This window comes from Dendrobates tinctorius, unplaced genomic scaffold (genome assembly GCF_039654945.1).
Source record: "Dendrobates tinctorius isolate UK_male_01 unplaced genomic scaffold, ASM3965494v1 ptg000150l, whole genome shotgun sequence".
Lineage (NCBI taxonomy): Eukaryota > Metazoa > Chordata > Amphibia > Anura > Dendrobatidae > Dendrobates > Dendrobates tinctorius.
The window spans coordinates 4,875,691-4,947,779 of record NW_027361817.1 but is presented as its reverse complement, the minus strand read 5'-3'; positions in this window follow the sequence as shown (position 1 = coordinate 4,947,779).

The following is a 72,089-nucleotide window of genomic DNA, read 5'->3' as shown; positions in this document are numbered from 1 at the left end:
TGCAGCACTTACAAGTTCTGTGCTAGAGAGCACGTAATCACTGCTCTTAAACTTGCTGGATTTAGCCAACTGCAGTCCTTCTATGCTTCTCCAATGTTGGAAAGCAAAACTGCCTATGCCTGCAACATTTGGCAGCGCTCAGTTCACATCAATGGAACGATGCTGCTGGTCCGAGCTATCAATCAAACAAGAGTGCACATGAGACAAAGCCTGAATGCTTATGTAATGTTATTCCATTATTACATGCCCATGGCATTGCAGTGCCCGTGACATCAGGCTGTACACATCAGATAGAAAAATGACTGTACTTGTCTGGTCCAGTCTGTATAAAATAAAAAAGCTTTAACAAAAAGAGAGCTCTTCCTGTCTATTTATTACATATGCAGTCAACTGATTTCGACTCCATATGTTGGGCATATTATTGTTACGATACTTTATAATAGGTATATTTATGAGTTTTATGTATATATGTTTATATATGACAAGGTTTATGTGATGAATATCCATCTAGAGACTTAAAAGAATCTAGTATATGACAAACAGACAAGCCAGTATGCTTCTGTTTTGTGTGTCCTAGAGAAAATATCACCAGTATAACAGATGGTAACAATTTCGGCAGTCTACACATATTATTTTCTATAATGCGGACTGTCAGAATTATTCTCACATAGCTATATAATGTGGTGTTTATCACTGTCAGGTATTCAGCTTACCTCATTGATATTCCTGAATTTGTCTCCCTGTTGAAGCACACTGTGTTTCCTTTGAATTTGCATAAACGAGGACATGAAAATGATGCATGGTTATGGGAAGCAATTCATTTTAGAGTGTCGACAAAAGTGATGTTTTAGAAAGTGCACATGCAAAATGAATAGAATATGTAAATACTCTTGTGATTGCATTTTTTTTATTAAATCAATAACATAAAGGAAATGACATAGTAGGTGAATTCTGAGCTCACATAATCATCCATAAGGAATTTTAAATAGATGCGATGTCAGGATGAGAATGGAGGAGCATAAGATATAGTCATCAAAATAATAACACTAACTATTATTATAGTGGTTTGAAAAAACCACTATATTGTAATCCGAACGCTGCTAACTTATTCTTCTTCTTCTTATTATTATTATTATTAAGTTGATTTCCGCAATTAATGCGGCCCGAACCGCTACACGCACAGACTCCGTTGAGGTGTCGTTTCAAAGCCAGCGTCCATGAGAGGTGTGCTAAGTATTTTTCGTGTCGATCGGATTTGTAGTTTTTGCGCAATTTGCGTTTGAAAATTTTTTTTCCCGTCATTGGAATGCACTGTCTCCAATGCTTTTCAATAGGAAATGGCAAAACGTGCCCTGAGGCGATTGAAATGACAGTTGAGCTCATTGATATGCGCAGGCAGACCCAGTTACTATGCCAACGCCTACGAACTTCACTTGAACCCCAGCACAGAGCCTCTGCCACATAATATCAGCTCTTAAAGCGAAACCCACAGCACAAATGCAAATCTAGCTTCATCACATGACACATGCCCCTGAGAGAGAATGTGTGCGCCAAAGTGGATTTAAAAGAAGCCCAGTCAGCCAAACTAGCTCTTAACCCCTTCACTACCAAGGGTGGTTTGCACGTTAACTACCGGGCCAATTTTTACAATTCTGACCACTGTACCTTTATGAGGTCATAACTCTGGAACGCTTCTATGGATCCCGGTGATTCTGACATTGTTTTCTCGTGACATATTGTACTTCATGTTAGTGGTAAAATTGCATTCAAATAACTTGCGTTTATTTGTGAAAAAAACGGAAATTTGGCAAAAATTTTGAAAATTTCGCAATTTTCCAACTTTGAATTTTTATGCCCTTAAATCACAGCGATACGGCACACAAAAAACTTAATACATACCATTTCCCACATGTTTACTTTACATCAGCACAGTTTTGGAACCAAAATTTTTTTTTGTTAGGAAGTTATAAGGGTTAAAAATTGACCAGCGATTTCTCATTTTTGCAACACCATTTTATTTTTAGGGACCACTTCACATTTGAAGCCACTTTGAGGGGTCTATATGATAGAAAATACCCAAAAGTGACACCATTCTAAAAACTGCACCCCTTAAGGTGCTTAAAACCACATTCAAGAAGTTTATTAACCCTTTAGGTGCGTCACAGGAATTTTTTGAATATTAAAAAAAAAATGAACATTTAACTTTTTTTCACAAAAAAAATACTTCAGGTTCAATTTTCTTTATTTTACCAAGGGTAACAGGAGAAATTGGACTGCAAGACTTATTGTGCAATTTGTCCTGAGTACGCTGATACCTGATATGTGGGGGGGAACCACTGTTTCGGCGCATGGCAGAGCTCAGAATGGAAGGAGCGCCGTTTGACTTTTTCAATGCAAAATTGGCTGGAATTCAGATCGGACACCATGTCACGTTTGGCGAGCCCCTGATGTACCTAAACAGTGGAAACCCCCCCCAAGTGACCCCATTTTGGAAACTAGACCCCCCAAGGAACTTATCTAGATATGTGGTGAGAACTTTGAACCCACAAGGGCTTCACAGAAGTTTATAACGTACAGCGGTACAATTAAAAAATCATATTTTTTCCACAAAAATGATCTTTTCACCCCCAATTTTTATTTTTCCAAGGGTAACAGGACCCTAAAAGTTATTGTGCAATTTGTCCTGAGTAAGCTGATACCCCATATGTGGGTGTAAATGACTATTTGGGCGCATAGCAGGGCTCGGAAGGGAAGCAGCGCCATTTGGCGTTTTTGGCTAGAATTGAGATCGGACACCATGTCGCGATTGGAAAACCCCTGATGTACCAAAACAGTGGAAACCCCCCACAAATGACACCATTTTGGAATCTAGACCCCCCAAGGAACTTATCTAGATGTGTGGTGAGAACTTTGAACCCCCAAGGGCTTCACAGAAGTTTATAACGTACAGCAGTACAATTAAAAAATCATATTTTTTCCACAAAAATGATCTTTTCACCCTCAATTCTTATTTTTCCAAAAGTAACAGGACCCTAAAAGATATTGTGCAATTTATCCTGAGTACGCTGATACCCCACATGTGGGGGTAAACCACTATTTGGGCGTATGGCAGAGCTCGGAAGGGAAGCAGCGCCATTTGACGTTTTTGGCTGGAATTGAGATCGGACACCATGTCGCGTTAGGAAAGCCCCTGATGTACCAAAACAGTAGAAACCCCCCACATATGACACCATTTTGGAAACTAGACCCCCCAAGGAACTTATCTAGATGTGTGGTGAGCACTCTGAACCCCCCAGTGCTTCACTGAAGTTTATAACGTCCGGGCGTGAAAATAAAAAAATCGTATTTTTTCCACAAACATGATCTTTTAGTCCCCATTTTTTTATTTTCCCAAGGGTAACAGGAGAAATTGGACCCCAAAAGTTGTTGTCCAATTTGTCCTGAGTACGCTGTTACCTCATATGTGGGAGAAAACTACTGTATGGGCACACGTCGGGGCTCGGAAGGGAAGTAGTGACGTTTTGGAATGCAGACTTTGATGGAATGGTCTGCGGGTGTCATGTTGCGTTTGGAGAGCCCCTGATGTACCTAAATAGTGGAAACCCCCCACAAGTGACCCCATTTTGGAAACTAGACCCCCTAATGAACTTATCTAGATGTGTGGTGAGCACTTTGAACCCCCCAGTGCTTCACAGAAGTTTATAACGACCGGGCGTGAAAATAAAAATATCGTATTTTTTCAACAAACATCATCTTTTAGTCCCCATTTTTTTTATTTTCCCAAGGGTAACAGGAGAAATTGGACCCCAAAAGTTGTTGTCCAATTTGTCCTGAGTACGCTGATACCTCATATGTGGGAGAAAACTACTGTATGGGCACACGTCGGGGCTCGGAAGGGAAGTAGTGACGTTTTGGAATGCAGACTTTGATGGATTGGTATGCGGGTGTCATATGCGTTTGGAGAGCCCCTAATGTACCTAAACTATTGAAACTCCCCACAAGTGACCCCATTTTGGAAACTAGACCCCCCACCGAGCTTATCTAGATGTGTGGAGAGCACTTTGAACCCCCAAGTGCTTCACAGAAGTTTATAACGCCTGGGCGTGAAAATAAAAAAAACATTTTTTTCCGCAAAATTATATTTTTGCCCCCAATTTTTTATTTTCCTAAGGGTAACAGGAGAAATTGGACCCCAAAAGTTGTTTTGTAATTTGTCCTGAGTAGGCTGATACCCTACATGTGGGGGTAAAACACTGTTTGGGCACATGGCAGAGCTTGGAAGGGAAGGAGCACCATTTGACTTTTTCAACGCAGAATTGGCTGGAATTGAGATCAGACGCCATGTTGCCTTTGGAGAGCACCTGATGTGCCCAAACAGTGGAAACCCCCAATTATAACTCCAACCCGAACCTCAACACACCCCTAACCCTAATCTGAGCCCTAGCCCTAACCCTAGCCCTAACCCTAGCCCTAACCCTAGCCCTAACCCTAACCCTAACCCTAGCCCTAACCCTAGCCCTAACCCTAGCCCTAGCCCTACCCTAACCCTAGTGGGAAAATGGAAATAAATACATTTTCTTTTAGTTTTATTATTTTTCCCTAACTAAGGGGGTGATAACGGGGGGTTTGATTTACGATTTATGGCGGTTTTTATGTTTGGCGGCTGTCGCACGCTAAAAGACGCTTTTTATTGTAAAAATAGTTTTTGCATCACCACATATTGTGAGCTATAATTTTTCCGTATTTTGACCCACCGAGTCATGTGAGGTCTTATTTTTTGCGGGACGAGTTGACGTTTTTATTGGTACCATTTTCGGGCACGTGACATTTTTTGATCGCTTTTTATTCCGATTTTTGGGACGCAGAATGAACAAAAACCAGCGTTTCATGAATTTCTTTTGGGGGGGTGCGTTTACACCGTTCCGCGTGCGGTAAAATTGATAAAGCAGTTTTATTCTTCGCGTCAGTACGATTACAGCGATGCCTCATTTATGTCGTTTTTTTATGTTTTGTCGGTTTTTTGCAATGAAAACTATTTTATATAAAAAATAATTATTTTTGTATCGCTTTATTCTGCGAGCTATAACTTTTTTATTTTTTTGCGGATGATGCTGTATGGTGGATCGTTTTTTGCGGGACAAGATGACGTTTTCAGCGGTACCATGCATATTTATATGCGTCTTTTTGCTCGCACGTTATTGCACTTTTTGTTCGGTGGTATGATAATAAATCATTATTTTTTGCTTCGTTTTTTATTTTTATTTTTTAAGGGGTTCACTAAAGGGGTTAACTAATGGGACAGTTTTATAGGGCAGGTCATTACGGACGCGGCGATACCAAATATGTGTACTTTTATTGTTTTTGTTTTTTTTTATTTTGAAAAAATGGATTTATTGGGGAATATTTTTTTTTTTTTTACTGATTTATTTAGCGATTTTTTTTAAATTATTTTTAACACTTTTTTTTTTACTTTATTACCTTGTCCCAGGTGGGACATCGCTGTCCTGTGACAGATCGCTGATCTGTCACATCACAGATCACTGTGACAGATCAGCGATCTGTCACAGGCACTGCTGCAGACTTCCTCATGCCTGCGCTTTGCAGGCACTGAGGAAGCCAGCTTCCTCAGGCCCCCTCAGGCCCCCGTCGCCATCTTGGATCCGGGGGCCTGTAGGGAAAGAGCCCCCCGCAGCAGCGCTGCACATTGCGCTGCCGTGGGGGGCTCAGGGAAGCACGGAGGGAGCCCCCTCCCTGCCGATGCTTCCCTTTAACCCCCGGTACACCGCGATCGCGTTTGATCGCGGTGTGCAAGGGGTTAACGTGTCGGGGGCGGTCCGTGACCGCCCCTGACACATTGTGCCGGGTGTCAGCTATGATAATTAGCTGACACTCGGCCGCGATCAGCGGCGCTCACCACGTGGGCGCCGCTGATCGCGATGACGTAATATTCCGTCCATGGTAATTAGGTCCATGGTCACATGGACGGAATATTACGTCAATTGTAGGTAAGGGGTTAAAGGGCCAACGCGCCAAAGTGATTGTTAAAGGGCCAGCGCACCCAAATGAGTCTTAAAGGGCCGACACACCAAATCGGAGACTGAGCCACCCCGGCCTCCAAATCGGAGGCTGAGCCACCCCGGCCTCCAAATCGGAGCCTGATCCACCCCGGCCTCCAAATCGGAGGCTGATCGACCCCGGCCTCCAAATAGGAGGCTGAGCCACCCCGGCCTCCAAATAGGAGGCTGAGCCACCCCGGCCTCCAAATAGGAGGCTGAGCCACCCCGGCCTCCAAATAGGAGGCTGAGCCACCCCGGCCTCCAAATCGGAGGCTGAGCCACCCCGGCCTCCAAATCGGAGGCTGAGCCACCCCGGCCTCCAAATCGGAGGCTGAGCCACCCCGGCCTCCAAATCGGAGGCTGAGCCACCCCGGCCTCCAAATCGGAGGCTGAGCCACCCCGGCCTCCAAATCGGAGGCTGAGCCACCCCGGCCTCCAAATCGGAGGCTGATTCACCCCGGCCTCCAAATCGGAGGCTGATTCACCCCGGCCTCCAAATCGGAGGCTGATCCACCCCGGCCTCCAAATCGGAGGCTGATCCACCCCGGCCTCCAAATCGGAGGCTGAGCCACCCCGGCCTCCAAATCGGAGGCTGAGCCACCCCGGCCTCCAAATCGGAGGCTGAGCCACCCCGGCCTCCAAATCGGAGTCTCATCGACCCCGGCCTCCAAATCAGAGGCTTTTTGACCTCGGCCTCCAAATCGGAAGTTCAACGACCCCGGCCTCCAAATCTTACCCAGAGTGGCCCCGCCCACCAAATCGGACCCTGTGGGGCCCCGCCCACCAAATCGGACCCTGAGAGGCCCCGCCCACCAAATCGGACCCAGAGTGGTCCCGCCCACCAAATTGGACCCAGAGGGGCTCCGCCCACAAAATCAGACCCAGAGGGGCCCCTGCCACAAAATCAAACCCTGAGGGGCCGCGGCCACAAAATCGGACCCTGATGGGCCCCAGTCACAAAATTGGACCCTGATAGGCCCCGGCCACAAAATCGGACCCTGAGGGGCCCCAACCACAAAATCGGACCCTGAGGGGACCCAACCACAAAATCGGACCCTGAGGGGACCCAACCACAAAATCGGACCCTGAGAGGCCCCGCCCACCAAATTGGACCCAGAGTGGTCCCGCCCACAAAATCGGACCCTGAGGGGCCCCTGCCACAAAATCGGACCCTGAGGGGCCGCGGCCACAAAATCGGACCCTGAGGGGCCCCGGCCACAAAATCGGACCCTGAGGGGCCCCGGCCACAAAATCGGACCCTGAGGGGACCTGCCCACCAAATTGGACCCTGAGGGGCCCCACCCACCAAATCGGATCCTGAGAGGTCCCACCCACAAAATCGGACCCTGACGGGCCCCGGCCACAAAATCGGACCCTGAGGGGCCCCACCTGCAAAATTGGACCCTGAGGGGTTCCGGCTACAAAAATCGGATCCTGATTGGCCCCAGCCACAAAATCGGACCCTGAGGGGCCCCAGCCACAAAATCGGACCTTGAGGGGCCCCACCCACCAAATCGGACCCTGAGGGGCCCCGGCCACCAAATCGGACCCTGAGGGGCCCCGGCCACCAAATCGGACCCTGAGTGGCCCCGGCCACAAAATCAGACCCTGAGAGGCCCCACCCAAAAAAATCGGACCCTGAGGGGCACCACCCACAAAATCATGCCCTGAGGGGCCCCACCCACAAAATCAGACCATGAGGCCAAAGTGGCCCCTGAGAGGCACCCACAGTTAAATCGTATCCTGAGTTGAAAGTCTTGCAGGGGCAGCAGGCAAGTCTCTCTTAAAGGGGCAGCCCGGGCACCATTTCAAACCACTATCTGTACTTCCTTCAGGAAATACACATCTAGTTTATTGGTGAGATTGTAGTAGTTGTAGTATTAGTGGTGGTCGCAGTACTAATAAGAAAAGAAGGACATAACTGTAATATTTAAAGGGAATCTCTGGGGGTAGGCCAATAGTATTTAACTGATGTGGTGGCTGTCCTTGAATTCGACAGCCATGTTCTCTTTGTGTTGGTGATAAGCAGGTGAGCCTTGGGTCAGATACCAAAGGATCTAATCTTAAAGGGGTGGTCTGGCACCTAAAATGTATTATATACCTGTGGTACTTGCAGGTACTCAGGATGCAGTGACAAGTCGCGAGATGGTTTGGTGCTTTTTATAATAACGTTTATAGGCCTAGAGGTAACTATCCTCAGTCACAGCCTGACCAACAAAAAGGGGTAACAAGGGTTGCCCTCGCAGGGGCTCTATACAAGCAAACACAAATGGGGTAGATCACTGTTCTGTTACCTAGAGGCCACCTCAACATATAACATATTGCTACAAACACGACTACGTCCGGCAATAGCCGGTCACTATAGGGCCGCGGTATGGCCGACTACGGGTCCTTAATTATATAGTCAACTTAGCCGTCGTTATGGAAATATATATGTATATGTATTTCATCTAGATCTCACTTGCCTGCTATAGGCTACATGCTATATGCTATGTACTTATATACTCATATATACTCTATATATTCATATGCACACATAGATACCTTCACAGCTCTCTTAAACTTTATAATCAGTGGCTAAAGATGACCTAACCCCACGAAGCCTGTCTGGAAAACCAACGTGATAGCATTGTCTTGTGACATTTCTCCCAGACAAACAGAAGAGGAAGTTAGGCCAGATGGTCCAAGCCGATACTGGAGTCTTGCTGGTGCTCTGATGACAATGGAGCACCACAGGCCTCGGCGGAGTCATTGGTCGGATGGGCCGCAGCCCCCCAGACTGGGGCAAGCGGCAGCGATGTGGGGTGGCGAGGGGCAGGCCACCTGCACAGCTAACAGCTGCGTCAGGGAATCTGCGGCAAGCAGAGGCTCTGCCCCTGCCGCGGACCGGAGCGGGACAGTGGTGGCCGCCGACGGTGCTGGACTTGCCGCAACCACGGGTGAGGGCAGAGCGGCTGTGGGCGGCGGGAAACAGGCCGCAGCCGAGGGCTGGAGCGAGGCGGCAGCGGCCGCTGGGGTCCACAGGCACGCCGCAGCCGTGGGCAGGAGCGAGACGGCAACGGCCGCTGGTGACTGCGGGCAGGCCGCAGCCATGGGCAGGAGGAAGGTGGCGGCGGCCGCTGGTTGTCGCGGGGCAGCGGTTCTTGGATGGTCATCTCGGCGCCGACCCACTGATGTCCAGGGGAAGTATCTCTCCTGTCTCTGGCCTCCTTCCTGGCTCGGGTGAGTCGCTCTTGCTCTCATTCACTCCCATGATCTCCTGCTCCTTCTGTCTCATTCTGCTGACTCACTGTGACTCACGTACCCCGCCCCTTTTATATTGGCTCCTCCCCCAGTACACCTGTCAGTCTCCACGGTCCATCCCTGAACTGTCCCCCGGAAACAGTTTCCCCCGGAACCCAGGTGACAGTCCCCTTGGTTCCGATCCGGACACTCGATGGGGACCCTCTCTCCCACATACCTATCTATCCTTACACCCTAACCAATTTTGTAATTATCTTTTGTGACTGAGTCACTGGCATAGTATGTGAAGGGAGATACATGGCACTGCATCTACTGCAGTCGGTGATGTTAAACCAGAGTGTTTTTTCCTCATGTACACTAAGTGCTGAGAGGGTTAATAGGAATGTATGTTATGGGCTGATTTTAGTGGACCTTCATAGAGCGGGTAGGTGGAGGGCCACCGTATCTCCACATGCAGAGTCCTGTCAGGACGTGTGTGAGGTCAAGGTCATGTGACCATCAAATGGGTGTTAAATACCTGGCCATGAGATTCAGTGTGGGTGTGTATTGGGAGAGCAGGAACTCCCACATAGCTCCCGAAGGAGCTAAAGGACTGTGCTGGATAACTGCAGGTGAACCCTGCAGGGAATGGACTCATATGGACTGTGTTTTTGTTTATGCCAGCAAGGCTCTGTTTATTTTGCTGAACCCTCCCAAGGTTTATGCTATCTAATATATAAAGCTCAATGTGGATGTGTGTATGTATGTCCGGGATTGGCATCCGCACCGTCGCAGCTTCAGCCACAAAATTTTGCACTGTCACACGTCTGGACCCCGAGAGCGTCATAGGCTATGTTGTGAGGCGAAATTTTAACCCCGTGCATTCCAATTCACCAAACAATTTTGCCCCTATCTACATAATGGGGAAAAAGTGTATGTATGTATTGGCATCTGCACCGTCGTAGCTACAGCCACAAAATTTTGCACAGTCACATGTCTGGACCCCGAGAGCGTCATAGGCTATGTTGTGAGACAAAATTTTAACCCCACACATTCCAATTCACCAAACAATTTTGCCCCTATCTACATAATGGGGAAAAAGTGAAAGGAAAAGTGTTGGAGGTAAATCGACAGCTGCCAGATGTGAACAAGGGGGACTTAAAGAATGAGAGCGATGGCGCCAAAGAGTATATACCGTACAGTTGCTAAGGTGAGGCCCTGACATGGGATACTCACCATACACGGAGATATGAACACACACACAAAATGCGCCACACACTACCACGTGCTTCAACACATATACCACCCTCAGCACACATTTCACCACGCATACACCAACCTCGCCACATAAAAGTCAAAACACAAAAGTCGCCAATCAAAACTCGCCACGCTGTCCCAGAGCTGTTTAAAAGATGAAAAATGAGCTGTGATTGGTTGATATCAGCAACAGTTTTCTTTGTAGACAGTTGTGGTAACTGAGGCCTATTATTCTTATCATTTCTATGGTGTTATCATCCTTCTGTAAAGCTGGAAATAACACAATTTATTACCGTGCCAACACAGACCACCCTCTGACACAGACTGGATAGGATTAGATACACGGCTCAGCAGTCAGTATCACACAGGATAGGATTAGATACACAGCTCAGCAGTCAGTATCACACAGGAGGGGATTAGATACACGGCTCAGCAGTTAGTATCACACAGGATAGGATTAGACACATGGCTCAGCAGGCAGTATCACACAGGATAGGATTAGATACACAGCTCAGCAGTCAGTATCACACTGGATAGGAATAGATACACGGCTCAGCAGACAGTATCACATAGGATAGGATTAGATACACAGCTCAGCAGACAGTATCACACAGAATAGGATTAGATACACGGCTCAGCAGTCAGTATCACACAGGAGAGGATTAGATGCACTGTTTTTATGTGCAATATAATCATTATAATTTGTTATAACTAACCACAGTTGGTTACTATGCCCAGGCAATGCCGGGCTCTTCAGCTAGTCCACAATCAACCAGCATGTGATTCTCTACCAGAATGGTTCCTGTGTCAACCTGAGGAAGCAGCCAAGTGGGTCAACTCCTTGCACTTTATTAACCAACATTCTACACTTCTCCCTATCTATCTAATCCCTAATTGTGTTTTTACTGTGACATTTCATTTGTGAGGAGTCTCAAACATGACAGTACAGGAGGCTGGCGATGCATTCACTCCTGGCAGCATTCATCTCCCCTCTTGGAACAGGACATCACAGGGGGCGCTATGCCGGCGGCTCTGAGCTTCAAAATGGGCCACTGGCCCTTTAACTCTTCTGCAAAGGCCCTGGTGCCAGCGTACTCTCTGTGCACGCGCTGACCAGGGTCGCGGCAGCCCACGTCAGCAAGTGAGTGCAGCCCTCGTCAGTGCAGAGCACTACCAGGGCCTGTGCAGAAGTTTGAAAAGCCCGCTGTCGCCCTCTCCTAAAGCTTTCCCTGGAGCTTTGCTCCTTTCTGTCCAACAGTGGCTCCCAAGTACTGCAGCTGCTGTGGTCATGGTAGCGGTGCTGGCGGTAGTTCCTCCACCCAGCCGGCCCCCCTGGACTCGGAGAACGGGGGTTAAAGGGGGACTGTACATGAAGTGGGGGTTAAAAGGAACTGCAAAAAATGACATGGGGTAAAGTGGACTGCACATGATGATGTGGGGAGGGGGTTTAAAGGGGGACTGCACATGATGATGTGAAGAGGGGGGTTAAAGGGGGACAGCACATGATGATGTGGGGGGTTAAAGGGGGACTGCACATGAAGTGGGGGTAAAAAGGAACTGCAAAGGATGACATGGAGTAAAGGGGACTGCACATGATGAAGTGGGGGTAAAAGGAAATGCACATGATGTGGGAAAGGGGTTAAAAGGAACTGGAAATGATGACATGGGGTAAAGTGGGCTGCATATGATGAAGTGGGGGAGGGAAGAGGGACAGCAATTGAACTGAAGGTGGGAGGTGGGGAGAGAAAATTATGACCTGGGGAAAGAGTGCAAATAATGAATTTTGAGGGTGGGGGAGTAAATGATGTACTGAATATGGGGGGAGAGCTGTTGATAATGAATAGAGAGTGGGAGTGAGAAGACATGACCATGAATTGGGGCGGAAGGGGCATGTACAGTTAGGTCCATATATATTTGGACAGAGACAACATTTTTCTAATTTTGGTTCTAGACATTACCACAATGAATTGTAAACAAAACAATTCAGATGCAGTTGAAGTTCAGACTTTCAGCTTTCATTTGAGGGTATCCACATTAAAATTGGATGAAGGGTTTAGAAGTTTCAGCTCCTTAACATATGCCACCCTGTTTTTAAAGGGACCAAAAGTAATTGGACAATTGACTCCAAGGCTATTTCATGGACAGGTGTGGGCAATCCCTTCGTTATGTCATTCTCAATTAAGCAGATAAAAGGCCTGGAGTTGATTTGAGGTGTGGTGCTTGCATTTGGAAGGTTTTGCTTTGAAGGAAACATGCGGTCAAAGAAGCTCTTCATGCAGGTGAAATAAGCCATCCTTAAGCTGCAAAAGCAGAAAAAACCCATCCGAGAAATTGCTACAACATTAGGAGTGACAAAATCTACAGTTTGGTACATCCTGAGAAAGAAAGAAAGCACTGGTGAACTCATCAATGCAAAAAGACCTGGGCGCCCACGGAAGACAACAGTGGTGGATGATCGCAGAATAATCTCCATGGTGAAGAGAAACCCCTTAACAACAGCCAACCAAGTGAACAACACTCTCCAGGAGGTAGGCATATCAATATCCAAATCTACCATAAAGAGAAGACTGCATGAAAGTAAATACAGAGGGTTCACTGCACGGTGCAAGCCACTCATAAGCATCAAGAATCAAAAGGCTAGACTGGACTTTGCTAAAAAAAAACATCTAAAAAAGCCAGCACAGTTCTGGAAGAACATTCTTTGGACAGATGAAACCAAGATCAACCTCTACCAGAATGATGGAAAGAGAAAAGTATGGCGAAGGCGTGGTACAGCTCATGATCCAAAGCATACCACATCATCTATAAAACACGGCAGAGGCAGTGTGATGGCTTGGGCATGCATGGCTGCCAGTGGCACTGGGTCACTAGTGTTTATTGATGATGTGACACAGGACAGAAGCAGCCGAATGAATTCTGAGGTATTCAGAGCCATACTGTGTGCTCAGATCCAGCCAAATGCAGCCAAACTGATTGGCTTTATGTTTTGGGTCATTGTCCATCTGTAGTATGAAATGACGACCAAAGCAACCCAGGAGTTTATTAAAGCAAAGAAGTGGGATATTCTTGAATGGCCAAGTCAGTCACCTCATCTCAACCCAATTGAGCATGCATTTCACTTGTTAAAGACTAAACTTCAGACAGAAAGGCCCACAAACAAACAACAACTGAAAACCACCGCAGTGAAGGCCTGTCAGAGCATCAAAAAGGAGGAAACACAGCATCTGGTGATGTCCATGAGTTCAAGACTTCAGGCAGTCATTGCCAACAAAGCGTTTTCAACCAAGTACTAGAAATGAACATTTTATTCACAATTAATTAATCTGTCCAATTACTTTTGGTCTCTTTAAAAACAGGGTGGCACATGTTAAGGAGCTGAAACTCCTAAACCCTTCATCCAATTTTAATGTGGATACCCTCAAATGAAACCTGAAAGTCTGAACTTCAACTGCATCTGAATTGTTTTGTTTAAAATTCATTGTGGTAATTTCTAGAACCAAAATTAGAAAAATGTTGTCTCTGTCCAAATATATATGAACCTAACTGTAAATATAATGAGTCAGGGAGCGGGAGGTACATAGTGGGGGCGTTAATTATGCAGTGACTGGTAATGCTTTGAGAGAAAGAGTGCAGGTGCTAATTAATTTATATATTTATTAGTTGGGGAAAGTGGCTATGTATAGCTAGAAGGGGCTCAGTGGTGTATTATAATTTATATTTGGAATGGTGGGTTGCATAATAATCAATTATGTATTAATGGTGGGTGCATATCTGTATTCAGATGTGTAGTGTAGAAGAAAGGGAAAAAAAGAAGGGAATGTGATCTGGAAGTGGTGCTCTAAGTAACTTATTTTATGCAGAGATGAGTCTTGGTTGGAAGAAGTGATGGCTGTCTGCGCTGCATGAAAAAGAAAAGCAAAGATGAAGGACTTCAGCTAGAGACATCACTGGTGAGTCAGTGTGTTACCTGTACATTGACACTATAAACTGTATACTCTGTACAGAGCTCCTGTGTATAATGTCACCAGTGATCACTATATTATCTGTACACTGACACTGTATACAGAGCTCCTGTGTATAATGTTACTGTTATCACTGTATTACCTGTACACTATATACAGAGCTCCTGTGTATAATGTCACCAGTGATCATTGTATTACCTGTACATTGATAGTGTATGCTATGTACAGAGCTTCTGTACAGAAAGTCAATGGTGATCACTGTATTACCTATACACTGACAGTAAATACAGAGTTCCTGTGTATAATGTCACTTAGTAGTGTGTTTTTTTAATGATCAGTATGATAGTATTCAGTCACTATGTGGTGTTAATATGTGGTCTGGTCATGGTGTGGTGGTATATGTTACTTGTATGTGGTATTATTTGGTCACTATGTGGTGGTAATATGTGGTCTGGTCATGGTGTCATGGCATTTGTCTCTTGTATGTGGTATTATAGGTCACTATGTGGTGGTAATATGTGGTCTGGTCATGGTGTGACAGTATTTGTCCCTTGTATGTTGTATTAATGGTCCCTGCCATGCCCTGCTTATAAGCATAAAACAGCTGCTGACATCGGAACAAGATGCTGCGAGGGAGCGCTGAGAAGGTAAGTGTAGTGGTTTGTTTTTTTATTCTTTTCTGATATGGAAAGGGTGGGACCATGCATATCACGACTGGGATGGGGGTCAATCATAAGAGGTAAAGGATGGAGCCCTGCATACCAGGATCGGGATGGGGCCCTGCATACCAGGATAGGGATGAGGCCATGCACACTTGGAAGAGATGGGGACACTGCATACCAATATAGGGATGAGGGCAATCATTCCTGCCAGGATAAGGATGAGGTGGACCATTCCTACCAGGTTAGGGATGAGAAGCCCTGCATACCAGGATAGGGATGGGACCGTGTATACAAGTTGGGGGCCCTGCAAACCAGTATAGGGATGAGGGCGATCATTCCTGCCAGGATAGGGATGAGGAGGCCATGCATACAAGCCAGGGATGAGGAGGCATGCATACCATGATGGGGATGAGGAGGCATACATACCCTGATGGGGATGAGGGTCATGCATACCAGTATAGGGATGAGGAGGCCATGTGTATCAGAATGGGGATGAGGGGACCATATATACCAGGATAGGGGATATTAAGTACAGAATTGAACACATTTTTTGCTTCAGTTTTTTCCCCCTGATTTTCTCCTCTAAAACTTAGGTCCGTCTTATAGTCTGAAAAATGCGGTATATATATTGGAAAAACCATTTAAATGGATTATGCAAAGCAATCCCCTATCCAGAGACCTATGTAGTAGCTGGGGTCCGACCGCTGGAACCCCCATGATCCTGAGAACTGGTGCTCTAAAGAAGAGGTCGATCATACTCACTGCACCGGTGGGGTTTGTGTGGCAGGGCTGCTTTTTTGTCTCAGTCCGGCCCTGGCAGCGCTGCAGTTATTTTTTGCATTGCTGCCCCTTTGAAGATGTCCTGAGTCATGGTGATGACGCTGTGTTTGATTTGAGCGCAGTGCTGGCGCTCTGCTTCTATCTCCGCTGCTTCAGTGAATGAAGACATTATCAAGGGGCCGATGGTGAATTCAAAATCTGAGCACATCAGAACAGATAATGTGGATGATGATGATTTGCATAGTAACAGCATGATGATGGTGTTGGAGGGTTGTGCAACCAATCTCCAATCATGAAAAAGCAGTGTGAACTTAAAAATAGTAGTCTCCTTACTAATGATCATGGGGCAAGTAGTTGTTACAAACATTTTTTCCCTGACTTAATGTATCCTTAAAATGGTATACATACCCTTAGTTACAATAAAGTCTTTTGCTGACAATATTTTGTCTACTTCATTTATGAATGTTTCAAATATTTTATATATTGATATACTGGAATTTAAGAGGATACATGTAGTAAGATGTGATTTATTACACAAGCACTGGCACTGTATGGAACTTCTGGTTTTCCATTTATCCTCCCACCCACTAAAATCCATTTGTGAACAGTATGTTTTTTATACCTCTTTTCAACTATTGACTTTGTCTGTACTTTGCATTTTGATATATATGCCTCTTTGCATATATGTAATGCATTTTGTTATGCTTATTTGTGGATTATTTTGCTCCATGTCTTTTGTGGGTGAATTTCAGATTGGGAGTGTCTTTGCTAATAAATGTTTTTGGTCCTTATAATGTTTGGCATGGGTCTTTACTTATTGCTTTATTATGAATTCTGTTCTATTGACTAGGTTGCTAATTGTGTATAAACAGTAGGGAATTGGTGTATAGGTTTACACTCACAGTTGAAGACTGACTTATACCTGCAGACAGGCAGATCTCTGCGGAACACTTGTTTCATCAAATAAGTGTATTCCTTCCATAGAACTGAGTTATACTTCTGCTCTGAGGCAGCTTTTCCTCTGTAAGGTACAATAGGAATCTTGCTGTCACCTCCCCTTCTTTTATAGGTCTGTTCTAGACTCAGCAGTCAGCGGAATAAAACTCCTCCTGCAATCGGCCTTCCTCTCTCATTCGTCTCACAAACCGTCTTATCCCCTTCAACCAACTCAATTCCTACTGCCTGTCAGGAGTTGGCTCCTTCCACTATCATGTGACTCTTACAGCTGCAGTCAGTGACTGGCTGACTGCCAGGAATTTGTTCTAGATGCTTCTGCATGTCAAGAATAGCTGGGTCACATGATCAAGCCGCTGTGTTGAAGATTAAGTCTTTTTATGCTGCCTATCAGCAGGTCTCACAATGTGGTTATAATATACAGAAAATGGATTGCCCTCCCAGGGCAGCAGGGTACTCGGTACCGGGCCCGTGGAGTTCAATGGGAGATGTCACGGTAGCTGTGATCCGGTCCGTGGCCCTGGGCGTCCATTGTAAAAGGGGGTTAAGTGATGTTGGAATAAAGTTTATGAGTGAATGATTTGTGACGCCACCTGTGGTGTTCGGCAATGAAGATGTTAAGCCGACACTGCAGACAGATACTCTTGGACAGATGGTGTGGTGCAGCAATGATGGTGTAGCCCTCCACAGGTAGGGCTGTAGTCCCAGGGCAGAGTAGATGAAGAAGATAGGTGATGAGGGAGAGGGTGTAGTGTCTGGCACGGAGATGTAGCTGTGCTGAGTCGGTTGGTGCAGTAATAAGCGGATGACACCAGGGCATGTAGTTCCAAAGCTTTACTCACAGTCTGTTGAGCATACAGGTGCCCGCCTCGGTGCCGTGTCCTCCAGGTCAGGGGCTCAGCCAACTTCCAGGCAAGATGAAGTGCTCCCTTCCAACACTCCACCAACATATGTGCCTTTTCTGAACGTCTCCCTTTTGCGCCTATAGTGAAGTACTCTCAGTATTGAGTTAAACTGGAGTTCCTCCTGTCAGATGTTCCTATGAACTCTACTTGTACGGCAGACAGCTGTAGCCTGCTTTGGGGACTCCTTGCTACCAAGTCCTGGCTCACTATCATTGCTGTTGTGCCCCCAAGTCTTGTGTGGGAATAAAGTGGTGACAACTTCTATTCCTCCGGTGTCTGTCGAAGGACCATTAGTATCCAAACAACCTCGGGGACCGGACCCCAGCCTAGCGCTATGAACTTGGGAAGGGTTCTGCTCTAACCCTAATCCTTAGTCCTCCTCTCCTCACGTACCGTACTAATCCTTCCTTATGGAGAGAGTCAGGCTTTCCATCAATGTCTCTTTCCTGTTGTGAGTTCATTTTCCCCTTCACTACTGAGGCCCGAGGAACTCCCTCTTCTGGTAATGAAAGGTAGTGAGCCTGATTATCAAACACCTGAGCCTAATGATGATGACTGGCTGAGTGGAGTTACTGACTTGATATAAGGCTGCCAACGCTCTTCTGCCCTGTGGGTGATTTCTCTGTGGGATCCTTGGAGACCAGTCTGAATTCCTGCTCTTCTAAAGCTAGTTTTCTGCTCGGCTTTTTGCATTTGTGCTTTGACTTTGTTTTGCTTTGTTTTTCTGGATTTCTGCCATTCCCTGCTGGGGTGAGCTGAATTCCTTTAGCTCTGTCTTCTGAAAATACCTGAGTGCTGATTTAGTTTTTGAAGCCTAGCTGCTTCAGGGTCTTTTTCCATATCAGCTTGTTGGCTTATGTCTTTGACAGGGTTTTGGCAGATTGCAGACAGCAACCTTCCTTTCCTGTTCTGTTTAGTTAGCTTGGGCCCCATCATTTGCTCAGCCTATCTTTCTATCTGTGTGAGTGTTTTTTCATCTTGCTTCACCGTCATTATATGTTGGGGGCTGCCTTTTACTTTGGGGTCTGCTCTGGGGCAGTTTAGATTTCCTTTTCTGTCTTTAGGCTATTTAGCTCTCCGGCTGTGATCGAGGGGTCTAGGGCACCGTAGGAACCCCCCACGGCTACTGCTAGTTGTGTTGATAGGTTCAGGGGTCTGCAATCTGATAGTTGCCAACTTCTCTGGTTTTCTGGACGTAGCTTCTATTTTTGTGTCTGCCTCCTACGGTGACTCAATCATAACAGAATCACCCGAAATACCGCAGATCCTAGGGTACTCAATAGCAGGAAAGAATTGTAAAAAAAAAAAAAAAAAAAGTGTGTATATTTTTTCCTCTATATCTCTGAGGCCGTAGGCCGTAGAATTTTTTTTTTCTCTCAATGGAGATAAAGCAATTGTTTGATCGTGTGGAGCAGCTCGCTGCGGAAGTGCAGGGAATTTCCGCCTACCTTGCTCATTCACATGCTGCTGAACCAAAGATTCCTACACCTGATGTATTTTTTGGGGATCGGTCTAAATTTTTGAATTTCAAAAATAATTGTAAATTATTTTTTGCCTTGAAGCCTAACTCATCAGGGAGCTCCGCGCAGCAGGTTAAAATTGTCATCTCTTTGCTGCGTGGCGATCCCCAGGATTGGGCGCTTTCTTTGAAACCAGATGATCCTATTCTGACTAATGTGAATGCATTTTTTCAGGCCTTGGGGTTGTTGTATGACGAACCTAATGCCATTGATCAGGCTGAAAAGACCCTGCTGGCATTGAACCAGGGTCGAGATTCTGCAGAATTGTACTGTCAAAAATTCCGAAAGTGGGCAGTACTTACTACCTGGAATGATAATGCCTTGGCTGCTCTCTTTCGGAAGGGGTTGTCAGAAGCCGTAAAAGATACTATGGTGGGATTTCCTGTTCCCTCTGGTCTTGACGATTCTATGTCATTAGCCATTCTGGTTGATCGGCGTTTGCGCGAACGCAAAGCTGCACGAGAGGTGTTGCCACCTGTTGAACAAATGTCTGAACCTATGCAATGAGATAGAGTTTTGTCCAGAGAGCAGCGTCAGGAGTTCAGAAGGCGTAATAAGTTGTGTTTTTTCTGTGGAGATGCCTCGCATATTATTTCTGTCTGTCCTAAATGAGAGAAACGCTTTGCACACACGTTTTCTGTTGGTGGTGTTCAACCTAAGTTTCTTCTGGCTATTACGCTGATCTGCTCCCTGTCCACATTTTCCACCAAGGCTTTTGTGGATTCGGGAGCAGCCCTAAACCTAATGGACTTGGATTTTGCTAAACGTTGTGGATTTCTGATGACACCTCTGCAGATGCCTATCCCTTTGAGGGGGATTGATGCTACTCCTTTGGCTAAAAATAAACCTCAGTTTTGGACCCAGGTGGTAATGCGGGTCGCCCCAGACCATCAAGAAAATTGCAGATTTTTGGTGTTGCATAATCTGCATGATACTATTGTTCTGGGGTTTCCCTGGTTACAAATTCATAATCCAGTTTTGGATTGGAAATCTGTGTCTGTGGTGAGTTGGGGTTGTCGGTGTGCCTTTAGTGAGGCTCCGGTGTTTTCCACCTCTCCTCATTCGCATGATGTTCCTGATTATTTGGCGGACTTTTATGATGCATTTAGTGAGAATGAGTCTGCGTCTCTGCCTCCTCATAGGAGTTATGACTGTGCAATTGAACTGAGCCCGGGGTGTAAATTTCCCAAGGGTCGGCTCTTCAATTTATCTGTACCCGAGCACGAGGCTATGCGATCCTATATTAAGGAGGCGTTGGAGAAGGGTCATAATAGACCATCCTCGTCACCCTTAGGTGCCGGGTTTTTTTTTGTAGCCAAAAAGGATGGATCATTAAGACCTTGTATTGATTATCATGCCCTCAACAAAATTACTGTTAAATATCAGTATCCGTTACCCCTGATTTCTGATCTATTCTCCAGAGTTAAAGGTGCTTGCTGGTTTACGAAGCTTGACCTCAGGGGGCGTATAATCTTATTCGCATTAAGCATGGGGATGAATGGAAGACGGTGTTTAATACTCCGGAGGCACATTTTGAGTACCTGGTGATGCCTTTTGGGCTCACTAATGCCCCTTCTGTCTTCCAGTGCTTCATGAACGATATTTTCCGAGATTTTATCGATAAATTTTTGATTATCTATCTGGATGATATTTTGATCTTCTCCAAGGATTGGGATTCTCATGTGGAACATATTCGGACTGTGTTCCGGATCTTGAGGGAGAATTCCCTGTATGTCAAAGGATCTAAATGCCTTTTTGGAGTACAGAGGATTTCTTTTTTGGGATTTATTTTGTCCCCGTCAACTATTGAAATGGACCCGGCCAAGGTACAGGCCATTTACGATTGGGTTCAGCCCACTTCTTTGAAGGCCCTCCAGAAGTTTTTGGGTTTTGCTAATTTTTATCGGAAATTTATAGCAAAATTTTCTAGTATTGCCAAGCCATTGACTGATTTGACTAAGAAGGGTGCTGATGTGTTAAATTGGTCTCCGCAGGCTGTTTCTTCCTTTCAGGAGCTGAAGCGAAGATTCACCTCCGCCCCGATTTTGCGGCAACCTGATGTCTCACTTCCGTTCCAGGTAGAGGTGGATGCTTCTGAGATTGGTGCAGGAGCTGTTTTGTCTCAAAAGGATCCTGTAACATCTAAAATGAATCCCTGTGCTTTCTTTTCCCGAAAGTTCTCTCCATCTGAACGTAACTATGATGTGGGGAATCGGGAACTGTTGGCCATGAAATGGGCATTTGAGGAGTGGAGACATTGGTTGGAGGGAGCCAAACACCAAGTCGAGGTCCTTACTGACCACAAGAATTTGATTTACCTGGAGTCGGCCAAGCGCTTGAATCCTAGACAGGCTAGGTGGGCCTTGTTTTTCACACGTTTTGATTTTGTGGTCTCTTTTCTTCCGGGCACTAAGAATGTCAAGGCAGACGCCCTCTCTAGGAGTTTCCTTGCTGATTCTCCTGTTGTGACTAAGCCTGCTACCATCTTAGGCGAGGGGGTAGTTCTTTCTGCCATCTCGCCCGATTTGAGACGTGCTCTGGAAGAGTTTCAGGAGGACAAACCTGAGCGTTGTCCCAGTGGAAAGTTGTATGTTCCTGACCAGTGGAGGAAGAGAGTGATGTCTGAAGTTCATTGCTCTGCATTGGCTGGTCATCCAGGTATTTTTGGTACTAGAGATCTGGTGAGTCGGTCTTTTTGGTGGCCCGCCTTGTCTCATGATGTCAGGAATTTTGTGCAGTCCTGTGGGACTTGCTCCCGGTCTAAACCTTGTTCTCGCTCTAGTGGCTTGTTGATGTCTTTGCCGGTGCCCAGGAGGCCATGGACCCATATTTCAATGGATTTTATCTCTGATATGCCTGTCTCTCAGAGAATGACTGTTATTTGGGTGATTTGTGATATATTCTCTAAGATGGTCCATCTTGTACCAGTCCCTAAGTTGCCATCTTCCTCTGAGTTGGTGCCCTTGTTTTTGCAACAGGTGGTTCGCTTGCACGGGATTCCTGAGAACATTGTATCTGACAGAGGAGTTCAGTTTGTGTCTAGATTTTTGAGAACTTTCTGTTCCAAGCTGGGAATTCAGTTGTCCTTCTCCTCTGCTTTTCACCCTCAGATGAATGGGCAGACAGAGAGAACAAACCAGACCTTGGAGTTGTATTTGAGATGTTTTATTTCCGCTGATCAGGATGATTGGGTTTCATTTTTGCCCTTGGCCGAATTTGCTTTAAATAATAGAGCTAGTTCTGCCACTTTGATGTCACCTTTTTTTTGTAACTTTGGGTTTCATCCTCGATTTTCTTCAGGGCAGGTGGAGCCCTCTGCCTGCCAAGGTGTTGACACTGTGGTGGAGAGAATGCACCAGATCTGGGACCAAGTGGTGGATAAGTTATCTCTCTCCCAGGAAAAGGCCCAGCGGTTTTCCAACCAACATAGGACCATTGGTCCCCAGTTTAAGGTTGGTGATATGGTGTGGTTATCATCAAAAAATATTGCTATGAAGGTGGCTTCTCCTAAGTTTAAGCCTAGATTTATTGGACCTTACAAGATTTTGGAGATTATTATTCCAGTCTCTTTTCGTTTGGCTCTTCCTGTCACATTTAAAATCCATAATGTGTTCCATAAATCTTTGTTGAAAAGGTTTGTTGAACCTGTTGTTCCGGGGGTGGCACCTCCAGACCCTGTATTGGTTGAAGGTAACATGGAATATGAGGTAGAGAAAGTACTGGATTCCCGTCTGGCTAGACAGAGACTCCAGTATTTGGTTAAGTGGAAGGGTTATGGTCAGGAGGATAATTCCTGGGTCTCTGCCTCTGATACTCATGCCAAAAGATTGGTGCGTGCCTTTCATCGGGCTCACCCTGATCGCCCTGGTGGCGTGGTTGAGGGTTCGGTGACCCCTCCTCAAGGGGGAGGTACTATTGTGAGTTCATTTTCCCCTTCACTACTGAGGCCCGAGGAACTCCCTCTTCTGGTAAAGAAAGGTAGTGAGCCTGATTATCAAACACCTGAGCCTAATGATGTCTGGCTGAGGGGAGTTACTGACTGGATATAAGGCTGCCAACGCCCTTCTGCCCTGCAGGTGATTTCTCTGTGGGATCCTTGGAGACCAGTCTGAATTCCTGCGCTTCTAAAGCTAGTTTTCTGCTCGGCTTTTTGCATTTGTGCTTTGACTTTGTTTTGCTTTGTTTTTCTGGATTTCTGCCATTCCTTGCTGGGGTGAGCTGAATTCCTTTAGCTCTGTCTTCTGAAAATACCTGAGTGCTGATTTAGTTTTTGAAGCCTAGCTGCTTCAGGGTCTTTTTCAATATCAGCTTGTTGGCTTATGTCTTTGATAGGGTTTTGGCAGATTGCAGACAGCAACCTTCCTTTCCTGTTCTGTTTAGTTAGCTTGGGCCCCATCGTTTGCTCAGCCTATCTTTCTATCTGTGTGAGTGTTTTTTCATCTTGCTTCACCGTCATTATATGTTGGGGGCTGCCTTTTACTTTGGGGTCTGCTCTGGGGCAGTTTAGATTTCCTTTTCTGTCTTTAGGCTATTTAGCTCTCCGGCTGTGATCGAGGGGTCTAGGGCACCGTAGGAACCACCCACAGCTACTGCTAGTTGTGTTGATAGGTTCAGGGGTCTGCAATCTGATAGTTGCCAACTTCTCTGGGTTTCTGGACGTAGCTTCTATTTTTGTGTCTGCCTCCTACGGTGACTCAATCATAACACTTTCCTCTGCCAGCGGACCCAGGTCACTGAGGTCAGCTGCAGCACTTCCTTCATCCATCCCACTCAGGGGATCTTCACTCTACCTCTCGCTCAGTCAGACTGACCAAATCCTAAACTCTTCCCGCTCTTTTGGTGCCAACTCAACTCCACCCACCTCCCAGCACGCTTCATGTTCCAAGCAGGGAGCCACCAAAGGGTGCTTTGCTACACTACTATGTTGTGTGGGATGCAGGTGTTGGAGTGTGGTCAGGTGTCTCCACCTTACCTGGATGGTGGGTTACCACACCTCAGGAGGATGTGCAGTACCTCTGTGGCGACTGAACCCTCAGGGGCACCACATTTACACAGAAATCACAATATTTGTATGGAGCTCACTATACACTGTGTTCCAAATTATTATGCAAAAAGAGTTTAGGAGTGATAAGGTTAGAATTTTTTTGTTTGTCATTTACACTCATTGATGGTGATGTGTGTCAGGGCTCTTTATATCACTGAAAGCAATTGCAGATACCTGTGCAAATTAGTTTGACAGGTGTGTCCAAATAAAGGCAAGACTACTGAAGAAGGCTGTTCCACATTATTAAGCAGCCTACATTTTTTGCCAAAATGAGAAAGAAAAAGGATGTGTCGGCTGCTGAGAAGCAACAAATTGGGGAGTATTTAGGTCAAGGCATGACTACAATCAACATTGCCAAGACACTTCATTGTGATCATCGCACAATCAAGAAGTATGTCGCTGATTCCCAGCACACACGTGTGCGTGCTGATAAGGAAAAATTGAGGACTCTTTCCAACAGGCAATTGCGTCAGGTTAAAAGAGCAGCTGCAAAAATGCCTTGTCATAGCAGCAGACAAGTTTTTGAAGCTGCTGATGCCTCCAACGTCCCCCGAACAACAAGATGCAGGGTCCTTCAGAGGTTTGCAGCTGTGCGTAAGCCATCCTGTCGACCACCTCTATCCACTGCACACAAGCAGAAATGGCTCCAGTGGGCCAAACGATACATGAAGACTGACTTCCAAACTGTTCTGTTCACCGATGAGTGCCGTGCAATGCTCGATGGCCCAGATGGATGGAGCGGAGGATGGCTGGTTGATGGACACCATGAAAACACGACTAAGGCGCCAACAAGGAGGAGGTGGAGTAATGCTTTGGGCTGAAATCATGGGGTGAGACATTGTCGGCCCCTTTAGGGTCCTTGAAGGGGTAAAGATGAACTCCATAATCTATGTGGAGTTTCTAAAACAGCACTTCCTGCCATGGTTCAAGAGGAAGAACCGTGCTTTCCGCAGCAAGATCATTTTCATGCATGATAATGCACAGTCTCATGCTGCAAATAACACATCTGCATCTCTGGCTGCTATGGGCATAAAAGAGGACAAACTTATGGTGTGGTCACCATCTTCCCCTGACCTCAACCCCATTGAGAACCTCTGGAGCATCATCAAAAGGAGTGTCTATGATGGCGGGAGGCAGTTCACATCTAAGCAACAGCTCTGGGAGGGTATTCTGTCCACATGCAAAGCAATTGAAGCACAAACCATCCAAAAACTGACAAATTCAATGGACAAGAGAGTTCAGAAGCTTTTTTCCAACAAGGGGTCCTATGTGCAAATGTAACATCACCGAGAAGAAAGTTTTGACTTGAAAACTGTTTGATTTCATTTTGTAATAAGCTGATAATGCTTATCATTTCACAACTGACCATTTTTTTGCTCAAAATAAAAATAAAAAGGTTGAAAACTCTGCTGTGCATAATAATTTGGAACATGCATTTTGAGTGTTTCTTATTTTTAAAAATATACTGTTTTCATAGGCAGTTTGTTCAAAAACATTGCAATTATACTAGAATATTAGATGACTGGAAAATAACAATGACTGCAATTTATATAGGTAATTTACAGAAAATAGGAGGAAATATTTTTTGCATAATAATTTGGAACACAGTGTACATCCGGTATCCCATGGAGATAGCCACTTTGTGGGGTAATGCAAACAGCCAGCTACAACAGCTGTGAACTGTGCTATCATGGATAGCAGCCATTTAAAGGGAATCTGCCAGCAGGTTTTTGCTACATCATTTGAGAGTAGAGTTTTTATATTTAGCAATAAAGCATAGCTGAGAAAGCTAACCCCGCCCACACCACAGATAACCCCACCTACACCAGGCTCTGTGTATACAATATCCATAGACAGTGAGCTGCCTTTCACAGGAGGGGGTGTGTTGGACCAGGGCTCACACACCAGCTAGTCACAGCAATGATAAGCTAATTATTATAAAACAATCATTGTAAGTAAGCAAAATGAAAGGCATAGCTGAAATCTGTGTTTTAACCCCTACCTCATACTGTCTTCAGATTACATATCAAAAACCTGCTGATGAATTCTCTTTAACCCATGTAGATGGTTGTGACAGGCTCAAGCCCCCGTCACACACAGCGAGATCACTAGTGAGATCGCTGCTGAGTCATAAGTTTTGTGACGCAACAGCGATCTCACCAGCGATATCGCTGTGTGTGACACCTATCAGCGACCGAGTAAAATGTAAATTGTTCTTTTAGTCTATAAACTTCTGACAACCTGGCTCCGAATTTCCAAGCAAAAAATTTTGTAATTTTTTTCTGAAAAGGTGAAATGGTCAAGATGAGAAAAAAAAACACAGTGCTTTCAGACCTCAAATAATGCAAAGAAAACAAGTTCATAATCATTTAGAAACAACAATACTAATGTTTTAACTCAGGAAAAGTTCTGAAATCAATATTTTGTGGAATAACCATGATTTTTAAAAAACAACTTTCATGCGTCTTGGCATGCTTGCCACCAGTCTTTCACACTGCTTCTGGCGCAAAAATTTAAGTAGTTCTTCTTTGTTTGATGTCTTGTGACTATCCCTCATCCTCTTGATTACATTCCAGAGGTTTTCAATGGGGTTCAGGTCTGGAGAATGGGCTGCCCATAACAGGTTTTGATGTGGTGGTCTCTTAATTTTTGCCAGAACTGTATCAGTGAATATTGTATTGTGTATATATAGATTGTGGTAGGTCGACTCACTCAGCTGCTCACAGAGGTAGACACAGGAACGTTTCTTCTGCTGGTCAATTTAAGTCATGGCATAAACCAGCGCAAGATTCAACAAAATAAACATGGCCTTTCTGGCAAAACCAGGAAACAAAAATATAACATATAGCACAGTCCTTTGGTCTGTTGGTCCTTAGGCCTGCTCAGGGTACAATCAACAGAGTCCAGCACAGTTGCACATAAACACTTCTCTGGAACTTCCTGCCTCCAGACCCACAGATGGAGAAAAACAACTCAGTGGTCAAACATCTAACTTCCCGAACCACACCCTTGGGGAGGAGATATGATGAGTAGCCATCCCACCAATCTCTTACAGCCAGTCACAAGAAAACCAACCCTGTCATGGCCGATTAATCCCCTGTATCACATGACGTGCTGGAGAGAAGCATCTGGGATAGCAATCTTCATGATATACAGTATTTCTTCCCTCACTTACCATGCCAGTGATGCTGTCACAATATAAATATAAAATGGGAAAGGTTGATGATATCAATTTCCTGTTTGTGGCACATTATTATATGGTAGGGGGGAAACTTTTCAAGATGGGTGGTGGCCATGGTGGCCATTTTAAAGTCGGCCATTTTGAATCTAACGTTATTTTTTCCCGTGGGAAGAGGGTCATGTGACACATCAAAGTTATTGAGAATTTCACAAGAAAAACCAATTGTATGCTTGGTTTTAACCCATTTGGAAAAGTTTACCCACCCCCATATACTAATGTGCCACAAACACGAAGTTGATATCACCAACCATTCCCATTTTATTTAGGTGTATCCATTTGGCTCACTCTGTATATATATACATACATATATATTATATATATATATATATATATATATATATACATATACACACTCACTGGCCACTTTATTAGGTACACCTGTCCAACTGTGTGTTAAGACTTAATTTCTAATCAGCCAATCACATGGCGGCAACTCAGTGCATTTAGGCATGTAGACATGGTCAAGACAATCTCCTGCAGTTCAAACCGAGCATCAGTATGGGGAAGAAAGGTGATTTGAGTGCCTTTGAACGTGGCATGATTGTTGGTGCCAGAAGGGCTGGTCTGAGTATTTCAGAAACTGCTGATCTACTGGGATTTTCACGCACAACCATCTCTAGGGTTTACAGAGAATGGTCCGAGAAAGAAAAAAAATCCAGTGAGCGGCAGTTCTGTGGCCGGAAATGCCTTGTTGATGCCAGAGGTCAGAGGAGAATGGGCAGACTGGTTCGAGCTGATAGAAAGGCAACAGTGACTCAAATTGCCACCCGTTACAACCAAGGTAGGCAGAAGAGCATCTCTGAACGCACAGTGCGTCGAACTTTGAGGCAGATGGGCTACAGCAGCAGAAGACCACACTGGGTACCACTCCTCTCAGCTAAGAACAGGCATCTGATGGCTACTTTCAGCAGGATAATGCGCCATGTCATAAAGCTCGAATCATCTCAGATTGGTTTCTTGAACATGACAATGAGTTCACTGTACTCAAATGGCCTCCTCAGTCACCAGATCTCAATCCAATAGAGCATCTTTGGGATGTGGTGGAACGGGAGATTCGCATCAGGGATGTGCAGCCGACAAATCTGCGCCAACTGTGTGATGCCATCATGTCAATATGGTCCAAAATCTCTGAGGAATGCTTCCAGCACCTTGTTGAATCTCTGCCACGAAGAATTGAGGCAGTTCTGAAGGCAAAAGGGGGTCCAACCCGTTACTAGCATGGTGTACCTAATAAAGTGGCCAGTGAGTGTATATACACACACACATACCAGCTGTGATAGCAGCGAATGGGGAGATGTGCCAAAAGCACTTCAGCGTCAGTGACCGCTGTCAAAACACAAGTGGGAGATGATCGATGGAATCAAACATCATTTTCTTGTAGCTATTGAGACACTACTGTAAGGTATTTTGAAAACCCCTAAATCTCTCCTATCTAGCGTTGCTAGCTGTTTTACTTAGATTTTGAAGGTTTTTATGCCCTCTTTTTACATTAATTTTTGTTGACTTTTGTGACGTTTGGTACAGAAGTTCTCCAAGTGATTTTGAAATTGTTTTGCTTGTGGAGCAAAACACCAGAACAAAATCCCATACTTAGCATTCGCAGCTCCATTGTATAGATGCATCCAGGCTCTCTGCACATGGTTTTGTCCAAAAAGATAAAAGCATTTTTTTCAATACTAAACCACGACTAAACAGTTATACCCATTTGTATAGAAGCAAACAATTATAGATTGTCATAAGGACATTAGTGGTTTCCTATGACCCAATCTCCACACATATTTTATCAATTGTGAGATAATAATTATGCAAAAATTACATAAAATATGATTTGTTTCCATTATTGTCCATGGCTAGCTCCCAGCTATATTGTTATTACCCAGCTACAACTGTTTTACTGCCCTACATTACCAGCATTTTGTTGCCAATAAAGCAAATGTGCATTTAGCAGCTTTTGCCAATGAGCCCACAACGGCAAATACTACTTAAGCCGCATCCAGAAAAACAAAGTTTCTGTATAATGGCCCCAGAAAAAAATATTTAAATAGATTCTTAGCTCTGATTTGTTATCTCCCTGAAGAGCTGGAATATTCTGTGGATATGGCTGGCACCAAGAGCTTTTACCATGGCAACATTTAATTAGGGTAAGCTCTGACTCATATTTTCTTGTTAGAGGTCTGTTTCTTTCTAAATTTGGCTATGCTTTACTCTCGGAAATACATTAAGTTACACATACCGTATCATCACAGCTGCCTATCAACCACTTACTGCATTTACAAGAAAACAACAGCTTAATTGTGATAATTTATTACGTGTTAGAAAATATGATAATCGGGAAGCTGTGACATTTTGCTAAATGTTTATATTGTCACACTCTACATATTTCCGATGAAATATAAGCATGCAAAACTCACATATAGACCGCTCTGCAATCAACTAAGAATACATCCATTCAATTCATACAAAGGATTTTTTAGTTTTAAGGGTAAGTTCACACTATTTTTTCTGAATTTTTTTCTGCTTTTTTTTTCTGCAGCAAAACCTGATCTCTTGGCAGAAAAGACGCTAGAGAAAAAAAAACATATTTTCCTTGTTTTTTCTAGTGTTTTTGATTTTTTTGTACCTTTTTTGCAGCAGTTTTGGCATGCTAGTCCCTCATCATGGGAGACTTCAACATTTCCATTGCCCTTCCGCTCTCACCATCTGCTTCTCACCTTTTATCTCTAACCTCCTCTTTTGGCCTCTCGCAGCATACTAACTCTCCAATGCATGAAGACGGAAACTCCCTCGACTTGGTCTTCTCCCGGCTTTGCTCAGTGGATGATTTCACAAACTCCCCTCTCCCGCTCTCTGACCACAATCTTCTATCATTCTCTATCAAGAACTGCCACCCCACTCAGGTCACCCCGACTTTCCATACTTATAGAAACATACAGGCCATTAACACCCAGAATCTTATGACAAACTTGCAGTCATCCTTGGGCCCCCCATCTCCTCCCTCTCATGTCCTGATTCTGCACTGAAGCATTACAAAGAAACACTTCAAAGTGCCCTGGACGAAATTGCACCTCATATACATAGATCAACTAGGCACAGATGGCGACAACAGTGGCACACGCTGCAAACATGTTTCTTACAACGGTGCTTCAGGTGCGCCGAACGTCTGTGGAGAAAATCCAATCTACCCGAAGATTTCATCCATTATAAGTTTATGCTTAAAACATATAACACTGCCCTTCACCTCTCAAAACAAACCTATTTCAACACCCTCATCACCTCACTAGCCAATAACCTGAAACGTCTCTTTGACACTTTTCATTCCCTACTTAACCCAAGACTGCAGGCCCCAACCACGGATCTCCATGCTGACGATCTGGCTAATTATTTCAAAGAAAAAGTTGACCATATCCAACAGGAAATTATCTCCCAATCCCCTCATACCATGCACTATCCTCCCTCCCCCACTGCATCTAGCTCACTCTCTGATTTTGAACCAGACCAGTCTCAGAAGAAGAATTAAGCAGTCTCCTTGCATCTTCTCACCCTACCACTTGCACCAGTGACCCCATTCCATTACATCTCTTCCAGTCCCTTTCCCCTGCTGTCACCACTCGCCTAACTAAAATATTTAACCTCTCTCTCTCTTCCGGTATCTTTCCTTCCTCATTTAAGCATGCCATCATACATCCACTACTTAAAAAACCATCCCTCGACCAAAACTGTGCTGCTAACTAAAGACCTATCTCTAATCTTCCCTTCATCTCTAAACTCCTGGAACTCCTGGTCCACACCCGTCTTATCCACTATCTCTCAGATAGCTCTCTCCTCGACCCTCTACAATCCGGTTTCCGCTCTCTACACTCTAATGAAACTTCCCTCACTAAAGTCTCAAATGATCTTCTAAGAGCTAAATCTAATAGTTACTACTCCATGCTGATTCTCTTGGATCTCTACGCAGCATTCAACGCTGTGGATCATCAGCTCCTCCTCACTATGCTCCTTTCCATTGGCCTCAAGGACACCATTCTCTCTTGGTTCTCCTCCTATCTCTCTGACCGCTCATTTACTGTATCTTTTGCTGGCTCCTCTTCCTCTCGTATTCCCCTTACTGTTGGGGTTCCTCAAGGATCGGCTCTAGGCCCCCTCGTTTTCTCTTTGGATACTGCCCCTATTGGTCAAGCAATCAGTAGATTTGGATTCCAGTACCATCTCTATGCTGATGACACTCAATTATACACTTCTCCTGATATCACACCTGCCTTTTTGGAAAACACCAGTGATTGTCTTACCGCTGTCTCTAACATCATGTCCTCCCTCTTTCTGAAATTGAACCTGTCAAAAACTGAACTCCTCTTGTTTCCTCCCTCTTTCAACCTACCTATGCCCGACATTGCCATTTGCCTGTGTGGTTCCACCATTACTCCCCAGCAACATGCCCGCTGTCTTGGGATCATACTTGATCCAAGCTTTCATTCACCCCACATCCGATCACTGGCTCGTTCTTATCTGCACCTCAAAAACATTTCTAGAATTCGACCCTTTCTTACTTTCGACTCTGCAAAAACGCTTACCGTTTCTCCTATTCATTCTCGTCTGGACTATTGTAACTCTCTACTAATCGGTCTCCCTCTTACCAAACTTTCCCCTTTCCAATTCGTCCTGAATGCTGCAGCCAGGATCATATTCCTCACCAATCGCTATACCGATGCGTCTACCTTGTGCCAGTCCTTACACTGACTACCCATCCACTCCAGAATTCAGTATAACCTTATTACCCTCACCCACAAAGCACTCCATGGCTTAGCACCACCCTAAATCTCCTCCCTAGTCTAAAGGTACTGTTACACTTAGCGATGTACCAGCGATCCCGACCAGCGATATGACGCGGTCAGGATCGCTGGTACATCGCTAAGTGGTCGCTAGTGAGCTGCCACACAGGCAGATCTCACCAGCGACATTGCTGGGGACAGGGGTCGCTACTTACCTGTCACACTAGGCGATCCTGCATCCTTCCGCCCGGCTCAACGCTCGTCGCTCGTCTCTCCACAGGAAGCGCCGAAGGAAGCTGACGACGAGAAGCGGTCCTGGACGTTCTCGCGCGATCAGCGATAACCAGCGGGGGAGCCGGTCGTAGGTAAGTATCAGACACAGCAATATCGCTAGCAATATCGCTATAGCGTCACAAGTTATAGCGATATTGCTAGTGATATCGCTTAGTGTGACAGTACCTTTAGCCTACCACCCTAATCATGCCCTCCGTTCTGGTAATGACCTGAGGTTAACATCCTCATTAATCAGAACCTCCCACTCCTGTCTCCAAGACTTTTCAAGTGCCCCACCGATTCTTTGGAATGCACTACCCAGGCTAATACGATTAATCCCCATTCCCTACAGTTTTAAGCGTGCCTTAAAAACGCAATTGTTCAGACTGGCCTATCGCCTCAGCGCACTAACCTAAATATTCCTGTGTGGCTCATTTCAAATTTTTTTACCATATCCAGGTTCCTCGCATCATGTTCTCACAGGTTTTTTGCATTTAATAGCCCTCTGTGTCTGCAATGTTACATATTTAGACTATTAACTGGTTCATGCAGCAACAGGAACACCCGATTCTTACACTAGGGATGGTCCAAACAATAAAAACAATAAAAGCAATGGTTACCATCCACCTTTTGCGTCTCCCCTTTTCCGTTATAGATTGTAAGCTTGCGAGCAGGGCCCTCATTCCTCTTGGTATCTGTTTTGATCTATGTGTTTGTTGCTATGCTGTAATGTCAATTGTCTGTAGATGTCCCCTCTATAATGTAAAGTGCTGAGGAATATGTTGGCACTATAGAAATAAAATTATTATTATCATTAACTATACATTCTTATTAACTTATTTACATTATGTATTTTCTATAACGGACAGGGATCTGACCTCTGGTACTGCAAGTGGATCTACGCAGTACAGGTATCTCTGATGACCTGACCTGTTCTCTAGTGTCTACTGCAGGTGCAGCGAGTGCACTTAGTCACTACGCTATAAGTGGACCTGTGTAGTATTGGTATTCTGGACTGCCTTCTCTGGCCTCTTAGACTCACCATGAGACTGACAGATTCACCGCTAGCAAGGGACAGATTTCTGCTTTACACTGCAGATGTGACATCTATTACTGGAGCCATTGCATTAAGAGTCTCTGCTTCATCTGGTGCAGTAGGCTGGTGAAAGGTTAGGACTTGTACTACGATAGCCTGATTCACTTGTGTCCACGTCCGAGGAAACTCTCCAAGCATAATATGGATCTTCTCTTTCACTTCTTCTGTGTGCCGTGGGGTGTTTTGGACTTCCTCTTTCTCTTTCAGTTGATCGGGACACACTTTCAGGTGATCTCTTGAGACTGCCTCTGAGGTTTCTCCTCCATCCTTGCTGATGAGGCATACCTTGGTGTTATTAAATTCTGAAGATATAACGGTGTATAGCTCTGCCTTTCACTGATCATCTAGTTTGTAAACTCATCTTTTTCTTTTGAGTACTTGTTCTCAAGGTGTCAAGGGAATTGCTGGGGCATGTTGATTGTAATTCCTTTCTTGTCTCTGTCTTGGCTGGGACATACTTTTCTCCACACATTCTTGCACTGCCGCTCCGTATCCCATTCTGCATCTGGTGATGTCGTCTCAGGTGTTAAGACTCCCAGATCCAAATCAATGGGTAACTTACCAGGTCTTGCCCTCATCTGGTAGGCCGGAGTGTAATTGGTGGAGTTTATGGTATATGATTATATAGATCTACCAGATCTGGCAACTTCTCTGGCCACTGGTTTCATAAGGTCTTCAATAAGTTAATTAACACCTGGTTCATCTTCTCACACATGCCATTTGTCTGTGGATGGTACGGCATTGTCCTGATTTTATTGCTACCGTACATGTTACAGAACTCCTGGAACACTTCTGCCTCACAGGCTGGACCTTGGTCAATGAGCACTTGTTCAGGGCATCCGTGCGGTCGACAAAAATGTTGTTGAAATGCCTTGGCTGCTGTTTTCGCTGTTTGGTCTTTGGCAGGCACGACTACCAAGAACCTTGAGTAATGGTCAACAATGGTCAGAGCGTAGGTGTAGTCATTCCTACTCGGAGTTAACTTCATGTGATCCAAGGCTACCGGTACAAGCGGCTGCTTTGTGATAATTGGCTGTAATGGGGCCCGCTGGCTGATACGATCTTTCCTGCGCAGGTTGCATGGGCCACAATCTCTGTACCACTTCTTAATGGTTCTCCTCATGCCAACCCAGTAGAATCTTTCACGAAGTAGGACATCCAACTTTTTCCATCTGAAGTGTCCTGCTCCATCATGGTATGCCTCCAAGACCATTGGTGCATCCCGCTTCGGGACTACCACCTGCCAGACCAGTTAATGTGTGTATGAGTTGATGTTCCTCTGACACAGCTTACCCTCGTAGATGAACAGCTTGCCTCTCTCCTTCCATAACTGCTGTGCTTCCTGTGAGTCATCTGGACCAGGGTGTGAATCAGCTTGTGTCAGAAACTCCTTTACTAGGCGAACGGCTGGGCCACTATCTTGCGTCTCTGCACACTCATGATAGGGTAATGGGTTAAATGTTGCTTCTCGTACAATATAGTGCTTATTCCTCACCCCTTGGGAGTGCTAGGCTGCAACTGTACGGTGGAAGGCTGGTAACTCGATTTCTTCGAGTTTTTCAGGATCTTCTCCCCATCTGGTGAATTGGGCATCCTGGACAGCGCATCAGCATTAGCGTTCTTATGTCCCGCTCAGTACTTCATGGTAAACTCAAAGTTGGACAGCCGGGCAATCCATAGCTGCTCAAGTGCCCCTAGCTTTGCCGTTTCAAGGTGAGTTAGCGGATTATTGTCATTGTAGATGGTGAACTTTGCTGAAGCCAAGTAATGCTTGAAGTGCTCTGTTACCGCCCAGACTTTGGCGAGGAACTCCAGTTTAAAGGAACTGTAGTTGTCGGAGTTCCTCTCAGTGGGACGAAGCTTCCTGCTGGCATAGGCAATCACTCTCTCTCTGCCTTTCTGCACTTGTGACAGCACTGCTCCCAATCCCACATTGCTGGGGTCAGTGTAAAGTACAAATGGTTGGTCATAGTCAGGGTAGGCCAGGACCTCATCTCCCGTGAGGTCCAGTTTCAACCAGATGAAGGACTCGTCTATCCTTTTGTTCCACTCAAACAGAAGACTCTTGTTCTTGGCCTTCTTGGATTGGCCCACTAGAAGATCTTGCAGGGGTGCAGCTATTTTTGTGAAGTCCTTGATAAATCTTTGGTAGTAGCCTACTAAGCCAAGAAACTGCCATACTTCATGAATAGTGCTGGGTCTTTGCCAGTCCCGGATAACGGTGACTTTGTCAGGGTCAGGTGCCACACCTTCTGCGCTTACCATATGGCCTAGGTACTGCACCTTGGGCTTCAAAAGGTGACATTTGGACAGCTTTGCTTTCAAGCCAGAGTTGGACAGGGCTTCGAATACCTCGGCTAAGTGCTTCATATGGTCTTCGTAGATTTTGGAGAAGACGATGATGTAATTCAGAATGGTTTCAAAGTTTTTAAGTCCAAGGCAGCATTCCATTAACCGCTGAAATGTTCCTGGCGCATTGCTGAGCCCGAACGGCATGTAGTTAAACTCGCAGAGGCCCACTGGTGTTGTAAACACTGTCTTCTCTTTGCTTCTGCCACTGGAACCTGCCAATACCCACTTGTGAGATCTAAGGTAGAGAAATAGTTAGCGGTTCTCAGTGCAGCTAGTGATTCCTCAATTCTAGGTAATGGGTAAGCGTCCTTATGTGTAAATGCTGTTAATCCGCCTGTAGTCTACACACATTCTCATGCTACCATCCTTCTTTTTAACAAGGACTAATGGAGCTGCCCAAGGGCTACAACTATCTCTGATTACCCCAGTCTCCTTCATCTCCCGTAACATACCCTTGGCACATTGATAGTGTGCTGGGAGAACCGGCCGGTGCCTCTCTTTAATGGGTGGATGATCTCTGGTGGGGATATTGTGTTGGACCCCTTTTGCCTGCCCAAAGTCTAGAGGATGTTTGCTGATGACCCGTTCAAATTCTCGAGCCACCAGGTAAGCCCCATGCTTTTGGTGCAAAGGGGTGGAGTAAGTGCCTACATGTAGCTGCTAACACAATCCTCCTGCTGCCCTTCAGAGCCATTGTCTTCCACCTTGTCAGACAGAAGCAAGGGTTCTGCTGCCTCTATTGCATTTTTACTAACAGTGAACAGCTTAGCAAGGGTGGCATGCCGAGTTAAATGAACCTCTCTCTCCCTACAATTTAAGATGCATATTGGTACTCTCCCTTTGCGTACATCAACTACCCATCTGGCTGTCAGGATAGTGGGCCTACTATCAGAGTACATGGGTTCTACCAGGGCTTGGTAATCTTGACCTCTAAGGCCTATTGCTGCCCGACACCAAATTAACATTTCACTTTTGGGAGGTACCGCAATGGGGAAAGGATCACTTACTCTGACACTGCCGACTTCTTCACCAGACAGCTTTATCTGTTGTCTATGCATCAGGGCTCTGATCTCCTTTTGCAGGACCCGTTGCTTACTGGAACTGGCGGTCTCGGCTACCTGTTGTAATAAAACAATAATTTCTCCAAGACAATTTTCAATTACATTAGTGCCTAAAGTGATCATAGGATGGCATTCTCATTTGTCAATATCAACTATAATCAAACTTTGCGACTGCAATTCTACTCGGCCAATCCTGATGGTCACCTCTTTATATCCCATCTGAGGCAAGGGCTGACCATTGCTGGCAAGGATGGCAAGGCTTTATCTGGGCTCTGAGTAATGTCTGAATCAGCCCAGTACTGCTTAAAGAGGACATATGGCATCGTTGTCACCTGGGAGCCGGTGTCCAGGAAAGCGTTCATAGGGAAGCCATCAATCACGACGGGCAGGACTGACTGTCCTCCTAGGTACTTGTCTCACCAACTTGGTGGGCCTGGTCATCTTACTCCTGAGGGTTGGCCCTTTGCCTAAGGGGTTGCTTGTTTAAATAACAGAATCTTGCTATGTGTCCCGCCTTGTTGCAGCGGCGACAGATGGGCTGTCCGTCCTCGTCGTAACGATCGCTATCTCTCCCTCTGGTCGGTGGGATTCTCCTCTGCTGTCAGCACAGTATATCATCTGAACTGGAGGCCAGCTGGATCTTCTTCTTTGGAGCCACTTGTATGGACTGCACAGTTTTTGTGAGTGCAGCCACACTTTTGGTTAGTTCCTTGACCTGGAGACGTAGGTCTGCAGCAGAGTCATCATCTTGGGCCGGCGTGTCGGTCTCAACAGGAGTCTGAGGAAAGGATGCTGCCTCCTGCTGGTATCTAATTGCTGGATGCCTAGAGGGCTCTGTGCCACTAGGATTTGGTTCACGCAGCACCCGAATGGCCCTATCCTTAAAGTGTCCAAAGTCCAATTTAGGATTTTGTAGGGCCATTATGGGCAGCTGTGTCCTTTGATTGTTAGACTGGAGTCCCTCTATTAACTGCTCTGTTGGTAATCTATCTTTATCTTGCATGCTCTCAGGATAAACCTGCTTTACGGCCGTAGCACCTCCTGAAGGTTAATAGCATAGTCCCGTATACTGTCCTGCACTCTTTGTTTGCACCCAAAGAATCTCATTTTTATCTCTGCTGCAGGGCGGGTGTCAAAAGTGTCCTTCAGTCTGGCCAAGATTTGTTTGACAGTTCCTTTATCAGTGTCCAGCCAGGACTTTACTTCCCTCTGGGCCACACCAGTTAACTGGACAATGAGGATACTGACTTTTTGACTCTTAGACAGGGGGTACACTTTGAACAAACTACATAGTCTTTCCTTAAAATCGCTCAGGGTGTGTGACTCCCCTGAGTACTGCGGTAATCAGGCCGCTCTTGGTATATATGGCATTGATAGCGGCATTATGTACAGTTGTGGCCAAAAGTATTGACACCCCTGCAATTCTGTCAGATAATACTCAGTTTCTTCCTGAAAATGATTGCAAACACAAATTCTTTTGTATGGTTATCTTCATTTAATTTGCCTTAAATGAAAAAACACAAAAAGAATTGTCCTAAAGCCAAATTGGATATAATTCCACACCAAACATAAAAAAGAGGGTGGACAAAAGTATTGGCACTGTTTGAAAAATCATTTGACGCTTCTCTAATTTGTGTAATTAACAGCACCTGTAACTTACCTGTGGCACCTAACAGGTGTTGGCAATAACTAAATCACACTTGCAGCCAGTTGACATGGATTAAAGTTGACTCAACCTCTGTCCTGTGTCCTTGTGTGTACCACATTGAGCATGGAGAAAAGAAAGAAGACCAAAGAACTGTCTGAGGACTTGAGAAACCAAATTGTGAGGAAGCATGAGCAATCTCAAGGCTACAAGTCCATCTCCAAAGACCTGAATGTTCCTGTGTCTACCGTGCGCAGTGTCATCAAGAAGTTTAAAGCCCATGGCACTGTGGCTAACCTCCCTAGATGTGGACGGAAAAGAAAAATTGACAAGAGATTTCAACACAAGATTGTGCGGATGTTGGATAAAGAACCTCGACTAACATCCAAACAAGTTCAAGCTGCCCTGCAGTCCTAGAGTACAACAGTGTCAACCCGTACTATCCGTCGGCATCTGAATGAAAAGGGACTCTATGGTTGGAGACCCAGGAAGACCCCACTTCTTACCCCGAGACACAAAAAAGCCAGGCTGGAGTTTGCCAAAACTTACCTGAAAAAGCCTAAAACATTTTGGAAGAATGTTCTCTGGTCAGATGAGATAAAAGTAGAGCTTTTTGGGCAAAGGCATCAACATAGAGTTTACAGGAGAAAAAAAGAGGCATTCAAAGAAAAGAACACGGTCCCTACAGTCAAACATGGAGGAGGTTTCCTGATGTTTTGGGGTTGCTTTGCTGCCTCTGGCACTGGACTGCTTGACCGTGTGCATGGCATTATGAAGTCAGAAGACTACCAACAAATTTTGCAGCATAATGTAGGGCCCAGTGTGAGAAAGCTGGGTCTCCCTCAGAGGTCATGGGTCTTCCAGCAGGACAATGACCCAAAACACACTTCAAAAAGCACTAGAAAATGGTTTGAGAGAAAGCACTGGAGACTTCTAAGGTGGCCAGCAATGAGTCCAGACCTGAATCCCATAGAACACCTGTGGAGAGATCTAAAAATGGCAGTTTGGAGAAGGCACCCTTCAAATATCAGGGACCTGGAGCAGTTTGCCAAAGAAGAATGGTCTAAAATTCCAGCAGAGCATTGTAAGAAACTCATTGATGGTTACCGGAAGCGGTTGGTTGCAGTTATTTTGGCTAAAGGTTGTGCAACCAAGTATTAGGCCGAGGGTGCCAATACTTTTGTCTGGCCCATTTTTGGAGTTTTGTGTGAAATGATCAATGTTTTGCTTTTTGCTTCATTCTCTTTTGTGTTTTTTCATTTAAGACAAATTAAATGAAGATAATAATACCAAAGAATTTGTGTTTGCAATCATTTTCAGGAAAAAACTGAGTATTATCTGACAGAATTGCAGGGGTGTCAATACTTTTGGCCACAACTGTAGGCTGATTCGCCACCTGAATTGGGCATTTTCTTCCTCCCTCAGTGAACCTCAGCCAAGCTCTGTTTACCTTTACCATTGTTAACAGCTGCTCTCTGACAGGCTGGATTGAGCTCCTCCTGGTCTCCAAATCGGATCTTCCTGCTTTTCACTCGCTCGCAATAGAGCACAGCTCCAGTGTTACTTCATCCACTGATGTTAGAGCGCGAGCAGGGCTTTGCGTCATGCTCTCTTTCTGGCTCTGACCACAATGGCATGCCCCTCTCTGCTCGCACACACTGTGTGACACAGTTATGGCGGTGATTTGAAAGCTCATTAAAGTCTCTAGCACACAATTTAATAAAGTCTCTGGAATACACCCAGATTTGCCGGGCTCGTCAATCCTGTTCGTGACGCCAATTTTGGAGTGCCCCACAGGGCCTTAGGTTATTCGGTACCAGGCCGGTCAGGTTCTTTAAAGGGGATGCCACGGTGGCAGTGACCTGGTCCGTAGCCCTGGGCATCCAGTAAGAAATAGAGGAAAGTTATGTGGTGTTTAATCGTGACGCCACCCATGGTGTTTGGCAATGGGCGGCCGACGCTGCGGTTTTGGTCCACAGGGGCTGATGGTGACGCAGCAAAGATGGTTCAGCTCCCCACGGGTAGAGCGGGCCCCCAGGGCAAATATATTTGATTGTTCAAATGGTGGTGAACGTTGGGGTGCAGAGAATAAGTGAAGGACACAGAGAGGTGCAGTTTTCTTTACCTTTTACTTGAACGTAAATGCAATTTGGGGTACCACATACAGATGATGGATTGAGTCCATCTCGCCTGGAGGCATTCAGGGGATCCACCCTGCCAGGTGTGGTTGGGGACCTTCCTTCTGCGCTCTGTGTTCGGGTCCCTGCTGCTTGTAGCTAAGCTGCGGCCCTCTCCTGCGTGATGATTGCTAACCTGTATGGCTGACAGCGTGAGCCTATTTCACGGGCACTGTCCTTTTCACTGTCAGCCCTGGGCTCTTAGTCTGCTGCCGTGCCTTCAGGTGTTCAGTGTGACTAAGGAACTAGCAGTCCCCTGCACTCCAGACTCGGCTGTCAGGGCATACAGCTCCTGCCCAGTCAAGGACTCTAGCATCCCTTTTTATCAGCGCTTCACTCTGGGGTCAGCTATACGCAATTTTAGTTCCCCAGAGCCCCTTGTCTCTGCTCCTGTCCCTTCCCTTTCAACAGACCAACTCCAACTGTCTTGCCATGAACTCCAACTGCTCCCGTTTCCATGACAACTCCCTTGTTTACTCTATCAGCTCACTTCTTACTGACTCACTAACCCCACCTGCTGGCCAGAATTTATAAGGAAGCTCCCCTCTCTGGCCTGCAGCAGGAACTGTCATGCACACTGTGTCACCTGGCATGAGGACCCCCCTCCTGCCTCCAGGCATGACATCACCCCTTAGAGTCAGGCAATGTCACTGTGGCAACCGGACTCTGGGGTGCCACACTAGATTTGTCTCTTGTTCATGCTGTTAAAATTTAGTGTTGGGGAAAAAAAAAATCATTCTATAGTATCAGATTTTGAGACAAAAAACACAGCAAAACATACCTGTGCTTTTTGTGCATTTTTTCAGCTTTTTTTCACCACCCATTCAAGTCAATGGGTAAAAAAAAAAAAAAATGTTGAAAGGAGTGACATGTCCAAAAACCATGCAAAGCACAAGGTACTGATGACAAAAAAACAATGTGTGTGCATGAGATTTCTGAAATCTCATAGGCTTTGCTGGTAATGTAAAAAGCAGCTGAAAATAAGCATAAAAAATAGCATTAAAAAACGCAGCAAAAACGACTATTGTGAACTCAGCCTAAGGCCGGGATCACACTTGTGAGAAACTCGCAAGAGTCTCGCACATCAATATCCGGCACTGTCGCCGGCACTCGGAAACAGAGTGAGCGGCTGCATAGAAATACATGCAGCCGCACAGTCCATCGTCACCATCTACTAAGGCAGCCAGCATCCACTTGAGTATAACCTCCTGATGAACCGTACCATTTACTGGGAAATGCGTCGGCGTGCACATGAGACATGATAAGTTCTACCTTGAGGGGAATTTGTGTGGCATATGTCTTGTATATCTTTTACATATGAGCTTGATATTTCATTGATTAAGAGACTAGACTGGCATTTATGTTTGGGCCATATATGAGGTTGGACAGCATCAAATATGATAATTTATGAAAGTCTTTTGTTGCAGATTTATTATCTTTTTAAAGCTAAAGGGTCCGCCCATACAACTGTTTGATATATGTCTGTCTCAATATCAATATGTGTTATATCTTGGGCCAGGAGGCCTATAAGCCATGCTCTAATGTGCCAATTGTGTACTATGCTTGAACAGTCCCCTTAAATTTGGTATCAGGATGCTGCCATGTACTTGGGTTTTTTGTTTTTACCTATTGGGTATCTATATAGTTTCAAGACTCACTTCACCTCTGCCCTGTCGGATATTGTTTTCCTGACTTTCATCTCAGGGTGAATTAGGGGAGTGAGAGAAAGCCTACGTTGAGTGGGGGCACCAAAATTGTCCTATTATGGTGCTAACCTCCACAGTTAGGTTAGGAAGAATTAGGTTTACTGTAGGGTATCCGATAGGTTAGGTTGCATCTTTTTGGTATATTTTCTACAGTATATACCTACTTTCGCTGGGTTGGCGTTTTTTAATCATTGTAATAAATTCTAGTTTTATGAGGAAATATTTTCCATGTCCGAATTATAATATTAGTAATTGCGCCCAATAAACAACCTCATACAGCAATGATCAAGCAAAGTGAAGAAAGCAAACTATTTTATAATATGCTGCCCAAGTTTATATCCTCTCTTTTCACATGTAAAATGCTATTTGAATGTTGTTGAACACTTCAGAATTTTCCATTATTTCTGCATAAATGTAACATCCAATTATTACACAACTCATATTAATAATAATAATAATAATAATAATAATAATAATCTTTATATAGCGCCAACATATTCCACAGCGCTTTACAGTTAAACAGTTTCAAACACAACAGTCATAAGTAACAATGTTAATAATATAATGATTAAAGCAAAATAACAACATCACCCCGGGGATCTCGAGACCGGGCACCCATGTCACCTTGCCCCACAGGCCGAGAGAACCGTCTACATCTGTTTTGTCTATCATATGGCCTCATCTCTACGTTCGGCCTCCCCCGCCCCCAGCGGTCAGAATATCGGTCCTGGGCTTTGGCCCTCTAGTTACAATCTGCCTGCGTCATCAGACACTGTTTAGTCACCACTAGAGTTGAGCGATACCGTCCGATACTTCAAAGTATCGTATCGGATGGTATCGGCCGATCTTTAAAAAAAGTATCGGTATCGCCGATTCCGATACCGGAAGTCCCATTCAAGTCTATGGGACTTCCGGTATCGGAATAAGAAAAACCCTTTCCTGCCCTTGTACAGCCTCTCTGGGGTCTGTACGGGCCTTTCGGGGGGCTGTGCCGGCCTGCCAGGGGGTCTGTGCAGGCTCCGGTGGTCTGTGCCGGCCTGCCGGTGGTCTGTGCAGGCTCCGGGGGGCTGTGCCGGCCTGCCGGGGGGCTGTGCCGGCCTGCCGGGGGGCTGTGCAGGCTCTGGGGGGCTGTGCCGGCCTGCCGGGGGGCTGTGCCGGCCTGCCGGGGGGCTGTGCCGGCCTGCCGGGGGGCTGTGCAGGCTCCGGGGGTCTGTGCAGGCATCGTCCGATGGGACTACAAGTCCCATCGGGCGATGCCTGCTACCATGACAGTGATTGACACATTAGCCAATGATGGGACAGTAGTAGTCCCATCATCCGGCTAATGTGTTAAATGTAAAAAAAAAAAAAAAAAATTACATGCTACATACATACAACATGCATACTACATACTACATACATGCTACATTCATACTACATGCAACATACATACTACATATATACTACATGCATGCTACATACATACTGCATGCTACATACATACTACATATATACTACATACATACTACATGCATGCTACATGCATCATACATAACACATATATACTACATGCATGCTACATACATACTACATGCTACATACTACATATATACTACATGCATGCTACATACTACATGCTACATACATACTACATATATGCTACATACATACTGCATGCTACATGCATGCTACATACATACTACATACATACTACATGCTACATACATACTACATATATACTACATACATACTACATACATACTACATGCATGCTACATACATACTACATGCATGCTACATACATACCACATACATAACACATATATACTACATGCATGCTACATACATACTACATGCTACATACATACCATATACATACTACATGCATGCTACATACATACTACATGCATGCTACATATATACTACATGCATGCTACATACATACCACATACATAACACATATATACTACATGCATGCTACATACATACTACATGCTACATACATACCACATACATACTACATGCATGCTACATGCATGCTACATACATACTACATGCTACATACATACCACATACATACTACATACATGCTACATATATACTACATGCATGCTACATACATACTACATATATACTACATGCATGCTACATACATACCACATATATACTACATACATACAATACATACATAGACATACAGTACATATAACATAGAGTAACATACTTACCAATACTTGTCACATTGTTCCCCGAAGCCATTGTCTTTCCGGAATAAATATTAACATAACAAACCACAAAAATACTCACCCACGATCCGAAGCAGTCCACGAGTGTGTCCCACGACGATCTTGGGTAGAGAACTGCAGCATCAGCTGTTGCTGCCGCTCTCTACTGGCTGCAGGAATCCAATGACGGAAGGTAGGTATCCTTCCGCACTGTATTCCTCCGCCACTTAAAAAAAAAAAAAGTCCCTAGTCTCACTTTATGCCATTGCTGTGTGGGAAATTCCCACGCAGCAATGGCATAAAGTGAGACTAGGGACTTTTTTTTTTTTAAGTGGCGGAGGAATACAGTGCGGAAGGATACCTACCTTCCGTCATTGGATTCCTGCAGCCCGTAGAGAACGGCAGCATCATCTGATGCTGCAGTTCTCTACCCAAGATCGTCGTGGGACACACTCGTGGACTGCTTCGGATCGTGGGTGAGTATTTTTGTGGTTTGTTATGTTAATATTTATTCCGGAAAGACAATGGCTTCGGGGAACAATGTGACAAGTATTGGTAAGTATGTTACTCTATGTTATATGTACTGTATGTCTATGTATGTATTGTATGTATGTAGTATATATGTGGTATGTATGTAGTATGTATGTAGCATGCATGTAGTATATATGTAGTATGTATGTAGCATGCATGTAGTATATATGTAGCATGTATGTAGTATGTATGTGGTATGTATGTAGCATGTAGTATGTATGTAGCATGCATGTAGTATGTATGTGGTATGTATGTAGCATGTAGTATGTATGTAGTATGTATGTAGTATGTATGTAGTATGTATGTAGCATGCAGTATGTATGTAGCATGTATGTAGTATGTATGTAGTATATATGTAGTATGTATGTAGCATGTAGTATGTATGTAGCATGTAGTATATATGTAGTATGTATGTAGTATATATGTAGTATGTATGTAGCATGCAGTATGTATGTAGCATGTAGTATATATGTAGTATGCATGTAGTATGTATGTAGCATGCATGTAGTATGTATGTAGCATGCAGTATGTATGTAGCATGTATGTAGTATGTATGTAGTATATATGTAGTATGTATGTAGCATGCATGTAGTATGTATGTAGCATGTAGTATGTATGTAGCATGCATGTAGTATGTATGTAGCATGTATGTAGTATGTATGTAGTATATATGTAGTATGTATGTAGCATGTAGTATGTATGTAGCATGCATGTAGTATTTTTTTTTTTTTTTTTTTAACATTTAACACATTAGCCGGATGATGGGACTACTACTGTCCCATCATTGGCTAATGTGTCAATCACTGTCATGGTAGCAGGCATCGCCCGATGGGACTTGTAGTCCCATCGGACGATGCTTGCACAGACCCCCGGACATCAGCACAGCCCCCCGGCAGGCCGGCACAGCCCCCCGGCAGGCCGGTACAGACCCCCACAGGGTGCACAGACCACCGGCAGGCCGGCACAGCCCCCCGGCAGGCCGGCAGAGACCCCGGGCAGTCCACACAGCCCCCCGGCAGGCCGGCACAGCCCCCCGGCAGGCCGGCAGAGACCCCCGGAAGGCCCGAAATGACGGCGCATCATGATGCGCACACACCGCGCATCATGATGACGTCAGGCCGTCAATCAACTGAACTTCCGATTCCGATGCCGAATTCCGATATTGAAAAAATATCGGAAGTCGGTATCGGAATTCCGATACAGCAAGTATCGGCCGATACCCGATACTTGCGGTATCGGAATGCTCAACACTAGTCACCACACTTCTAAAGTGCGCTCCGTCAACTCCTTTTCTGTCTATGCATCTTGTAACAAATGGTACATCACCTCGTCTAAGTTTGCTTTTCAGGGCATTAACCTCACGGTTCTTTGCATCTGTTGTCTCTGTAGCATCCTCCAGTTCATGCTGTAATCTACGGTCTGGCCTTTGTACTGCTCAGAATTACGCCTTTCATCATTCATTTGCATTAGAACATTCATCAGTTTTTTTTCTGTACGACATACTTGTTTGCTTGCAGATTGTCGCTCTTTAGTTTCAGCATCAAGCTGTTCCTCCAGTTTGCTTTTAACTCCTTATTCTGGTGATCTAATTGCAGACGGGCATTCTCGTTCTTCTGAGCATTGCTACATTCCGCATTCAGATCAGCATTCATCTGGTCAACCTGAAGTGTGGCCTTTCTTAGCCTGTCATTTGCTAATTCAACGTTGCCTTGTTCTTCCTTCAATTCTTCTTCAAGCTGTGCAATGCGAGACTCTAAACGCCTCTTTTCTTCCAAAGTCAGAGCACCTTTACCACTGTTGTTGGCAATTACATCAGCCAGTTCACCTCTTTCCTGCTGTGCTTGCCTTTTAGCATGCTCTGCAGCAGCAAGATCCTCCTGCAAATGAAACATCTCTACCTCCATACTTTCCAGTTTCTTCTTGTCTTCACTCTGTTCCTCACTCGGGCCTAGCTGCTGTGAGTCTTCATCCCACTTCTTCTCCCACAAAAGACCTCTTACAGTTTCTATGAGTACTCCTACCTCTTCTCTGAGGGACTTATTCAGAACTTGTCATGAGGCCAGGTGATCTTCGAGCTCAGAGATTTCCTTCTCTAGCTCTTCCAGTCTATGCTCCCTTTCTCTCTCAGAGCCACAGTCACCCCAATCATCCGAGTGAACCCTCCAGTTACCCTCTGACCGCGTGTCCGCTCCAGACATTTCATCTCCCAGCCCACCATCTGTCATGTCACTAGACGTCTGGTCCGTAAGTTGGGCAGATGTACCCCTTCTTCCGGTCACGTCTACAACTGACTTGTCCACTTTAGCAAGCGTCATCGTCTCACTGTCTGCTAGCCCAACAGTAGAAACATCTCCTTCCCCTTGCTGTAGAGGAACTCCCCTCTTCCACAAGCCAGAGAACAGTTTAGAATCCCGGCCGCTTGTCATTAAGGTAGGGGATACTCGCTAGGCAGCTGATAAATCAGGTCCGGCACAGGTTTCTCAACATATCTCAGTCCATTCGGTTTATTATACAGCATAAACCATCAACAGTAACAGAAAGTTCATATCAGATCAGCATAGCATCCATGACAGAGCTCCACTCTGTTAATCCTGTGGTCACACAGGCTTTGCTATGTCCGGTGCGCAGGCTCTCTAGCCTCACAGTTATATCCCCCTGTCCGGGTTACCTCATGGCTGCTTCTCAGTGCAGACGTTCATTCCCTCCAGGGAACTATCAGACACACATCTCCACGTGCACTCAGGAAGGCAGACACATCTTCCTCAGTCGGCCTCACGTCAGCCAGACAAGACCTTCCATACGAACCAACCGGGTCAAAGCATTCACTCATGTGACCTACCCTGGCCACTAGAGTTGAGCGAAACGAGTCGAAAAAATTCAAAAGTCGCCGACTTTTGGCAAAGTTGGGTTTCATGAAACGAAACCCGACCCTAGGATGAGGTCGGCCACGAGGTCGGCGACTTACGCGCCAAAGTCGCGTTTCAAAAGTTTGTTTTGCGCTCTTTTTCAGCCAATCAGGATCCACGGACACTGTGGGCAACGTGATGACATAGGCACGTGTCACCACCATCTTTCAGAAGGGCATGCAAGTGATTGGCTTGCTTTGGTGGGCGTCACAGGGGGTATAAAAGGGCGTGCACGCCGACCGCCATCTTACTTCTGCCGATCTTAGTATAGGGAGAGGTTGCTGCTGATTCTGTAGGGAGAGCGTTAGGCAGGGAAGAAGACAAAAAAACTGCTTCTGCTGCTAGCGATTTGGCCTGCACAACACACCAGTCACTGTGTGTGCAGTGCAAGGGGAGGCTATATAGTGGTGTATCAGTGGTGTTGGTTGTTGGGCTGCCTTCTAAGGCTTCCTGACATTCCTGCATTGCGGTTTACCCACTGCTCCGCAAACTGCTTTTTTAAAAGCAATCCCAATTTTTTTTTTTTGTCCTGCTGAGAAGACAAAAAAACTGCTTCTGCTGCTAGCAATTTGGCCTGCACAACACACCAGTCACTGTGTGTGCAGTGCAAGGGGAGGCTATATAGTGGTGTATCAGTGGTGTTGGTTGTTGGGCTGCCTTCTAAGGCTTCCTGACATTCCTGCATTGCTGTTTACCCACTGCTCCACAAACTGCTTTTTTAAAAGCAATCCAATCTCCCTTATCCTCTAGTCACTTTTGTCACAGCTGTGCCATCGAGCCTGTCACATAGCGCTCAGATATTCATTGGGCCTCACACAATCCAAAAGTGTCCAGTGTTCAAAAGTGTGTGCAGAGATTCAAAATCTCCCTTATCCTCTAGTCACTTTGGTCACAGCTGTGCCATCGAGCCTGTCACATAGCGCTCAGATATCAGTGGGCCTCACACAATCCAAAAGTGTCCATCCATTGTCCAAAAGTGTGTGCAGAGATTCAAAATCTCCCTTATCCTCTAGTCACTTTGGTCACAGCTGTGCCATCGAGCCTGTCACATAGCGCTCAGATATCAGTGGGCCTCACACAATCCAAAAGTGTCCATCCAATGTCCAAAAGTGTGTGCAGAGATTCAAAATCTCCCTTATCCTCTAGTCACTTTGGTCACAGCTGTGCCATCGAGCCTGTCACATAGCGCTCAGATATCAGTGGGCCTCACACAATCCAAAAGTGTCCAGTGTCCACAAGTGTCTGCAGAAATTCAAAATCTCCCCTGTCCTATAGACACCTTGTACCTTGTTTTACATTACTATATAGTTTGTTGGATTTTGTCTACATTTCTACCAAAAATGAGGAAGGCTGGTGGAAGAGGCCGTGGAATTGGGCGGGGGTTGGCAGCTGGTAATGATGGTGTTGGTGGTGGATCTGATGGTAGTGGCAAGAGCAAAATAGGACCGAATGCAGGAGGTGCTGACCCTGCGTCATCATCTGGCTACATAAGGCCTCGAACGCTTAGTTTTCTAGGAGTTGGCAAACCGCTTTTAAAGCCAGAGCATCAGGAAAAAGTTTTGTCTTACATTGCTGACTCAGCCTCCAGCTCTATCGCCTCCTCTTCTTTGTAAAAAGTGAAAGCACTGAGTCGTCATTGGAGGCTCATGTTCATGAACCACACCTTTCCTTGTGTCCTTCACCCCAACCAAGATTGAAGGATGACGCAGGCCATACTACTGATTACTCCATGGAGCTGTTTTCACATACCATGCCTGGATTATCAAGTGAAATGGTGAATTACCCAGGCCAAGATGAATCTGACATGGAGTGCACTGATGCACAGCTGCTGATGGATGATTCTGCTGGTACATTCACTCAGAGCACTACATTGTCCTCGCAGTGTACAGTGCCAGATTCTGACCCTGATGAGACTCAGGTGCCCCTTCCCGCACACTATACCACCATACACGGTGACACAGAGGAAGGTGCACATGACATAGAAGAGGAGGTGATGGATGACCCAGTTGTTGACCCAGATTGGCATCCATTGGGGGAAGAGGGTGCTGCTTCCAATAGCTCAGATGAGGAGCATCCACAGCAGACATCGACATCGCAACAGCTGTTATTTGGCAGGCCCGGAGCACTCCAAAGACAGGTTCCAAACATCAAAAGAGTTGCTGGACAGCTTGTCCAGAGGGTCAAAAGATCACAGCGTGCTAGGCCGCAAAATGTCTGCCAAAGTAGGAAGAGTGCAGTGTGGCACTTTTTTGAACAAAATCCTCATGATCAGGCCAAGGTTATCTGTAAGAAGTGCACAAAGACCTTTAGCCGAGGGAAAAATCTGAAAAATTTGAATACCAGTTGCATGCTTAGACATTTAACCAGCATGCACTTGCAAGCGTGGACACAACACTAAACCTCAAGTGCCACATGTGCAACTGATCACAACGAAGGTAGTCAGCAACGCTACATTGTTTCCCCCACTGTAAGCCCACCGGTTAGCACAGCAGCAAATGTTGAGGTGTCGTTGCAAGACCACAGCAGTCAGGGAATCCCACTGTTATATCAACGAAAGACTGATTCTAGGCCATCAGAAAGAACACCAACTCCATCATCAACCCTCTCTCAGTCCGCCCTGTCCACCGCTACTTCCACCATATGCAGCTCTCAAGTCCAGCTCACCCTCCCAGACACTATGAGTAGGTCAAGAAAGTACTCAGTCTCTCATCCGCGTACACTGGGTTTGAACGCCCACAATGCCAAACTAATCTCGTTTGAGATGATGCCCTTTCGGTTGGTGGAAAGCACAGCTTTCCGCGAACTCATGGCCTATGCAGTACCACGCTATGACCTACCCAGTCGCCACTTCTTCTCTCGCAAAGCCATCCCAGCCCTCCACCATCATGTGAAAGACCGCATTGTCCATGCACTCAAGCAGTCAGTGAGCGGAAAGGTGCACCTCACAACTGATGCATGGTCCAGTCGGCATGGCCAGGGCCGTTACGTGTCCATCACTGCGCACTGGGTTAATGTGGTGGATGCAGGGTCCACAGGGGACAGCGGTGGTGGGACAGTGCTGCCTAGCCCACGGTATAGGAAACAGTTGGCTGTAGGCGTTCGACCCTCCTCCTCCTCCTCCTCCAGAAGCGAAAGCTCGTCCACAGAGCGCAGTCGTACGAGCACTCCATCTGCAGCTGCCACTGTTGCACACGATGTGTCCCCTTATCGAGCAGCTAGTGGAAAGCGTCAGCAGGCTGTGTTGCAGATGATGTGTTTGGGCGACAGACACACCGCCGAGGTGCTGGCCGAGTACTTGAAGCGACAAACTGAGTCATGGCTGGGCAGTGTACATCTTGAGGCAGGCAAGGTAGTTAGTGATAACGGACGTAATTTTGTGGCAACCATAGCCCTTTCAAAACTCAGCCACATACCTTGCTTGGCTCACACCTTGAACCTGGTGGTGCAGTGCTTCCTCAAAAATTATCCGGAGTTAACAGCCCTGCTCCAGAAGGTGCGAAGACTGTGCGCGCACATCCACCGGTCGCCTGTACACTCCGTTCGTATGCAGAAGCTGCAGCGATTGCTCCACCTTCCCAACCACCGCCTCATTATCGACATTGCAACAAGGTGGAACTCCACCCTGCACATGGTGGAGCGGCTGTGCGAGCAGAGGCAGGCCATAATGCATTTGTGGGAGGATACACGGCCAGGCACTTTGAGAGCAGACATGGAGTTGACAGGTGTGCAGTGGTCGAAGCTGAAAGACCTTTGTAAAGTCCTTCAGTGTTTTGAGGAATGCACATGGCTGGTAAGCACAGACGACGCCATCCTAAGCATGAGCATCCCACTTATGCGTCTGCTCATGCAAACTTTGACGCACCTTAAGGAGCAGGCGTCTGCAGCCAATGTTGATGAGGAGGAAGAGGAGGAGGGAATCCTTGATGACATTCAGCCATTGTCTGCTCAGGGACCTCTCCTGGACGAGGTGGAGGAAGAAGAGGAGGAGGAGGATGATGATGGGGATGATTACTTAGGGGAGGAGGATGCATCTCGTGGGGCAAGTGAAAATGTTGGCGTGGCAAGGTCTGGTACAGGGTTTGTGCGTGACTGGAGGGATGTGGATTTGCCAGAAAGTGCTCCTCCACCCAGCACTCGCAGTGCATCATTGACACCGGGAACATTGGCCCACATGTCAGATTATGCCTTGCGGATCCTAAAAAGGGACCCCCGCATTGCCAAAATGATGAACGATGACGACTACTGGTTGGCCAGCATCCTGGATCCACGCTATAAAGGCAAATTACAAAACATCATGCCACAGGAGAACCTTGACCTAATATTGGCTAATAAACAAGCAACTCTGGTAAATCGGTTGCTTGAGGCATTCCCAGCACACAGCAGCGGTGATGGTTCTCACACGAGCCGTACGGGCCGGGGGCAGCTTGGCAGAGGTGTTCGTGGTGCACACAGCAGAAGTGGCGTTGGAGACAGGGGTTTCATGACAATGTTGTGGACTGATTTTTCAAATACCGCTCACACAACTGGTAATACTGCATCGATGGAAAGTGACAGGAGACAGCAGTTGTCAACTATGGTTACAAACTACTTTTCCTCCCATATCGATGTTCTCCCACACAGGTCATTCCCCTTTGACTATTGGGCCGCTAAACTGGACACCTGGCCTGAATTGGCCCAATATGCCTTACAGGAGCTCGCTTGCCCAGCTGCAAGTGTGCTATCGGAAAGAGTCTTCAGTGCAGCTGGATCAATCCTGACAGAAAAAAGGACCCGTCTGTCAACCCAAAATGTGGATGATCTAACCTTCATTAAAATGAACCACGCATGGGTTTCCAAGGATTTTGTCCCACCTTCCCTGATGACACATAGGGTGACAGAAAAATGGCTTGCTTTGGTCCACCTCTTCCTGGTACTTCACCTATTTCGCCTTTTGCATCAGCTGAATGTCCAACATCAACATATGCCACTTTCTAAAACTCCCTAACTGTGCTGCCTCCCCCCCCATGGCCGGGGTCACCACCTAGCGCACGACACCGTGCGAGTGCCGTTGCCCTGGACAGGTGGGTAGGCCAACTCTTGGGCGCGGGCACTGGCACAGGGTCCCTCATAGTGCAATCAAGTGTCTCTGACGGTGGTGGTGCACACCCGCCGTCAGACACACCGCTGTACTAGGAGGGGCCCAGTGCCAGTACCGACGCCCACGAGTGGGCCCCCCTTGCTTGGGCAGGGCCCCAGCATTTGCAATCTTTACCTCTCCCTGCTCCTCCGCTGTGTAATCTGGGCCGTCAAATCCATACTGTGCCTGACACCGTCTGAGCCTGCCTCCTGATGTATAGACATATATTTTGAATGTGTACGCTATCCATACATGTTATCCGGGGATACGGTACCCTTTCTAACCTTTGTGCAATCACGTGCAATCCATACTGGGCCTAACACCGTCTGAGCCTGCCTCCTGAGACATATATTTTGAATGTGTACGCTATCCATACATGTTATCCGGGGATACGGTACCCTTTCTAACCTTTGTGCAATCACGTGCAATCCATACTGGGCCTATCACCGTCTGAGCCTGCCTCCTGAGACATATATTTTGAATGTGTACGCTATCCATACATGTTATCTGGGGATACGGTACCCTTTCTAACCTTTGTGCAATCACGTGCAATCCATACTGGGCCTAACACCGTCTGAAAATGATAGATGGGGCCAACCATACACTGGAACATTCCAAAGGTGGACATCAGACACTGGAGCAGCATTTACAGGGCCCATTATACACTAGAGCATTAGAAATGGGGCCCATTATGTTTGGAGCATTATTTGGGCCCATAAGACAGTAGAGCTTCATCCATGGGGACCAACATATACTGTAGAATTATGTGGAGCTCATCATATACTGTTTCAAACATTATATGGGACCAATGATTCTGTATGGAGAAATAGATGGGCCTCGTCATGAGATGTAAAAAGTGAGGTATTTTTCATTGTACTATACCGCTATTTCTCTGCCGTATCGGAGCATGATGAGTTGTGGTATGTGTTAAAGGGGCACTCTTTCGCCCATGGCACATGAAAACCTGGAGGCAGCCATCCCCCCCCCACAGTCTGTAGCCAAATAACCCCCATTTTTCAGTGCGTAACTTGTATTATGAAGTTAATTAAGGTTGACAAGCTTAAGTAAGAAGAATTGATGCTTTTGGCATTCAAATGGGCACTGTTGGTGTGTTTCCTGTCCTCCTCTCACTGTCGACTTTTATTCCCCATTGACTTACATTGGGTTTCGTGTTTCGGGACGACCCCGACTTTTCTCTATAATCGGACGATCTTGCTCGACCCGACTTTTGGAAAAGTCGGGTTTCACGAAACGAAACGCGACCCTAAAAAAACAAAAGTCGCTCAACTCTACTGGCCACCTTATATGATCCGTAGCCAAACCCACTGGATCACATGGCTATGACCTCATCACAGGTCCTACAACCATTCACACACATATACTTTACTATGGCGTTCTAGACACCAGCCCCTAGGTGATTTTGTAGGTGATTGATTCCACCCATCTCACCAATCACCTGAAGGCTTCTCCCTAACATATTGGAACAAAAGATCAGCCCTGCTGATCAGCACATAATCAAGCCTTCATCCCAAGGCCACCCACCTTGGGTTACATAACGGTCATTTAGGACCCTGCTGCTATTACCACTCTGGACATGGCTATCCGCCCATCCTGGGACACCCACACAGTGCCCCCTAGCGGACACAGTGGTCACTACACCACACCCACCCACAACCGAGCTGGAGTGGGCCCAAGAGATTCGGAGGGAGATACAAGAAATGCGGAGTGAATGGTCCAGCTTCAGAAGAGCCCCCTCGCTGGCTCAAGAACCATCAAGAGCAGCCCCCTCATCAAGAGATAGGAGTGATGTAGGGTCCCGCCTTCTGTTGGACCCTGTCAGGGAGCCAGACCACTTAGTGAAGAAGGGACCCACAGATGTGGAAAGACAGGACACTACGCTCGAGGCTGTGCAAGCCGGGGTCGGCCCCTGACACGGCAGCCGTTAAACTAGTGGGCTTCATGGCTGAGGGATGCAGCCTGGAGCCTGAAAGACAGAGGAGAGGAGGAGGAAGTTCCGAAGACATAGTTTCTGTGAGCCCCACAGTCTGGGCTGAAGTAAATGGGCAAGTGGTTCACTGTTTGATTGACACTGGGTTGCAAATGACCACAATGCCGGAAGCTTATTTCAGACATTTTCCAGAAGTATCACAGCCAGAATGGGGGCTGGTAATTAGATTGACAGCAGCCAACCAATTGCCTTTTCCAATTGTAGAGGTGGTCTGGATGGAGATAAGAGTGTGCAGGATGGATGTAGGCCATAAAGGGGTAATTTTAGTCGCAGGGAATGTCAGCTGCAGGCCCGTAATGACTCTCAGAATGAATATACTGAAACAGATTGGACAGCTTCTGATCAATGAGCCACAAGAACCCTTTTTGAACCAGTGGAGCCCCCGAACCCCACTACAGAAGGTGTCCCAGCAATGAACCCCTCAATGGAAGGTGTTTCAGCAACTGATCCGAGCTGTCCAAGGTCAGAAGACTGTGGGAAGGAAAAGTTTTGGGGAAGGTGATGGTTCGTGCGGCTGCAAAACTTACCCTACCTCCCAGCCAGACAGTGCTCACGTTGCCAGTATGAGCTTGTACACCCCTAGAGGGGGTGGAAGTGCAAATAGAGCCGACATCAGTGGATCAAGTGCCCTCTGGACTGCTCATAACCCGGACATTAGCCACAGTTCAAGCAACGTTGTAGTACTGTGCATCAACCTGAATTTAGGTAGCAAAGAGTGCAAAAGAGGTACAATAATAGTGCACTCATCTGGTATAAATGTAAAAAGAGACTTTATTGGTAACAGAAAATAGTGCACATACTTGATAAAAGAACTTTAAAAACACTAAAACAATGGATACAAGGATTCAAAGTGCGATAAAGATGCAAAAATATGACTATTAAACACTTGCCAATGAGAGTAATGCCTGATGTTATTCATTAATCACTTAGCAGAAAAAATATGCTGTTCTATAGTATAAATGCATATAAATGGATTCATATCTTAAATACTGCAAAAAATGGAATAAAGAACTCTATAATGCAGATCAACAATAAAATATAATGTTTATATAGGTAATTTCATGTAATGAATGCTACATATAGTAAAGCATAGAGCTCTTTCATGCAGATCAACAAACCAATGTGGCTATAGGCTCTGAATCCTGATCATATCATGCAATACCACTGCAACACCTTAAATCACCAATAAATTGTGGTCAAACAAATGTGATAAGGAGACAGAACATACTCACCATATGCTTAGTGCAGGGTAACATGAATGATCCCCACCATCCCATTCTCTATATGAATGGTGCGTCAACCTGGGGAAAGACAGTCTCACCCTCCTACTTAAGAATAAAGTGACCCAGATCCTGGGAATGCCAGAGAAGTTAATGCAACCCGATGCAGTACAACTGGCTGTCGTTCAGGGAAGTCCCTGGACTCTAGCAGATACAATGACACCGGAACCCCCCCTGACAGAACGAAGGAGGGTTGTAGGATATTGGAGCAGATGCAGGCTGAATTGATGGGACTATCACCCCAGCAGGTGCAGCAAGTGGAAGATGTGCTAGAGCGCTATCAAGAGGTTTTTGCCCACCATGAAGGTGACTTCGGTTGCCCACAGACCATCGCTCATGAAATCCCTATGGGGTGTGCTGTGCCAGTTCGGGAAAGATACCGACAGATATCTCCTCAAATGTACAAAGAAGTGAAAGAGATTGTTAGGATTGGTGGAATGCACCAAATAAAAAATTATAATAAGGTGCGTTCGCAACCCGTGGTCCTGTGGAGAAACCACAGCTTGTACAATGGTGGAGAAAGGCTGCGAGAAAACACTTAAAGAACACGGAGTTAAATGTCACTCAGTGTGCACAGAGCTCAAAGTAACAAGCTATGCTACACCACAGAGAGGTACTATGAAGCAAAGCAAAAGACTATACCCTGTTAGACTGCACAAGCGAATAGAAAAATACTAATTGGGGTCACTATAACTTAACCCCTCCAGAATAAGCTGGTGGTTGACCCTGCTTTGACACACGGTGTGCTTTAGTATGCACGACTGAGGACACCCGGTGCAGATGCTAAGTTCAAGTTGGAATTCCCACCCTACACTGCCTGTCTAGACCAACACTCTCAGTGCTGTAGAGGCACCCGTGCATACAGGGTGGTCAGGTAGCCATGAACACACCAAACACACAAGATATTACGTACAGGCATGCACCATTGAGAGCTTTTCATACCTTGCTCAAGTCCAGACAGAAAGGACCTTGCCTGTGGGTTAATCTGAAGCTGCCACATCACCAGAGCACGCGATGTCTGAGCACCAATGGGAAGGCACCATATCATGGACATGCTCAGTAGGATGAAATCTGGACTTAAGCTCCAGAGCACAGCGCTGCATGTGTAAGCTAGTAGTCACCATAGGCTTAGCTGGAGGGCAAGCAGTAACTACACCTGCAGCACCACCCTGGGCAAGGTGCTGCGACCGAAGCCTGTTCGGAGCAGTCACCCCAGCAGCCAAACCTGAATGGGAGACCACAGCACCAGACAAGGCTTGAGATCCATCCCGAGCAGCGGGAGAATCCCGGCACCTAACAGAAATGTTAGTTCACATGTTGCAGAGTGGAGTGATACGAGAAAGTCAGAGCCCATGAGTGGTTCCCATTGTTCTGATCTGAAAAAAAGATGGGACCTTACGTTTCTGTGTCGATTACAGATGGATGAATGCCTGTACGAATCACAATGGAACCCAGAAAATAATAGCCCTTTCTTGTTGGAACTGCTGGCTCTTTTGTGGGCAATGACCAAGAAGTTTGTGGACTACTTGTCTGGTTCAGAAGTCCTGGAGCGGACGGACAATAATCCCTTGGCCCACCTGGAAAATGCAAAGTTGGGGGCCTTAGAACAATGATGGATGGCGAAGTATCGGTACAAAATTGTCTATCGGGCTAAGTCGGAGAACAGAACAGTCATGCTGACACTCTCTCCAGGGTGACTCATGAGCGACCTGAACATGATTGAGATGAACAGCTTGAGACGGAAGAGATCTCTGACTTTCAAAACTTGGCCAAAATGTTAGTAACGATGCAGGGACAAATCAAAGAGGCATCTGAAGATCAGGTGCTGGAGATGACTGGGTTCGACTACAACAGATGGATAAAGAGAGAGAGATGCCCCGTCCTCAGGAACCTTGACAATTCTGGGGCAATAAGAAAGGCTGTATGTGAAGGATGGATTGTTATACCAGAAGGTACAGCCGTTACGAGAAGAGGGAGTCACTTGGCAAGTAGTGTTCCCGGAAAAGTTGATCATATTAGTGGCTATGGAGGCTCACGAGCACAGGGCCAACTTCGGCCCAGAGAAGACGTTTTGGTGGTTATAGAAGTTAAGGACTGAGGTGGAGAAGAGTTGCCAACAATGTCGGAGCTGTGAGCTAACCAAACCCCCAGAGCAACGCACCCTGATACAGACCATCGTGACCTCTGCTCCCTTGGAGGCTCTAATGATAAATACTTGACTGCAGGCTGGGCGCATCTTGTATATGAACATTGTCTGGTAATGACTGACCATTTTGCAAAGTTTGCTGTGGTAACCCCGACTAGAGATCAGACCGCAGAGTCAGCTGCGCAGCGGCATCTGCCGGGATTTCATCCGCGTGTACGACTGTCCAAAGAGGATCCATTCTGACCAGGGCGTCTGCATTCAGGGGCGAGTGATGGAAGAATTACACTGTTTGTATCAGATTGAGAAATCTAGAACTACTCCTTACCATCCTCAAGGGAATGGGGCCTATGAACTCTTCAATTGGTCATTGATCCAGATGCTAGCACATTAGAGAAAGATCGGAAGATACAGTGGCCTGAGTTCGTGACTGAGCTGGTGTGGGTGTACAATAACCGAGTGCACAGTATGACGGGGTTCACTCTGTATACCATGCTGTTCGGGCGGAGGGGCCGAGAGATCACTGAGTTGTAATTGGACCCAGAAGAGGTCTACCCACGGACTGGGATGTCTTCCTGGATTCAAGAGCATCGGCATCAACTGCAGACTCTCCGTCGGCTGGTACAGATGGAGTTTCAAGAACTCAAGCATCATGAGGCATCACCTATCCGAGGGACAGCTCTGAGACACAGGGATTGGGTGCTAGTCTAGCATAACCGGCCCAGGGGGAAACTGGAAAAGCCAATGGGAGCAAACCCCGCATGGGGTGACATGATGAGTAGACTCTGATGGGCCAGTGTATGAAGTTCAGCCTGAATGGGTGGAAGGAGTCGTCCACTGTAGCATGTTGTGGCCCTGCCTGTCCAAAGATGTAGAGGAGTCACTGAAAACTACTTAGGTCCACACGAAAAGGAAGGAGTGCCAGCCTTGCCTTCAGACCCCAATGCGTCGTCACCTGCCACTTCCGGAGAGGTGGGCACTGAGTTACCAATGCTTGAAGCCAAGGAAGTGTCAAGCCCACTGGCCCAGAGTAGCTCTTCACCTACCATTAGTCAGCACAGATGGCGACAATCAGAGCGAACCACAGCTGGGGTGCTTCCAATCCGTTATGAGCAAGATCAATTAATTTGGCAACGAATCATCCAAGAAGTTGAGAATTGTGAACGCCTGGTGAAAGAGCTCTTGCCCATGGAATGGCGAGTTAAAGGAGAGTGGGGGGTATAGAGGAGAAGACCGGGCTGTGGGTGCTGACAGGGCATCGGGTCCCTAACTGCTGGAGCCAAACCTACTGTTACAGGGTGGAAGCAAACTGGAGACAGAGCAGACCCTTAACCTGTGTGGCTTCCCACCAGAGAGAGGAGTCAGAGGACAGATGCCAGGCTGGGGGGAAAGATAAGCCGCATAGTAGCGATCTCGGCCGGGTGCAGCGAGGACTCCCAGGTTTTGGCGGGTGTACGGAGGAACGCACGCCGAGTGGAGGATTGAGGTGGGTTCCACTCTGCTGCGCTGCAGCATAACGGACTTGGGGCTCAGCGGGTTAGACCTCTGACCACCCGCTGTCGCCAGAAGTGAGACCGATTTGTTAGGCGGGGAAGCCGGAAGAACTCAGCACCAGCCTCAGCTGGCAAACAACCAACCATCTGACTCAGGAAAAGAAATGGGCAACTGAGTAATGCTAAATGGAATTAATCTAAAGACTGTTATTTTGAATTACTCTTTCCATGTTTACCCCACATTCTTTGCTTGTTTATTCCTTGCTGCTCCCTGCAAGGAGGTTACCACCCCTGTAGTTATAAAATGAGTAATTGTTAACCCCTACTCTGTGCTTCTGTGTCACTGCATCCAAATACCTGTGTTACAAAAGTGCAGAGCATTTCTAAACTTGTCTTACTAACATTATAATTAAGTTTGATCACAAAGGGTTTTGTTACTGTATTACACGGGCTCTTCATTGGTAGAAAGAATTTCCTGACGAACCAGAAAATTCATATAAAGAAGCACAATTTGTTTCTAAGATGTGTATACAAGAAGCATGACAACCTTCTAATGGAATCTACCAAAAATACTTTGCTTCCTATGGAGGTAATCTTTACTTTAATCTTTCCAATAAACCAGCAAGTACAAGTATATGATGGTGGAGACTGGCAAAATTGCTTGTTCTGGTCAAAATTTTCTGTTTTGGGCTAGAAATACAGTTATATTGTGAAAAAATGGACTAAGTTGTTCCTTTCATTTACATTTTTTCATTCATTCACTTTCTAGTGATTTTTTTTTAAATTACATATGATACATGCTCACAGGGCTGAAAACTAATCTAAAGCCAGATTTTTGCCTCCCCAATTGAGAGCAGCATGATATACAGTGATTTATGACTTACAGGGCTGCTTGCTGCAAGTTTAAGAAAATCACTGTTTTATCTACTGCACATCTACCAGTTTTCTGAGTGCTGATTTGTCTATAACACCAACCACTGATTGAAAGCATTTTTTATATCCTGTGCATAGGCATTAAGCTGCCAATCAGTGTGAAGCTATAAAGTTCATGAATGTAGGAGTACATGACAGCAGGTTTTGTAGTCCTCTAGTGTTAATCTCTTGCTAGTAAAACTGACAAAACAGTGATTATATTAAAACAACTGCAAGCAGCCCAGCAGATGACACATCCCTGGAATCAGGGTCTGTGTCTATACATTATGCTGCATTCAGATTAGACGGCAAAAGAAGGTGATAGAGCCTTTTGAAGATCATGATAACCACAATTCTCAACTAAGAGGAACAGGTTATTTCACACAATGATAATTTTTCTTAAAAAATAAATTACCGTAATTAAAAAAAATTATATACAGTGGGGAAAAAAAGTATTTAGTCAGACACCAATTGTGCAAATTCTCCCACTTAAAAAGATGAGAGAGGCCTGTAACTGACATCATAGGTAGACCACAACTATGAGAGTCAAAATGAAAAAACAAATCCAGAAAATCACCTTGTCTGATTTGGCAAGAATTATTTTGCAAATTATTGTGAAAATAAGTAGTTGGTCATTAACAAAAGTTCATCTCAATATTTTGTTATATATCCTTTGTTGGCAATGACAGAGGTCAAACGTTTTCTGTAAGTCTTCACAAGGTTGGCACACACTGTTGGTGGTAAGTTGGCCCATTCCTACATGCAGGTCTCCTCTAGAGCAGTGATGTTTTGGGCTTGTCGCTGGGCAACACGGACTTTCAAATCGCTCCAAAGGTTTTCTATGGGGTTGAAATATGGAGACTGGCTAGGCCACTCCAGGACCTTCATATGCTTCTTATGAACCCACTCCTTTGTTGCCCTGGCAGTGTGCTTGCGATCATTATCTTACTGAAAGACCCATCCACGTTTCATCTTCAATGCCCTTGTTGATGGAAGGAGGTTTGCACTCAAAATCTCATGATACATGGCCCCATTCAGTCTTTCATGTACAAGGATCAGTCGTCCTGGTCCCTTTTGCAGAGAAACAGCCCCAAAGCATGATATTGCCACCCCCATGCTTCACAGAAGGTATGGTGTTTTTTGAATGCAACTCAGCATTCTGTCTCCTCCAAACACGAGTTTTATTTCTACCAAACAGTTCTACTTTGGTTTCATCAGACCATATGACATTCTCCCAATACCCCAAACAATATAAAAAAGTGAGAACAAGTTTGATAAAGTTCTGTATAGATCAAACATCACAACAGATGGCAGAATAAAGTGACTGAATTTCACCAACTTAGTAAGTGCTGTCCTCACTTTTTTATATTGTTTGGACTTTTTAACAAGAAGGACTCCTTGGACATGATGGGTAAAGTTGACCCTTTGTTTACATGAGGTGCTGTGAACTACCACTTATTTAAATATTCTCCCAATACTCTTCTGGATAATCCAAATGCTCTCTAGCAAACTTCAGAAGGGCCTGGACATGTACTGGCTTAAGCAGGGGGACATATCTGGCACTGCTGGATCTGAGTCCCTGGCGGCGCAGTGTGTTACTGATGGTAGTCTTTGTTACCCTGCTCCCTGCTCTGTGCAGGTCATTCACTAGGTACCCCCGTGTGGTTCTGGGATTTTTTGCTCACCGTTTTTGTGATCATTTTTACCTCACGGGGTGAGATGTTGCATGGAGCCCCAGATCGAGGGAGATTATCAGTGGTCTTGTATGTCTTCAATTTTCTTATTATTGCTCCCACAGTTCATTTCATCACCCCAAGCTGCTTGCCTATTTTTAGATTCAGTCTTCCCAGTCTGGTGCAGGGCTACAATTTTGTTTCTGGTGTCCTTCGACTGCTCTTCGGTCTTCACCATAGTGGAGTTTGGGGTGTGACTGCATGAGGTTGTGGACAGGTGTCTTTTACACTGATAACAAGTTCAAACAGGTGCCATTACTACAGGTAATGAGTGGAGGACAGAGGAGCCTCTTAAAAGAATTTACAGGTCTGTGAGAGCCAAAAATCTTGCATGTTTTAGGTGACCAAATACTTATTTTCCACTATAATTTGCAAAAAAAAAAATCTTGCCAAATCAGACAAGGTGATTTTCTGGATTTGTTTTCTCATGTTGACTCTCACAGTTGTGGTCAGAAAACTTGCACAATTGGTAGCTGACTAGATACTTTTTTCCCCATGGTACACAATATATATATATATATATATATATATATATATATATATATATATATATATATATATATATATATATATATATTGCTTTTCACAAAATTAGAATATCAAAAAGTTAATTTACTTCTGTTCTTCAATACAAAAAGTGAAACTCATATATTAGAGGCATTTCAAACAGAGTGATCTATTTCAGGTGTTAATTTGTGGTAATGTTGATAATTATGGCATGCAGCCAATGAAAACCCAAAAGTCATTATCTCAGTAAATTAGAATAAATAGCAAAAAACACCTGTAAAGGCTTCCTAAGCGTCCAAAAAGATCCTTCAGTCTGTTTCAGTAGGCTCCAAAATCACGGTGGAGATTGCTGGCTTGACAGATGTCCAGAAGGCAGTCACTGACCCACTCCACCAGGAGGGTAAGCCACAAAAGGTCATTGCCAACGAAGCTGGCTGTTCACAGAGTACTGTATCCAAGCATATTAATGGAAAGTTGAGTGGAAGGAAAAAGTGTGGTAGAAAAAGGTTCACAAACAACTGGGATAAACCGCAGCCTTGGAAGGATTGTTAAGAAAAGGACATTCTAAAATTTGGGGGAGATTCACATGGAGTGGACTGCTGTCATTGCTTCAAGAGCCACCACACACAGACGCATCCAGGACATGGGCTACAAGTGTCATAATCCTTGTGTCAAGCCACTCATGACCAATAGACAGCGCCAGAAGCGTCTTACCTGGGCCAAGGAGAATAACTGGACTGTTGCTCAGTGGTCCAAGGTGTTGTTTTCAGATGAAAGTAAATTTTACATTTCATTTGTAAATCAAGGTCCCAGAGTCTAGAGGAAGAGTGAAGAGACACACAATCCAAACTGCCTGAGGTCTAGTGTGAAGTTTCCACAATCAGTGATGGTTTGGGGAGCTATGTCATCTGCTGGTGTAGATCCACTGTGTTTTATCAAGACCAAAGTCAGTGCAGCTGTCTACCAGGAAATTTTAGAGCACTTCATGCTTCCCTCTGACGACAAGCTTTTTGGAGATGAATATTTCATTCTCCAGCAGGACTTGGCACCTGTCCACACTGCCAAAAGTACCAATACCTAGTTTACAGACAACAGTATCACTGTGCTCGATTGGCCAGAAAACTCGTCTGCCCTTAACTCCATAGCGATTCTATGAGGTATTATCAAGAGGAAGATGAAAGACACCAGACCCAACAATGCAGACGAGCTGAAGGCTGCTATCAAAGCAACCTTGGCTTCCATAACACCTCAGCAGTGCCACAATTTGATCGCCTCCATGCCACGCCGCATTGATGCAAAAGGAGCCTCGACCTAGTATTGTGTGTATTTACTGAACATACGTTTCAGTAGGACAACATTTTAGGTTTTACAGTAAAATCATTTTTCAAACTAGTGTTATAAAGAATTCTAATTTACTGAGATAATGACTTTTGGGTGTTCATTGGCTGTAAGCCATAATCATCAACATTAACAGAAATAAACAATTGAAATAGATCACTCTGCCTGTAATGACTCTATATAATATAGGAGTTTCACTTTTGTATTGAAGAACTGAAATAAATTAACTTTTTGATATTCTAATTTTGTGAGAAGCACCTGTATTTCTATATAAAGATTATAAGCAATATCCAGGGTGTGACCTGGCAATTCTGCAACAGTGTTTCACCACGAAGCAGGTATATTTTTTAGGGATTTCAGAGGCAGCCATCACACCATAAGCCAAATATTTGAGGTCAACCTGTCATAGACGAAGACACCAGTATTCTAAATAGCACGGTAGTTGTAGAGTTTATAGAAAGACATTCTGGAACAGTGGTGCTTGAAAGTTTGAGAACACTTTAGAATTTTACATATTTCTGTCTAAATTTGAAGAATGGCAAAAATTCCTCCAAGTCGATGTGCAGAACTAATCATAAACCGTGGAAACCTTCAAAAGGAACCTGAAGACCTATCTCTTCTGACAAAAGTACAGCCTGCAGTAACCCTGGTTCCAACAAGCCGCTACACAACCAGCTCTACCCTTCACCTAATGTATCCCCCTCATCCCTTGTAGATTGTGAGCCCTCGCGGGCAGGGTCCTCTCTCCTCCTGTACCAGTCATGACTTCTATTGTTTAAGATTACAGTACTTGTTTTTATTATGTATACCCCTCCTCACATGTAAAGAACCATGGAATAAATAGCGCTCTAATAATAATAATGAAATAGCTTTTACATGTTGATATTGCTGCATCAGGCATCTATACAATATACTGAAAGTAAAGGTTCACATGCTTGTGAGGCTGGAAACCTCCGGGAGCTGAACCCTCAGGACCGCGACGACGAACCTCCCCTAGGCGAGCTGACCAGGTGGACCACCCCCTATACAGGGAGTGTTAGGGGCAGACCCAAGGGAGACTATCGCCGCGGAAGCTGATACCTGGGGACAACCGGAGGATGACGTAGGCAGGGGAAGGACTGGAGACCTGATGGGAGATGATGACGGCCACAGGGGAGACTGCTGTAGCCGCGAGGATGGAGGTGACCCGCCAGGAGGGATGCAGGAACAGGTAGACGAGGACAGGAACGGAGCAGACCTGAAAAGGAACACGAGAGGGTAACTAAGAGGCAGACTAGCGGAAGTCAGGAGGAGTGCAAGGCACAGAGACGGACGGAGCGCTAGGAAGCGTGGACCCGATATCAGAGCGCGAAGCACAATTGATAATCAGGCAGGGAGCCTAGGGAGAGGCTGCCTGATATAGGGCACGCAGGTGGACTTCCGGGTTAGGGTGAGGCGGAGTCTAGGAGCCGAGGGATAGGACGCTTGGTCTGGGGGGCGTGCGCCTGCGTACCTGGGGAGGAGCAGAGGCCGGCCGCATGACAGCGGGCGAAGCCTTAGATCGACAGGTACCAGCAGAGGAGGCGGGCCGAGAGGACCGGAAGTGCCTGGACAGAGTGTAGCCACAGGAGAGAGCGGAGACCGCCGGCGTCATGGCGACAGGGGATGCAGCAGAGGCGGGCAGCGCGGTGGTGGCAGGAGCAGGGCCAGAAGCAGGGCCAGGAAGCGCAGTGGCGGCAGCGGTCAGAGCGACGGCTACTGAAGCCGCAGGACGCGCTGGAGCCGGGGAGGTGAGCGTGACAATGCTTCTGCCACTCAGACATTTTCAGGTAGAAAAAAAATGACTGCGGTAAAGGCGTCTCAGGTGGAACCGCTAGGATATGTGCACACGGTAAGTATTTAGTAAGGAGATGGCTGACTTTTCCTGCGCTGTTGGTGATATCCCCCAAATGGAATCGAAAGATGAATTTGAATAAAAGTGGTTTTATTTCACAGTGTAAAATCTACGTGTTTAGAAGTTATCCAACTTCTTCTTCAGGATACAATCACATTCATCTCTCGATATCTCCTAACTACTACTACCTTTAGGTCCGTGACCCCTGGTTTGCAGCAGCTGGTGCTTGCTTTGAAATTGCTGCAATTGCAACAGTATAAGGTGAGCCAGCATCCTCCATTGTTATACCTTTTTATCACCTATTTTGAACTCTTTGCTTCCCAGTTCCATCGCGACTCACAGACTTTTGATACTGGATTATTTTCCTAATTTAATGAAAATGACAAAGTCTAATAATTTTGACTTATATGGTTCTCTTTCTCCACTTTTAGGGATTGTGTAGAAATCTGATGCAGAAATAAAGAAAATGTGGAAAGGGTCACAAGCTTTCAACAAAAAAAAAAGCAAATAAGTCATCTCACCCATATGAAGGTCCAAAGCACGGAGACGGGCGGTGCCGTAGAAGAAATGATGGGAGGAGAAGAAATTAATTCCAGCTTCAGGATCTTCAATTGAAAAGTCTTTTTATTAGATATTAAAATCGCAACCCCTGTGTAGGGATAACTATCAAACGCATTTCAGGCTGGGGTCTAAAATCTTTCACAAGCTTTTATGTACCACTGTATATTTTAGAAATGAGTAAGAATCATGGATGGAACAGTCATGGGAAGTATTATAGATATGCTCATATGTGAATTTTTTTTAAACCTGTGAAAAATGCTGGCAGAATTCTTTGAAAATGGCATATGTGAGTATACTGTACCTCTAGACTAACTATTATCCTTTTAACCTTATGGCATTAACTTTGATGTTCATAAAAAGATTGAGCTTAACTATTTCTATGAAATTTTTGAAGACTAAAAACGGCAACGTGGCACTCCTCTCAGGGTGCACAAATAGGATTCCACTCCAATTATAATAAAAAATGAGATTTTGGCATTTCTAAGAATTGCAAAAATGAACAATTTTATTAAATAGCGTGTTCCACTGACATTTCGGCCTATATTGGCCTTCTTCAGAACATAGTGGAACGCCCTGCAGGGCCGGGGGTTACTCGGTACCGGGCCGGTCAGGCTCTTTTAAAGGGGACGTGTCACGGTGGTAGTAGTGACCCAGTCCGTGGCCCTGGGTGTCCAGTGTAGATGGAAGTTCAATGAGGGGGAAGATGGTAGGATAATTATAGGGAAAGGGGAATCGTGACACCACCCGTGGTATTCGGGAAGGGTAGCAGATCCTCTGGGACGGTGTTAAGGCAGCAGAGATGGTGAAGCTCTCCACAGGCAGAGCTGTGTCCCAGGGCAGTTGAGCCATTGACGGTGATGGTGAATGCGGTGTAAAGCAGGTGAGATGTTAATAACACGAAGGACACAGTTGGGTGCAGTTTCAGGGTTTTTACTCACAATTCTTGTGCACACGATGACCCGCTTGGCACTTTGTCCTCTGGGGGAGGGGTCCAGCAAACTCTCAGGTGGATTGGTGACACCTTTTTAGGACTCCTCTTTATGTTCTCCTTTCTTGGCCATCTCTCTGCGCTACTCTTTCTTTCCTGCCCTGCGCCTTCATAAGCAGTGTCCCCAATCCAGCAGCCTCAGACCTTGTCGAGCGACGTGGGTCAGGCCCCAGGGTCCTTTATCTCTACGGCTGCCTTTTTAAGGAATGCTTGTGGATTTGGCTGTCGCACTACAGTCACTACAGCCTCCGGCTTACTAGTTGAGCGTTGTTCTGTATTCTCCACTAGACTTAGGGGCTGGCTCCTTTACTGCGACCTGGTCCTTCCTTTCCAGGATACGGGCCCCACGGTTGGCTTTGGCACTATCCGTGCCCCTAGGACCCCTTCTATTCTCTTAGGAGCTTTCTTCTTATTCTAGGTACCTTGCTGACCTTTACTCTCCCCATGTCAGTCCTGCTCCTCCGCTGTCCCGTCACCGACCAACTCACTGGATCTTTCCAGAACAATCTTCCATTTACCTCACACTAACTGTCACCTCACTGTTACTGATTGGATGTCCTCAATCACTCCACTTCCTAAGCTCCTCCCCTTCTACCTACCTTTCCCAGTAACTCCCCAACACCCTTTCCTAGCCAGTCTGGGATGAGGCCATCCTCCGAAATGGTACACCCAGATGCCCTGACTAACCTGGTGTGTGTTGGGTGTGAGTGTTAGGAGTCCTAAGTGGTGCCCCCTCCTTACCTGAGGGTGGCATACCACACCTCTGGATGAGGTGCAGTACCTCTGTGGCGACTGGACCCTCAGGGGCGCCACAAAAGCAGTGCCCCATCTGGTCATAAGAGTTTGTAGAATTAGGAAAGTAAATCCAAGATAAGGGAATATAGCAGAAGAAATGCGCTGGGGAAAAGCACGTCCATGCTCACAGGATGGCGCTATTCTCATTTTTTATTATAACATTTTTGAATACATCATCCATTGTGAAAACAACCCTGTGTATTTCTTTAAGGGTTGTCTAGTATTACAAAGTAAATATCTTATACTTAGGAGTGGCAAATGAAATTCAAATTGCACCTCCAATGATTGAAGGGGCCATAGTCCTCCAGCAAGTACCACATCCCCTTTATTATTTATCAGTCTCAGCTCCATCCTTGCAGTAGCGATGCCTGGGGCAGTTCTATTCACTTGAATGAGACTGTGTTGACGTGAACCAGGCATAAGATGTGGCCCCTTCAATTGGCAGATCTGTACCACAGCCAGTTTGATTTTAATGGCCTAAATTAAGGCTTGGGTTACATGAGCGTACATTCTCTCATTTGAGAGAATCAGGCCAATTATGCCAATCAGACTCTGATCAAACTATGATCAGAAGTTGATCAGAGTGTGACCATGTTGTGCTCCGATTTTCTCGGATTAGCAAAAGATGGGAAAACAATTCTACATCTTCTCCATTCCATCAGTCCATGAATCAGACTGCACTCAGATGTCATCCAAGTGCAGCTCGATGCTTTCCATGTATTCATTGACTTGTATGGCCGAGAGTGATCCGACAATTGGATCCAACTGGAAACATGAAACATGTGCACTGCCTAGTTGAATAACATAAGTCTGAGTGTGATCCGATGCTTTGTGATCAACATTAGGGGTTTAATATAGTTGAGCTTATACCACTATTTTGGGCCTTGTGATATATGGAAATTTTTAATTGCACTATTTGGACATGTTTTCATTATTTTTGCACATTGTCTCTTTAATCAGTTGGTATACTCGAGTTAGTGCCAATTGATATCTGATGTTTTTTAAAATCTTTTTTCATCAATTAGATTGAGAGGGCAGTCAGGGATATTTATGGGCAGCTGCCGGTGAGTGAGGTGCAAAGTGCGTTAATTGAATAGGGTTCCAACCTCTGCTGGTAGGCAGGTGTAAAATTGGGAAAGATCAAGGGTGATTACAATCTTTATATCAATATCCCTATATATATATATATATATATATATATTACTATTAATTGAGGTTTTGGTATTGCTTTGCTTGAACTCTTGATCTCTAATAACTATCTAGATTCAGAAAGCATTCAGGGAAATTCGGGGGCAGCTGCCGGTTTTCAGGCGCGCCAATTGTGTTGTCTTAATGGGGTGCCAACCTCTGGTAGGCAGGTGTAAGATTGGGATAGATTAAGGGTGAGTACAGTCTGTATATCAATATCTCTGTATACAGTGGGTATGAAAAGTATTCAGACCCCTTTACGTTTTTCACTCTTTATTTCATTGCAGCCATTTGGGAAAATTCAAAAAAGTTCTTTTTTTTCTCATTAATGTACACTTTGCACCCCATCTTGACTGAAAAAAAAACAGAAATGTAGATTTTTTGCAAATTTATTAAAAAAGAAAAACTGAAATATCACATGGTCGTAAGTATTCAGACCCTTTTCTCAGTATTGAGTGGAAGCACCCTTTTGAGCTAGTACAGCCATGAGTCTTCTTGGGAATGGTGCAATAAGTTTTTCACACCTGGATTTGGGGATCCCCTGACATCCTCCTTACCCACTGTATATATTCTTTTCACCCGATCCCTGATTGTTTGTTTTGCACTAACAGTCTTGCTGATGTGCAGTTCCCTATCCCTTATGAGTGGGATTGTTGTAGTAGTAGGAGTATTACCATATTTTTTATTTCAGTTATGTTTTTTTTGTATCCTTTTTTATGCATATGGATTAAAAGTTGTTTTTAGGGTTTTGTGTTCTACTTGTAAGGATTCACTATTCATTTAAGATTATAGATATTGTTAATTGTCAGATCACACTCGGACCAAAAATACGGTTGTCTCCACCTGCCCTAATAAGGGGCCATCAATATTATAGCCATGGCTATCTGGGCATAAAATATATTCCAAACTGCATTATAGTCAATTACGTCTACATTCAACTCTACTGCTGTAAAGAAAATAGCAGAACGCCTTCATTACTCCAGACATGATCTCCGTGATTGACACCTTCAAACAAAATATAATTAAACTTGTATTTAAGTTTCACAAAAAAAACCCCCTAATGACGGACAGTAATTCTATACTGAACACAAGCTGGTGAAGCGTATGAAACGGCAGCCGTGATTCCAATGGCCAATGAGAATCCCATTCATAGGAATACACTTGGCAGGACCACTTAGAGTAATGAGACACAGATTACCCCGATGTTCTCCCTGTGAGTCTTTAATGCATCTACATAAACTCATTCATTCTAAACCACAAACACAATTACACATCCGTGTCCTCCATGTTCTCATTCAGAATTAATCCCCACTCGTACACCGTTTCATAAAACCGTTCCTCATTCTACTTAACGCCTGAAGTGTCCCACCAAATATTAATAGGTCATTTATTTCAGTAACCCTTAGAAATTGACTCCTTGCCCTGACTTATTAATAGTTTGCATTTCTGACAACCACCACACATATAAAGCTTTATAACTAGAGTTGAGCGATACCAGCCGATACTTGAAAATATCGGATCGGAATGGATCGGCCGATCTTAAAAAAAAGTATCGGTATCGCCGATTCCGATACCGGGAACCAATGCAAGTCAATGGGGCCAAAATATCGGAATTAAAAAAAAACCTTTCTTTCCTTGTAGGTTAATTCTACATGAAGAAAAACAACTAAGAATAATGTAGAATGTATTGTGGGAGGTGGAGGAGACATTAAAGCCATAGAGGTTTAGCCCAATCAAATGGAATAGCAGGAATTAAACTTTTTTTTTTAAAGATGTTAGGAGTTACAAAGATATTGACTATGTTAGCCTCATTTATATTTTGCCAGACATGTAT